This window comes from Hyaena hyaena, unplaced genomic scaffold (assembly GCF_003009895.1).
Source record: "Hyaena hyaena isolate Hyena2069 unplaced genomic scaffold, ASM300989v1 scaffold_255, whole genome shotgun sequence".
Lineage (NCBI taxonomy): Eukaryota > Metazoa > Chordata > Mammalia > Carnivora > Hyaenidae > Hyaena > Hyaena hyaena.
Genome location: NW_024080888.1, coordinates 18,503 through 90,591, shown reverse-complemented (window position 1 = coordinate 90,591; position 72,089 = coordinate 18,503). Strand labels below are relative to the sequence as shown.

At 33.9% G+C, this 72,089-nt stretch overlaps 1 protein-coding gene and 1 pseudogene across 1 annotated transcript; both read left to right on the top strand.

Annotated features, from left to right (window-relative positions):
* Positions 1–24,764: 24,764 nt before the first annotated feature.
* On the top strand, positions 24,765–32,457 carry LOC120240607 (annotated as a pseudogene).
* A 15,203-nt stretch (positions 32,458–47,660) lies between these two features.
* LOC120240616 (60S ribosomal protein L12-like) lies at positions 47,661–48,255 on the top strand. Its single transcript, XM_039245382.1, has one exon. It carries the CDS (start codon positions 47,661–47,663, stop codon positions 48,216–48,218), a length of 558 nt encoding a protein of 185 aa, XP_039101313.1. The 3' UTR covers positions 48,219–48,255.
* The last annotated feature ends 23,834 nt before the right edge of the window (positions 48,256–72,089 follow it).

The window sequence follows — 72,089 nt, the reverse complement described above, 5'->3', positions numbered from 1 at the left end:
GTCTTTCATTTGGAAAATATTCCTCTATTTCCTAATTTTGCCTGACTCTGTGTGTTTGTTTCTGCATATTAAGTGCAACAACCACCTCTCTTGATCTTCAAGTAGCAGTCTAATGTAGGTATGGAAACTTATTATTCAACCTTGCCCTAGCTCTAGGTTGTTTCTCAAACTTTTGTACTGCATAAACAGCCTGATTTATTCTTGATAGGTCCCTATTGTTGAGGGTGTGCCAAGACTTGTTAGTGTTCTCAGTAGGGTGTGTGTATGAGTGTTTCCTTTACCTCCTAAATTTAGGATGACTGGAAGCTAGACCCTCAGGCAGCATCTTTTAAGGTATGCAAATATATACAGTCCTATGATTCTACACCTGTAAACCCTACCAGTCTCCACACCAGGTGATCTGGAGGTATCCTGTAAACGGCAGTTGCAAAAATTGGGGCTTCAGACAAGTGTATAAGCTCCTTTCTGGGTGGTATCACTGAGGTGTAGCAAGACCAAGTGAATGCATAAGGATGGTATCTCCTTGCTCACTTTCCATGAGAATGCCTTCAAATCCTCTAGATGTGTGGCAAACCTAAATCCTGTCTCTAACTCTGAAGCTCCAGGACAAGTAAATGTTCCTTTTCTCCGGAAGACTGGGGGTGTGCTTCAGTCTGCTACCTGTGTAGTAGTACACTGACAGTGATAGCCTGCCAAGAACTGTATTTCTGATTGTTACAGCTTTGTGTATCCCACAAACCCAACCCCCATTGGCCATCAGGGCTGGGAAATCAAGGGCTACACCCTGTGTGAATTGCATCCATCCACCGTCTTTAGCAGAACAGTTGGAAAACATAAGGTGAAGGGCATGTCTCAACAAGACAGCAGGAAAATGTCTTGCTTGTGTGCACCTGCCAGCTTCATCAATGCAATGGAAAAGTGCCTTGTTTGTGTGTGCAAATTGTGGGAGAATTCCATGACTGGTGGCACTTGCTGGTGTCAGCCCCAGAGTGGTGGTGTACTGCCACACTTCAGGTTCACTGCCTTTAGCAAGGTAACAGGAGAATTCATGACCACTTGCACTTACTAGCCCCACTCAAATATCTGGGGAATGCCACAGCCACTTGTCTCTGCTAGCCTTAGCAAGGTAGTGGGATAGTGCCATGTTTATACAAGCCTATGTTAACATGGTAAAGGGAGTGTGCAAAGATGGTGTTTTCTAGTACCTCCATCTCTGTAGAGTCTCAACTGTCTCCTCCCCTCCAGCAGATGCTTTAAGATTAGCAAATGAATCTTCTTCACATACAGTCTAAGTACTTTTCAAACTGCAGCTTTTGTGCTGGGTTTGAGAGTGAGTAATACCATGCTGAAGCCCTTTAAAAAGAGAACCTCAGTTTCCTACAGTGCTCTGGGGTCTCTTGGACACGAATCCTTTCAGTTTTCTTTCTTTCTTTTTTTTTTTTTAAATATTTTATTTATTTCTAGGAGAGAGAGACAGCGTGAGCAGGGGAGGGTCAGAGAGAGAGGGAGTCACAGACTGAAACAGGCTCCAGGCTCCGAGCTGGCAGTCAGCACAGAGCCCGACGCGGGGCTCGAACCCACGAACCGCGGGATCATGACCTGAGCGAAAGTCGGACGCTCAACCGACTAAGCCACCCAGGCGCCCCTCTTTCTTTTTTTTTTTTTAATTTTTTCAATGTTTTATTTATTTCTGAGAGAGAGAGAGCGAGCGAGCGAGAGAGCGAGCAGGGGAGGATCAGAGAGAGACACACACACACACAGAAAGTGAAGCAGGCTCCAGGTTCTGAGCTAGCTGTCAGCTCAGAGCCTGACACGGGGCTTGAACCCACGAACCGTGAGATCATGACCTGAGCAGAAGTCGGACACTTAACTGACTGAGCCACCCAGGAGCCCCATCCTTTTCAGTTTTCTAAGCCAGATGTGTTGAGGGCTCATCTCTCTGGTACAGGTCTTAAGGGTTGGAATAGCTGGTATTGGACACAAACTCCCTGTTCATCTGGGAAAAACACTGAATTATGAGATTCCTCCATTTCTGTGTATTGCCATGCTGGGGTTGGGGGGACAGATTTTGGCAAGAGTACATCTCTGCCTCTTCTATCTGTCTCAATGTAGTCCTTTTTAAATTTTTTTTAAATTTATTTTTTTAAATTTATATCCAAGTTAGCATATAGCACAACAATGATTTCAGAAGTAGATTTCTTAATACCCCTTACCCATTTAGCCCATCCCCCCACAACCCCTCCAGTAACCCTCTGTTCTCCATATTTAAGAATCTCTTATGTTTTGTCCGCCTCCCTGTTTTTATATAATTATTGCTTCCCTTCCCTTATGTTCATCTGTTCTGTGTCTCAATGTCCACATATGAGTGAAGTTATATGATATTTGTCTTTCTCTGGCTGACTAATTTTGCTTAGCATCATACCCTCTAGTTCCATCCATGTAGTTGCAAATGGCAAGATTTCATTCTTTTTGATTGTCGAGGAGCAGTTAACTTAGCTTTCAGTGCTTTTTCAGAAGGAATTATTCTATATGTAGGTTTGATGTGTCCATGAGAGGAGGGAAGTTGAAGATAGTCCTATGCTGCTGTCTTGAACTGCCATCCACAGCTTTTTAGTCCTTAATTACCTATATGTATTTTTTGCTCTAGACTAGTGAGTTCTTTTAGTATCCTCTTTCCCATATTCTGTGACTTCATTTATATGCACAATTACATACTGAATATATCTTACATGTGCATTTATTTTAGTACTAAAAATGTTTTATTTGTGATTTTTTCTCTCTCATAATGTGAGTCTTTTGAAAGATTGAAAATGATCATTTTCATCTATTTTTGTATTCTCTCATGACTAAAATCAGAGAAACTGTTGCCATAAAAATGTTTTTGTATAGATGTGGTAGCCAGGAATTTTACCTACATAATCTTTGCCCTTGGATGTTATACCTGTAAATATTCTGTTATATAGCAAAAGGGATGTTGCAGATAGAGTTTCATTGCTAATCAGCTGACCTTAAAATAAGGAGATTATCATGAATTATCCAGGTGTACTGATGCAATCTCTTGGGCCCTTAACAGCATATGAGAAAAACCAAAGAGAGAGCAGAAAGTCAGATGGGAAGGCAGGGGAGCTGAGGTATGGAAAGGACTTGACACCTTGCTTACTTTGAAGATAAAGGGGGCAGGATCCAAGGAATTCTGACAGACTGGAAGCTGAAAACTACTCCTGGTAGAGTTCAGACCTTAGTTCCATAATTGCATGGAACTGAATTTTGACAACCCATGTATGCATGGAAGTGTGTTCTCACCCAGGGCCTCCAATAAACAAAGTAACCCTCCCCCCACATTGATTTTTAGCATGGAGAGATCCATTTTTGACATTCAGAATTGTGAGAGAATATATTTGTATTGTTTTAAACTGAGTGTGTGATAATCTGTAATAATAGCAATAGAAAATTAATACAGTGATTAATGCTTATATGTTTGAATATATTTTGCTCCTACCTTTGCCTTTACATTGGACATTATTTCTTTTCCTTCACATGTCTGTATTTCTCCTTCTAGTCTCATCTTAGTCATACCATAGCCTAGGAATCTTTGACGTTTCTACCTTGAATTGATCATTTTTCCCCTCTGACTTCTCTAATGTTATACCACACTGCTATCATATTTTTTGTTGCCTAACTGCCTAATTATAAGTTATATTTATTCATACTGTTTTATACTGTTGAATAATAACTTTGTGTGCATATATTTTGTATCCCACATGAGTTTCAATCATAGAGTTAGGAGGATAGTGGTCGTGCTTATGAAATCCTCATTGACTGATTCTTTTTTAAAATTTTCAAAATATTTATATTTAATCAAATGATTATTAAATGCTTAAAAAAAACTTCCAGAGATGCCTGAGTGTCTCAGTCAGTTAAGCATCTGACTCTGGCTGAGGTCATGATCTCGTGGTTCTTAAGTTCTGGCCCTGCATTGGACTCTGTGCTGACAGCTCAGAGCCAGGAGCCTGCTTGAGATTCTGTGTCTCCCTCTCTCTCTGCCCCATCCCTGCTTGTACTGTCTCTCTCAAAAATAAATATTAAAGAAATTTTAAAAACAAACTTCCAGCATTTTGAAACAGATTCTGGCCTTGTAGGTAAAAAAAAAGATGCATTAAGGAAATAGATCCTTCACATTACCTTTAGGACATCCAGTAAACCAATAAAAAGAAGCCAAGCATAAAATATCAAAATATATAACCTTCTTAGGGCAGTAGGTCTAGTTCAAGTGGTGTGAAAATAGAGCAGGTAGTGTAAGCAATGGGTAAATATATAGGACTGAGAGGGGTTGGAAAGACTGAAGATTTTTGGAAATAGTATCAATGTCAACTCTTTAAGATACAAGATTTTCAAATAAATAAACATGTGTTTGTGGTTGTGGCTACTAAAAATTCACTGAAAGTTAAGATAACTCCCACCTTATATTTTTATATTAGAAAACCAATGTTTTAACAAAAAGCAATAACAAATGTGCTCTTTTTAATTCTACCGAGGGAAAAAAAAAACATATCGAAACATCTTATTGATACCTAAAATATACCAAAGTAGTTCTAGCTGATGATAGAGAAAGATGTAGGCATCATTAGGAACTAAAGTTAATTTAGCAAAAAATGGGTAAAGTTATCCACAATATTTCTTCTTATGTAAAGATAAGCTTTGAAGCTAATTCCTACCATATAGTTTATGCAGCCAAGGAACTATGTTATAGACAGTGCCACAAATAATGCCAACAGCCTCTAGAATTGAAAGCAGTTCCTTGCATTTTCTTCTGACTAGCTTCTTCTTATTTACTTATCTTACCAGCATTTTAAAAATATAAAATCTAGCTTACAAAAAAATCCTCTCCATCTGTTTCTAAAGATGTTCTAAGAAAACAAAATATATCCACGTCAACCAAGCAGTGTTCACACAGTCCCTATTTTGAGCATGGTTCGTTAGAGGAGAGAACAGGCAGAGGACCCATATACAAAAGTACTGATGTGGTCCTGTCTCCAGAAAGCCTGTAGTGCAGCTAGAGATGCAGAAACTATGTAAGAAAATAAAGATAAAGGGTACATGACATTACATTAATAGGTGCTATATATGTTAATGCAAACTAGACTCCATGCTCTTCAAGAATGAGGACTGTCGTTCATCTTTAAATTCCCCATCTGACGTATTCAGTAAATGTTTGTTCAAAGAAAAACTAAATGAAAACAGAATGTATGCAAAGGGGGACTTCTCATGAACTGAGCAGATCTTAAAGCCTGAGGGGTAATAAGACACTGGGTTAGTTTCTGGAATGTCCTCCCACAGTTTGCCCCTCCCATCCTACTTCAGTATCTAGGTCAACAGTCACCTCAGCTCCCTGCATCCGTTTTGTTACTTCCCCTACAAAATTATCCATACCATCTTCAGTGTTTTGCAACCATTCTGACCACTTCATGTTTATCAACATTTCTAGCTGAATGCACTTGGGAAGTTTTTTAAGCACTCAATGCCTCAGTGTTCTCATTAGTAGCATAATAGTCATTTCTGTCTCAAAGGATTATTGTATTGCATAAATTTCTATATCTAATGTGTTTAGAAGAGTGTCTGGCACATAGTAATTCTGGAAAAATGTTAGCCTCTATTATAATGACGTTTTATTTTTGAGGGGCTGAAAAGAAATCCAAATTCACTAAGTAAAATATGCCTTATATCCACAGAAGGAACAATCTGTTGCATAATAAAAGTGATTCAAAACTATACCTGAATTTGTTTGATTATGTAGAGAAAGAAAATATTTCGTATACAAATAAATTTACCTCAGGAACTGATAAATCATTTTGAGAGAGTTACTTTTACACTTGTATGATTGTGGTTAAATTTTCATAGCATAGTTCTTGTTTATCAACATTAACTTTTAGTATTATGTATATCAATTGAATGACTTAAATTAATTTTACTTAGAAAGACATGTATGTCTTAAAATATACCTATTAAAAGGAAGCTACTCTATGCATATATCAAACCACTTTATAGATTATAAATTTGAGATATTAATATTATTACTTATGAATATATCTTAAGTTGTAAACCCGGGAAAGATTGTGTGCATTTCAAATGTCTTAGGAGAAAGAAGACAGTTTACGTGTTTGGGAGAACTTACTTTACTTTATAAATTTTTTAAACTTTAGACATAATAGGATCTTAAGCATTTTAATCTTCAAAATAATTGAAGGAAGTATGTTTTGAAAAGTTTGTGTTAAGGAAGATTTTATTTTTATTTTGATGAAACCACCATACCTAGTACAGGAATAAAATTTTGACATCCCAAGCATATAGTAATTATATGTTCTTGTAAATTGCCTGGGAATTACATTTACTGTTGAATCATTGTAGTTATTATGTAATGTGTATTTTAATTTAACCTGTAGAAGCAACAATGTAACTAACAGAAATTGAGGAATTATCTTTTTTAGGACAAAATGACCACTAACAAGAAAGGACCAATCCAGCTTTTATCCTAAGCTAAAATTTTCATCACGGTCAAGATAAACAGCATACTGAGTCATGAAAGGGCAAGAAACTTCACAAGGAAGTTTTACACAGAAATATTCAAAACAGTTTTTAAAAATTACAGTGTAGTTTATTTAACGCTAATTGTCATTTGAAACCTAAAATACATATATTTTTTAAAAAGTGTTTTTAGTTGAATTCCAAATGTCAGCTTGTTTTCTGATTTCCAATTTGTGTGTGTGCATATGTGTATGATTATTTTGGATACTGTATAGTCTTTTGAAGAAAATTTGAAAGGTAAAAGAGATTTTAAATATACATTTAAAAAATATAGAATGCTTACTATGTGTTAGGTACTAAACATTTTACATTTATCAAGCGCTATCAAGCTCATGCCAGGCACTCTTATTATAGGTGATTTTTAGATAACTCCTTTAAACCCCACTGCAACCTCATGAATAAATACTTTTGATACCACTATTTTCTGGGCAAGGAACTGGGGTACAACACGGTTAAGTAACATCAGGTAATAATAATGGGTTAATAGTATCAGAATTCTAGTTACTAGTTCCAGAGTCCAGACTCTTACCCACTGTACTATCCATCTTCACTGAAATAGAAAATCCATAAGACAGACTGAAATTTAAAATTGCTTTTCTGTGAAGCAAGTGATGATGACAACAGCGAAAACGACGACACACATTATTTAATAAGTTTACACTTTAAAATAGCACTTTTCAGACGGAAAACTTTTATTGCTACAAGTAGTAAGTAAAAAGGGAAGAAAGTTTCCTCGTGACCCTCATCCTACTGTTGTGTACTGAAATTAGACACTTTTCTCAAAGTGTGATTCTCCTAGTATCTAACATCATGTGATATATATATTTTTTCAAAAGCATACATCTGAACATTCTTACCTTTCAATAAGGACAGTATAAACCCAAATCTAATTGGGGTTCTGTTCCATGAAGTGCAAATCTGTATGATTTTGAATCAGTTCCTCAGACATTTTCAGACTCAATTTTCCTGTCTGCAATATTACCCCATTATACTGAATAAGTTCTAACCTGATTTTGGAAGATTATAGTTCAGGCTATAAAATGCAGGCAGCGCAGAATAGTAGGAAAAAAATGCAGACATTGCAGGCAGAGAGCCATTCTGACTTCTGTTTCGATGTATAACATTGAAGTCACAAATTTTTTGAATATCACTTCTTACCCCTACACAATAGAGATGAAAATAACCTACTTAACAAAATTGTTGTGAGGATTAATTAGCTAGTGAGTATTCATCAAAGTTAGCTATTTTGCTTGTAAAAAATTGTATGATTATTTACTGTAAGTCATATCTTTGCCCCAATTACAAATGACTATATACCATATTTATTATGAAGAGAACTTAATTTAAATAACTAACATGGAATTTTGGAGACTTGGTAAGATTTAAATGATTTTGTTGTTTTCAGTCTGCTGATTAAATGTATTTGTGCATAAATACAAATACCATGCTTAATCAGGAATATTATTTTCCTTGAGCTCCAAATGCCCTTAACATCCCAACTGCCCTGTAGGTGATGCACATTTTGGAAGGGTGAAAAGATGGCTCTACACTCATTTCCAATCCAACTTGAATTTCTCTGTTTCATTATTTTCTAACAAAATTGGATTTAGTGATACTTGACACCTGATAAGATTTTGTTTATTCTGCTGTAAAGGAAGGCTAATAAAGTAGATTTCCGCAGGGTTTATAGTCTTGGTTACAGCGTTTTAGAGCTATATAAAATTGCACATCCATCCGCTTATAATATTCTCTCTTTATGGCTTTTCATAAACAATACTGCTTTGTGTTTGGTATTGGAATTTGAGGATCTAAAGTATTATTTTATATATTGTCCATTTCTATATTGAAGCAAAGTAAAACACAGTGGTCTAGACTCTTCTGTGAGTCTTTATGGATAACATTTTTTTGTCTATAATTACAAAAGTGCTGTGCACTAGTAAACAAATTTGAGTCTTTATAATGCGGCTAATGTGGATATCTTGCTATTGGAAAATTATATGTCTTAAAATTGGTGTCTTTTACTACCTTTGTCCATTCAGGTTGCTATAATAAAATACCATAGACTTGGTGGCTGATTAACAGCAGATACTTATTTCTCATGGCTCTGAAGCCTGGGAAATCCAATAGATATGTACATATATACAATTTCAATTAACATATACAAATCTTTCTCTATAAGGTTATAACAATTCGCTCTTTACTAGCAATGTGTGAAAGTGACTACTTCCCATGTCCTTCCTCATGAACAGAGCATGTCATCAAAATTTTGAATTTTTACAATTATCTAAGTAAAAAAGTTATCTCTATGTAGATTTATTTGCACTTCCCTAGTTAAAAGTTGAGCTCATTTCATAATATTAAAAGGATCTTATACTTTTCTTTTTTGTGAACTATTTCTTTCCTTTTTTCCTTCTGGATTTGGATATTTTATTATTGATTTTAGAAGATTTACATATTGGGGACATTAGCCTTTTTTTGTAATATAGATTAGTTATTCCTTAATTTTAAAATGTTGATTATGGTCTTATTTTGATTTTTATGTTGTATAAAAATAACTCTTCATTTTAGAAAGGCTTGTCCCACCCCAAAAATAAAGAGATAGGAATTAAGGTTCTCCTCTCTACTGAGTATTATGCTTACTATTATCACTATAATTAGTCCCTGCCCACAGATTATTCAAGAAAAGGTAATCAGTGTGCAAATAACAAGAAACACTAGCTGAGTAGAATGGTGGTATGATAAATGTATAAGCCACATTAGTTTGTTTACTTTATTGATATTAATTACTAATTATCATAATTTTCTTAGTTATATGAATGTTTGGTTAATACATTTTCACTACCATACCTCCACTAAGCTTCATGAGATGTAGAAAGTATATCTGTCTAATTTACCATGTTATCCCCAGAGTTTAGTTCAGAGTCTGGAAAATTGTAGACACTTAAACATGTATTTATTGAACAATGAATAAATGTTCATCACAGTACCTAACATTGTAAACTCAGCCTAACTGGATATATATATGTGTAAACAAATAATCAAATCATTGTGTTCTGAGCTGTAACCTGAATGGGAACAAGTCATTGAGACTTGTTGGGAAAGAAGTTCTTGGCCTTGTTTGGTTAGAGGATGATTTCTGGAAGTTGTTATGAACTGAGTACAAAATACTTTAATTGCATAAAATATTAAGAAGAACTAAAAGTCATAGCAGAAATAGGTAAGCAAAGAACAGTCATGGTGTATTTGGACAATTACAGAGTTTTTGTTTTGTTTTGTTTTTTGCTTTTATGTCTTAAACAGTTGGTATTTTAGGTAGCAGGAGAAGTTGAGACAGGTGTAGTTAATTCCGGTGAGGAATTTTGAGAAATATATTATGAAATGTGTTAGGTTTCTGATCAAGATATTGAAAAATGCATAGTACTCTGATAGACAGAAAATCAATGAAAGGATCTAGGGCTAAAAGAAAAATATATTCAAAGTTATAGAGAAACCATAAAATTACTTGATGATTTTTAGGAAACTGATGACAATTAGAGTAGCATAATTAAAGCAATAGGGGTAAAAGAAAAATCAGGTAACGAGTGACTTAGCCTTACAAATAAAGTGATCTAAGGGACACCTGGGTTGTTCAGTTGGCCTGAGCATCAGACTCTTGGTCATGATTTTACAGTTTGTAAGTTCGAGCCCTGCATCAGGCTCTGTGCTGGCAATGGGAGCCTGCTTGGGATTCTTTCTCTCTTTGTCTCTATCCTTCCCCTGCTGGCACATGCTCTCTCTTTCAAAATAAATAAATAAACTTAAAAATAAATAAATAAAGTGATCTAAACTTACCAATCCAATCTCTTATTAAGGGAGAAAGGTTTTTTTAAGCTTCTTTTCTACTCTTGAATATAATCATGAGCAAGAAGATCTATAACTTTCCATAACAGGCATAGAGATTGATGGCAGATTTCTGTTTTATCCATTTTATTCATGTTTTAAATATGAGCTCTCAATAGCAGTTATTTTAAGGATTTAATGGGGACTTAGTGTTTTGACTGAATCTGAATTTGTCACAGCATTTTTCTGTGATGCAAATGAGAAAGGGCTTTCTTTAGAACCTGTCCTCTTCCATCAAGAACCACTTCAAGTTTCTCCATGGTTCACGGTCCTGGTGAGAGGCATAGTCCAACCATGATGCCGTCAGGTATTTCTATGAGAGTTTATGTTCTTTATATTTTTAGTTTGATATTTATTTAGAGCATTTTTCAAAACAGAATTTCTTCCTTTTTTAAAAAAGATTTTTAACATTTTATAATTTATTTTTGAGAAAGAGTGTGAACAGGGGAGGGGCAGAAAGAGGAAGATACAGAATCCAAAGCAGGCTCTAGGCTCTGAGCTGTCAACTCAGAGCCTGACACAGGGCTTAACTCAGGAGTCGTGAGATCATGACCTGAGCCAAAGTCAGACAACACTTAACCAACTGAGCCAGCCAGGTGCCCTGAGTTTCTTTCTAACGTGACAATGAAGGGTTTTGTCTCTGTTCTGTGTTGTTCGATGAGTTTACCTGTTGGGTTACAAGAACAATAGCTGGTATTTGGTGGCAGAGGCTGAGCATTTTGTCATTAGTGTGACAGCTCTCATCTAACATCCTCATGCTGTTTCAGTTGTGTGACAAAATATCTTAAACATTTAGGAAATCCAAAGTTAAATGCCCTTTAAATATTAAAAAATACACTGCTTCTTTCATTTTTCATCTTCTAAGAGTTAGAAAAAAATTGTTAGGAAAGATTTCCATACCATCTGATGCTTCTTAAAGCATTAAATAATATTAAATATATGCACATATGCTTCGTATATATTCTTAAAAACTGATCAACAGTCAAGAAATATTTATACTAATAATTTTAGTTAAATGCAATGAAGAAAAATAAAATGTTGACACTCTTTACATAAGATTTGAAATATCTCACCTAGTTATTCATGTAACCAGACTTAACTTTCAGCTGGAGTTGATAGTTTAAACTTCAGCCTATAATTTGATTTTATCTTACTTTTACTTGACTCAAAACATTACATTGTATAAATAAATAAATAAAACAAAAACAAACAAAAAACCCTGGGTTTGTGTTACTATAATTGAAATATAACTTCATAAGTGATTACCTATGGATTACCTGTATTTGAGCAATAGTCCATTTGCTGGTCTCTCCAGTCTTGGCCTCTCCAATCAACTTTCATCACTGAAGGTACAATAATTGTGATACCACTTCACTTAAATGATCGTTAGGCTTCTTATTCTCTAATGATGAAAATCATTAACATTACAGAAAAGACCCAGTGTGTTCTGAACCCCAGATTAGATCATTGTTCTTATCTCATGTCATCCTCCTTTGTACTTCCTGTATTCTAGGCATATTGAGTTTATTTCATTTTCTCCAAACACCATTCTCATTTAGTAGGACTTAAATTAATTAAAACAATGTAGGTAAATCACTTAAAACAATGAATGGTATATAGCAAGATTTCAATAAGTGGACTATCATTTACATATTGTTCAATAACATATGAAGGAAGGAACAAGAATGACTTAAAGACTAATGTCATGTCCCATCTTCCCCAGAAATCTTCTCTTATCACTTTGAGCATCTATAGAAGTTAATTATTTTGGAGGTAGTCGAAAGGAGGTAGTAGAAAGCATTTAAGAGCTGATGACTTCAAATTTGGATATTTTGAGGGTATGTTTCTTGAAGATATATAAATAGAGATGTTATATAGGCAGCTGCATACATTTACCAAATACATAAAGATGTCACTGTTAATTCTGTAGAGTGGTAAATAAAAAATACTTTTAACAGTTTAAATTATTCACTTAAGATCAAATTCCTAGTGACAAAGAAGACTGTAGTCTTGTCTTGGCATGCTGCTCAGGGCTATTTCTGCTACACCAGGTGTCTTCCAATAGTTAAAACATGAGAGGAGGTCAGCTTGGCCAATAGGCAGGAAGGTGGCCACATGTGAACCTAAAGTGGGGAAAAATGTCAAAGCCACGGAGATGGCCTAGTCTGAGAAAGAGAAGGACAGCTGGGAAAACTGCAATGTTTCAGATATCCAGAAAATCAAAAATTGGGTACTTGAAATTTTCAAAAAGCCACCATGATAAATCCAGGTAGAAAATATCTAGTGCCTAGGGACTTCCTGCTGAGGACGAGTGAGGCCTTTTTCCAGGCAAGTGATCTTCCCAACATTTGCACATGGGATGTGAATGAAGTCTTGCTGGCTGTTATCATATTTGCCTGCTGAATCAGGTTGGCTATACATGTATTATCAAAGCCCTGGGCATTATCTTCATCCACCCTTACAGTATGTGTTAGGATCTAAAGACACTAAAGAGGCCGTGCTTGCTGATCTCACCTTTGTGTTGAAATTATGATTCAGGCTTCGGTAGAGACAGGAAGAAATAAGGAATAAATGTCTGATTATGTTATCTGGTTCAACAGTAAAATTTGTATTCTTGGTCAATTTCTAAAGATAACAGAAAAATGGATCATGAAGTAGGGTCTCACCCTAGCAGAAAAATACCTGCTCTGAATATGGTTTATGATTTAAACTGTTGTGGATTGAAAGCATGTAAAAATAAATACTATGGAGGAGAAATGACGTTATAAAACAAAAATAAATAAATAAAATATTGAGAGAATTACCCTATAATTTTTAGCTACTCAATTATAGGCCAAAACATCTCTTATGATAAACAGATTTCTAGGACATGACAATTTCAGAATTAATGCTTAAAATAATATTAGTAACAAATTTAAGAAGCACAGAAGTTTGCAATTCCTTTTAGATAAGAATTATGGAGATTTTAGCCATACTTGATTAGATAACTATCCCATTATATAGAAATTTAACAATTCAGAATAGTTTCTCCAAATATCCAAAGATGTATAGATAGAAACTCTCCCTACTTTTTAGTTATAAATACAAGAATAGCCTCGATGAGCCTGAGATCTCCTTACTGAAATTTTGTGCCCTGGTTTTCTGGTTTCTCAGAAATGAAAAAGAAAACATGAGAATTGCATGTGATATATTTTTCCTCATTCAATCTTTCATCTTTTTTTGTTTTTGCAATTAATGTGTACACTTAAAATGCAGACACATTATGGAAAGGTTAGCTTTATTGATGGAGTGTGATCACTTATAGTTAAATATTTCCCTCAGTCTTAGAGTGGCATCTGTTGTGTTACTAGTTAAAAATGAAAACTGAAGAACATGTGAGAATATGAATTTGCAGCAATGGGTAAAGAGGCTTGGTAGCCACCTAAAATGAGTAGCATAAGCTAAATAATTTAATTGTTCCATAGAGCAAATTCTTCAGTATGAACCTAGAATGGCATATTTTATATAAGTGTTCTGGAATATGTAACATTGAATGATAAGTCACAGTAAAGCAAAGTGATACAACATTTATGAGCAATCTGAGCACAAATCTTTTAAGTGCTGATTCTCTCTCTTTTTTTTTTTTTTTTTTTTTAAGCCAATGGACCACTGGGAATAAAATGTCAAATGGTGGTAAAATATTGGTTGATTTTTAGTCCTTGCTTGTCCTCATCAGTAATAGTTCTCAATTAATCCAACTGTGAGGCTAGTAACTAAAAATCAGTGTGCTTCTTCACACAGAGGTGAAGCTGTTATTTCACTGTGTGCATTGTGTTCCTAGACATGATTTGGCATCAACCTAAGTATTATAGGAAAGAATATGTGTTGTTAAAGGCAAAGAGAAATTACAAATTTGTTTCACTTTATGCTATGAAAATGAGCACAAGTTTTGTTTAAAACAATTTTTTTCCTGATACACTTTATATTTTAGAGGGCTTCTCTGCTCCTGAAATCACTTATAGAAGAAAACAATCTGTTTCAACACAGAATAATTCCACTAGGTCTTTCCTGCCTTTTACTGTGCAATGCCCTACCTTTTAAGATTTTTTAAATAGAGTTGAGATTTTAAGACCTTTTATCTATGTTTTATAATTTTGTCATATAACAGTATTCCTATGAGTTTTCACTTGTATTTTGCAACAGTTTGTTCTGGGAGAAAAAAGGAAAGTGAGATTATTGTCCAACATGATGAGTATAGTAATTCCTTTCTTCCTCCCCACCCCCACCATCCCCAAGTGTCATTATCCCTTTCCTTTCCTCTCCCATCCAATAGCAAAGGCATTTTCTCCAAAACAAACTGGACTTCTGTGGGAGCCATGAAGAATGAGAGAAATGTTAAGGGTAGAGATAATACATTTTGAGTTTTATAAAAGTGTGAAGGTGAAATATTGGTGTACTCATTCCCTCCCTCATTTCCTATGTCACCTATTTGTATCTATCATCTTTCTATTTACCCCTCATTGACTACATATTATCCTCAAGTTTGCAAGGATACCTTCTATTAACAGAAAATTGGCCTAAGTTGGAGAAAAATAAAGCACAGTGGTATAGTAACACTTCACTGTCTTTAATTGTGTCTTCCTTCAAAAATAGGGTGTTTGCTTATCTTTACATAATATGTGTAACTTCCACATCTGCCATCCTACATTCTGATAAAAGGTTTAGAATAGAACTGATTCTTAATACTGATAGTTATTTAAAAACTACTATTATTATTCTTTTTGAAGTAGGCAGAATGTATGTCCTGTATAGGAAAAAATAAATGCATAATTAATATACAGTTTGAATAAGTACAAGTAATTTATTTGACCTTGTTACTCTTTTGCACTGCTTTTGTATTATTTTAATCCTTAGTGGTTAAGCATAAAGGTCTGCTTTCCTTGTTTATTTCTTTGCTTTTGTTTTTGTTTTTGTTTTTTTTTATAGAGAAGGATAATTCATTGGCTTCTGTTTCCTCAGATTTTTTTTGTCAGTTGATAAGGATAGGACTTTAGTAGATGGAGTCACACTAAGGCATAGCCAAAAACAAGACCATTGCTGAAGACATGTTGACTGTAATTAACCAAATGCTTATCTCTAGACATCTTGAATTACCAAGTTTTCTAAATAGTGCAAATTATCCATTTACATCTAAGATTTACATCTTGTCAGAGTGTGTTTTATAAATACTATATCATTTTCATATTATAGGTATTATTCATATTCATTATAGAAACCTTAGAAAATACAGGAACTTTTAAGAAGACATTTTCAAAAACTCATAATGCCCAGTCAATGATACATAGCAACTAATAAGATTCTGGTGTTTTCCTTTCAATTCTTTGTGTAGTATGTGTGTGTGTGTGTGTGTGTGTGTGTGTGTGTATTTATATGTTCTCATGTGTAACATAAACATGATGTGTAATATGAATATATAATGCATGAAATAGTGCTGTATCTTTCCACTTGATATTATATATATATATATTTTTTAATGTTTTATTTATTTCTAGGAGAGAGAGAGAGAGAGAGAGAGCGTGAGCAGGGGAGGGTCAGAGATCGAGGGAGTCACAGACTGAAACAGGCTCCAGGCTCCGAGCTGGCAGTCAGCACAGAGCCCGACGCGGGGCTCGAACCCACGAACCGCGAGATCATGACCTAAGTGAAAGTCGGACGCTTAACCGACTAAGCCACCCAGGCGCCCCGATATTATATTTTAAATATTTTCTGTATTTGGGGAAGTATTTGACAACATAATTTCAGTTATCAGCTAAAATTGAATAAAATATTTTTTGCTGCTATATTTAGGGTTATTTAAAATTTGAAGTTATTCTATCAGAAGCGGGAATTTATTCTGAAATACTTCTGGAAATCTATAGAATTCGCTCTTGAATTCAGGTTCTCTTATTTCTTGATTCAGTTAAACTAAAACTGTGTGTGGAGATGGCCAGGTACATGGAGTCAAAGCCTCCCTCCCCTAAGTCGAGGAGAGCTGGACTGAAGTGGTTGGTGTGGTTTCAACCAGTGCCCAATGTGTGGCATCAGGTGCTTTCTCATCTCTTCCTATCTGCCATTCATTTTCTTGAATTCAGTTATTTTAAGCCTGCTAGGAATATCTCTCGAGGTTACAAAAGAGAATTACAGAGTCTTAAGAAGTCCAATAATTTTTAAGGGCAATAATACTGTATTGCCAGAGGTTGTTTGCTCCATATCATAGAACATAGTGTTTTACTTTTTACTCTTTCTAACTGACTCTCCGCTTTCCTTCTGTCAGTGACGAGTGCTCCTTGTCTTTTGCTCCTTGACCTGCTATTCTTCATAATGTTGGCTCTGTTGCTTATTATCTTACCCCAAACTGGCTATTTCTCTTCTATTCCTTATCTTGATTGGTGGTTCAAATGTCTCCCTCCTATGAAGCTGCTCCCAGCACACAGTAAATCACTTCCTCTTTCACATGCCTGTATTACTTCTGGTATAGCCATGTTGTTGAAAACAACGATGTGTAGGTCTGTAAAAAAAATTTAAATTTACTGACGAATAGCACAGAGAAAAGAAGTTTTCATGAAGCTCAATCTATTAAAAGGTAAAATATTTTACTTAAAGTTTAGGGTCTCCTAATATTATTGATCTCATCATACCATTTACTTTATACAGTGATGATGTTAGAAGGCAAGTTGGCAACAGTAAATTTTTATTAAATTTTGTTTTAATTAAAATTGTATTGACTCATAACATTTAGTCTAGAAATTGCAGTGACATAGCATTTATAGTGAATTATGGTTATATATATGTGTGTATCTATATATTTTATTCCTATTACCTAATAAAGAGAGCCTCATAAAAAGGTCTCACTTAGTAGTTATTATATTTTAAGAGCTTTATATTTAGATGTACATGTGAATTTATTAAATTACTTTCTGTGTAAGATATGACTAGTGTAAGGTAGCAAACTTGTGGAGAGATGAGAAGCTACTTTATAAGTCAATGATTTACATGAAGATAAAAGCAAAAATTGAAATAGGAGTGTTTTCTACCTTTTGATGCAAATGAATGTATTGTCTCTTATTAGTGCTGTAACTTTCAGTATTAGCAACTAATATTTTTTGTCTCTGAGAATTCTCAAATATTATACTCCCTCTGAACTTCCCTATTCATTTCTAAATATGTCAAGTTTGATTTTGTAACTGTAGGGAATTTCATTCAATAAAATATCAAATTGCCAAGTTAAACAAACCATCAAATTAACTGAAATTTAATAAAACAGTAGCTTAAAACTCACTTATCAAGAACAACTAATTGGGGATGATTTATTTTACCTACAGATGTTCTAAATTAACTCTGACTCACATGATGCATGATCTTAGAGTTCCTTACTTTGAGTGTCAAAATAGTTTTCTCTATTTTTATATGATTTGCATATATTCCCATACAGACAATTGAGGAGCTTCAAAGTATTTTGTGTTTTAGAGTAATAATGAAAATGATGATGATGACAGAAAGCATTAGTAATTTGAACATTATGTCCCATGCACAATATTTAGTGCTTTATTCATCCACTCATTCATTTAACAAATATTTATGAGGTGCTTATATATGCTAAGAAACTGAGAATATAGTAGTTCGAAAAAAGGATGAAGTTACTGCCCTTGCGAAGCTTGCATTCTAGTGAGGAAAGAGAGACAACAAAGAAAGTAAAACTGAATATATAGAACCACAGGGAGCAATAAAAGCTATGAAAAAAGTAGAAGAGAAATAGAGTAGTGATGTGTGGGTCAGGTAGGGATGGTCTACTATTTTACATTAGGAAAAGGTCACTAATAATGTGACATATAGAAACTTGTAGGATGGGAGGGAGCGAGGTATGTTGATATCTGGGTATAAAGTGTTCCCAAAAAAGAAGAAAAAGTACAAAGCCCTTGAAAAGACAGCATTTTTGATTTATAAATCCTTATTCCTAATGCTGAGAGATAGAGTAATACACTCAGCAGGGATTCTGTTTCATGGTCTTACTAATTTCAAGGCTGAAATACATTATATGTGTCTACATTTTCTATTATTGAATCTACATGTTCAGTATTTTATTTGTGTTTTATTTTATTTTATTTTTTTCTTTTATAATTTATTTATTTATTTTTAATTGATCTCTACATCCAATATAGGGCTCAAACTTACAACCCGAAGATTAAGAGGTGCATTTTCCACTGACTGAGATGCCCCTAATTTCTTAGATACTACACCATCATAAATGACTGAAATTTTTTTTTTTTTTTTTTACTGAGTGTGATGGTTTGTGGTTATTTATGTGCTTTTCCTTTTAACGTTTTTTTTTTTTTTTTACAAATAGTTTATTGTCAAATTAGTTTCCACATATATTTGTATTTTAAATGTTACTCTTCTCTGCAGCTACTTTCAGCAAAGAATGAGTCACTCCTTCCTCTATGCCTCTGGAGCTGCTACAGTAATATTTTTCAACGTGTTTATCTGCTAATGACTATTGATCAATGATGAAGTATATATTGAGAAAAAATGGCAAAAGTAGTAGCAGTTTAGAATCCCAGGATGACATCTAAATCCGGATAGGTCTACATCCTTAGCCATAACAAGCATTTAATCTAAAGTGTGTTACTCTTTTAGTGGCTACTTTTCTCTATCCCCAGTGAAATGAATATTAAATATTTATCTATTGGTAAGCATATTTGAAACTGAAAAGTGATTAACACTTTAACATGGTTGGAATTTTATGAATTATTACAAGGATTAGACTATCTTTTTAGAAAGAGAGTTGGTTACTGTTGAACTGAAAAAACATAACTAATGTTAAGATCTTCCTCATTTTGAAGAGTTGTAATAGAGTTCTAACAATGCAGAGTTACATTTAGAAAGCATGGGTTAACTGTTTTTATTTTTGCACTGAGCATCCAAGTTCTAATGTGAAGATATGAGTTTCCATATAACTGTGTTGGAGCTGGGTACTATAAAGAGCAAGTGATATGGTAAAAACACAGCATATCAGTAGCTGGGGGATGTTTAATATTTTTACAAAGGATGGGTTACTACTATACTGTCCAAGGAAAGAATTGTCTTACTTCCTAGTCCTACTGGGATGAAATTATTCTTACCAAAGAGGTCTTTTATTTTCTCCACATTCATAAAAACATGGATTTCTCAGAAAGCATTGCTTCAAAATACGGAATTAAAAAAAATTTTTTTTACTGTTTTCTTATTTATTTCTGAGAGAGAGACAGAGAGAGACAGTGTGAGCAGTTGAGGGTCAGAGAGAGAGGGAGACACAGAATCTGAAATAAGCTCCAGGCTCTCTGCTGGCTGTCAGCACAGAGCCCAATGTGGGGCTTGAACCCACGAATGGTAAGATCATGACCTGAGCCGAAGTCGGATGCTTAACCAACTGAGCCACCCAGGTGCTCCTCAAATTACAGAACTGAAGCATCACTCATTCATGGCAAAAAAAGAAAAAAAAATCAGATCGCATAGAAAATTATTTAATCAGGTATCTGTTGATAAAGCCTCAGGAAATATTTCTGTTTCTCCATCATGATGGAGTAACAGTGATCAAATTTATTCTGTTACCTTAACTAAGTAAAATTTTAGATTAAATATGTAAAACAATAGCTTTCAATCATTAGACAACAAGCTGTACAGCATAGTGGTCTCTGAGGAGAAACAAATGAGGATACCCTTACAATTGCCCAGCTTTCTGTCTGTAGTTTCAGGCTGAAGTTCAGGAACCCAAATAGTAGGAGTCCACTGCAGCCCTGCATTAAGGATACGGAGTATTTGGCAAGGCTGAAGTGGCTGGGATTGAGAAGGCAGTGCACCTGAGAGAGGAGAACTGTAGGAGAGGTCTCAAAGGTCTGCCGAGGTTCGCCTCCAGTCTCTAGCCCAGTAGTGATCAGAGCATTTCTGTGAGGAAACTACTCAAAATGAGGAAAAGGAATAGGTGGAATGATTCTCGGAGCTCACACAAGGCTAGGAATAATTTACATTTCCAGAAACCAGCTTCTCTGCCTGGGGTAATAGGCAAAAGGATACGGCCAGAGTAGGAGAGCTAGATTAGATTAAAGGCTACAGTGGACCTGGCTGACAAACTTAAAAGCAAATCAAAAGGAATGTCACATTATTTCCAGATATCTTAATTGAAAACCACAATAAATTTCAAAATATTTAAGGGATTGTTCCCTTAAAAAATTTGACATTTCACAACATTTCAATAAAAAATTATGAGACATACAAGGAAGCAGGAAACCAGGACCCATAATAAGGAGAAAAATCAATGTAAACATATTCAGAAATGACATAGGTCATTATTCCATAATAATAGAAAAGAACATTAAAAGAATCATGTATTTTCCAAATAATCAAGGAGGTTGAGGAAAACATGAGTATGCTGAGAAATATGAAACATACAAAATAGACCCAATTTGAACTTCTAAAGAATAAAAATACAGTGCTTGAGATTAAAAACAAAAAAAACATTGGATAGGCTTACCAGCAGATAAGACACTATAGATGAAAAAGTTATAGAACTTGAAGATGAAACTTCAGTAGTAAGGACTTCACCTGAAGTGCAAAAATAGAGTTCTAGATTTGTATTAAGTATTAACAATAAATACTAACAAGAGGTGGACATGTATGATTAGCCTGTGTGGGGTCACCCAATGTAGATGAAAAGAGACTGGACTGCACTCTGGACTGCAGCAGTAGTAGTTTCTTAGTTGAGTTCCTTAAGACTTCGTCATTACATTATTAATAAGAATTTGCATCAGAACACTGTATATGCTATGATGTATACATAACTAGTATCTAGACCTCACCATGGAATATATGCTTAGATATTCTCAACAAATCCTGGAAAGTAACTTGTATGGCAAAAGTCCCAAAATGGTGATCTATAGAGGGTAACACATAGATCGTCTCTCGTATGTTTGCTCAGTTAAAGTTAAACTTGAATGTCTTCAGGTAGTGCATGTCTTCATGTTGGCATAGATTCCAAAATACCTACCCTCTAAGATAATTTGAATTGTGACTCCCTTTTGTGAGGGTGTTTTACAATGTTTCCTGAACTGCCTAAAGTCCACATGACTACAAAAGACAAAGACAACCATTGTCTTTTATGTAAATTTGTTTTAATTAAGACTGATTTGTATTTGGCATGCTGCATGTTACCTATACGGTACCAGAAATGATAAAAAAAAAAAAAAATTATGCAGCTGTTCATAGGCAAAGCACATCTGTCAAACATATCTAAATATATATCTTTGTTTCTTCATTTCCAGAAACGGTTATGGCCCTAGTAACAACAACAACAAAAAAAAGATTAATTACTGCACATTGTCGTCCACACTGTGCTGAGGCACTAAGGAAGCAAAACCTAGAGATAAAATTCAAACTTCTTAAAACTACTGTATAAACTCCTTCATTTGTAGTCACAGCAGGTTTAGTGTTTGACCTGTAAAGCTAATAAAGACTGGAGACCTCACTTTCTTATTGACAAGCACTGTTGAGCTCTTCGTTGCAGTTCAAACTGAAGAGCATTCCTAATAAGATTTTTTTTCTAGCTCATTTTCTTACAAATGAAGGCTCTTCTTTACTTTCTCCTTAGTTATGGAAAATAAGATCACTAACCTCTTGCTGATCATGGCTGCTGAATGAAGCAAAGATTTAATTGTTCAAATAATCTTCCAGCCTCCATGTATCAAATGTCCTTTATACTTTGATTTTGAGTACTTTGGATTATTCTCTTTTACATGAAGTTACTTCATTTTGTTACCTGTCACATTCACTGGATTTCATAATTATAAATTAATGTATCTAAGGAAAATTTACGAGTAATGGACTTTAGCCCACTATGGACTATGATTTTTACTTGGTCATTTGGGCATTTAGAATTGTTTTTGATAATATTTCATGGCAATTCTGCAACTTAAAAAAATAAATATTCCTAGCATTTGGAGTTTTATACCAGAATTAATCTTCTGTAAATAAGCAGAGCCAGAAACAAGTCCCTCATCAACCCGATTACACCGTCTACTTGAGAAAGTGATCATATTCATTTATAGGTGATATCTTTTGCTCAGTTGTAATTTGAATTCTCCTTTCCTCCAGGTCATTTATGTGTCAGGCCACAGAAAGTCTCTCACGACTACATCTTTTGAAGTTGGGTTGTCCCTTTTTATTTATCTGTTACAAGTGTTTACTTCTTCCAGAGCACATCTTTTCTCCTAAAGAAAATTTTACATCTATTTAAATGTCTTGCCACCTTTCCCTTGCCAGGCTGACTGACTTTTAAACCTAAACATTTGGAGTGTAAAAATTCAATGATGTGTGCTAAGTTTTCCATCTATTTTAGGCAAATCCATCCACCACTTCACCTTTACCTAGCTGCTCAGTACTATCTTCCAAAGAACCCAAGCATATCTGGCAGGTGTTATCTATCTTGGCTGAAATCTGTGCTGCTTTCCAACATTGTAAGATGAGTCTACACTAGGGTTGGATAAAAAAATTGGAAGAAATTGTATGGAAGAAAGTATGTGTAGCTTTATCATATTACCTAATATTTTAGTTTTATGGTAGGTAATTCGTGAACCTAATAATTCCCTTGTGCACAAATGGATGATTTGAAGAAAAATAATAATTAATGAACACCTACTTTGTGTCTGGTATTTAACTAGATATGTTTACAGTTTCTTACAAATGTAAATACGAAGAGACATCCCTAAAACAACATTCTGTTTTAGTGTTTCTAAATCTAACAAATATAGGCTCCATAACTTCGAGGTCATTATGAATGAGAAACTATTTTTAATAGTGTTTGTAATAGTTTCCTATTGCAGTTATTAACAAAATAACACAAACACGGTAGCTTAAAACAACACTCATTTATTCTCTTACAGTTCTGGAGGTGAGAGAGTCCAAAATTAGTTACACTGGGTTAAAATCAAGGTATTGGCAAGGCTGTGCTTTCTCTAAGGCTCTAAGGGGAGAATCCTGTCCATTGGTTTTCCAGCTTCTGGAGCAGCATTCCTTGTATTCCTTGGCTGGTGGGCCCTCTTCCATCTTTAAAACAAGCAAAATCCCATCTTGTTTCAGTAGTCACATTGTCTTCTGTTTTGTAGTCAAGTTTCCCTCTGACTCTCTCTTGTAACACACTTGTTTACATTCAGGACCCAACCAGACAAACCAGGATAATCTTAAGATCCTGAATTTATTATCTTTTGGGGAAAAAAACTAACACTCACAGGTTCCAGAGATTAGGACCTGGATGTTGCTGGAGTCATTTTCAGCCCATCAGAGAGTCTGAAGCAGCTCCTTACCTCAGGATTTTAATTTATTTTTTTAAATGAAGTCATTAATTGTGAAGAATTAAATTTGGACTATGAGGTCAAGACCATTCAGTTTTTCAAAGAGTTCATCTCAACATATTAATATATATTCAACTATCAACATTAAATTAAGGCTTTTTATGTTGTGTTCACTTCAAAGCCTACTCTCTGAAAAATAATGAAATCTAAGTCAGTGTGAACATAGATGATGCCCAGGCCTAATCCTCTCCTTTCAGCATCTTGATTTTGAATTAACACCATTCTATTTGCTGCCAGTGATAGCTTCGATTGGAGTTATCTTTATTTGTTTAAGTCTTAAGTTTAAGGAGAATATTTGCCAATGATTTTCTATGTTTCCCAACTATTTTCTTCTTAAATATAAGTGTAGGTGCTAGATTGTGTACTTTAGGTTTAAAGGCCCCTGAAATGTTTAGATCACTAAAGAAAAATTTAAGCATGATAAATATTAATGGAGGGAAAGTGGGAAAATATTTCAAACGAAAATAACAGCATAAGTAGAGGTGAGAGAAGTTCATGTGTCATCTACTATGGGATTTGACCTCCTACAAACTGTACTGTGTCTTCTTAATACTTATTGTACTAGGATCACTTACTTTCTTACCCAGACTGAAGGCAAGATTGTGGCTTTTCCATATAGCTTCAACTTCTAGTTCTATGTCTGGAATATGATCAGAAAACAAGGATTTGAAGCAAATTGAATTAGATTGCATAAGATGTGAAATATGAGTTTGATCAGAGCAAAACTGCTTAGATTTGTAAGAATTGGTGGCAGGGTGAGTCATATGGGAAAAGAAATGGGTCACATTTTTGAGGTCCTTTAAAACCATGGGGGAAATTTTGATCTATAAACTACATTAAGATTGGACAGTAAAGGGCAGTTCATAGAGTTTTTAATTCTGACCTAAGATAATGAGAGTCGGATTCATGGTTAAATCCGTGAATGTCGAGGAAAAGAGAACACAGGTGGGTGGAATTTCAAAGGAAAATGGCTAGGATGACATTGCCAACTCGATATTTAATGTATTTGCATGCAAGCTTTTTCTGCATTTTAAAACTCTTTTTATTATTCAGCTTGAAAGCAGTATTCATAATTTTGTCCTCTTTGTTTTTAAAGATTTTTCCAGGTTTTAAAAATTATCATTATGAAAACTAGATATAAGAAATCATATTTCAGGGCTCTTGGGTGCCTCAGTTGGTTAAGCCTCCAACTCTTGATTTCAGCTCAGGTCATGATCTCACAGTTTGTGTGTTCAAGCCCCACACTGATAGTACTGAGCCTGCTTGGAATTCTCTCTCTCCCACTTTCTCTGCCCTTCCCTGCTCACTCTCTTTCTATCAAAAAATAAATTAAAAAATTTAAGAAATCATATTTCACCATTTCATGAAGTATTTATTTATTTATTCCAAGTCTAATGATTGCAAGTTACCAGGTGCAAGTCACCATTCAGCTATATTTTAAGTATTTATAAATTATAGCTCTAATATTATTTCCAAGTGTTGTTTCAGGACTCAGATTCACTCAAATATCTAATACAGACATTTCCACTGTGTCCAATAAATATTACCTCATTTTCCTATGTGAATAAGTAAAAATTTTCATTATTACTGGGGCACTTGCAAGGCTCAATTGGTTAAGCATCTGACTCTTGATTTAGGCTCAGGTAATGATCTTGCAGTTCGTGGGTTTGAGCCCCACATCAGGCTCTATGCTAACAGTGCGGAGCCTGCTTGGGATTCCCTCTTTCTCTTTGCTCCTCCACTGCTCACATTCTCTCTCTCTCTCTCTCTCTCTCTCTCTCTCTCTCTCTCTCAATAAATAAAGATTTAAAACTATGTTTCCGGGGCGCCTGGGTGGCTTAGTCGGTTAAGCTTCCGACTTTCGCTTAGGTCATGATCTCGCGGTTCGTGGGTTCGAGTCCCGCGTCGGGCTCTGTGCTGACTGCCAGCTCAGAGCCTGGAGCCTGTTTCAGAGTCTGTGATTCCCTCTCTCTCTGACCCTCCCCTGCTCACTCTGTCTCTCTCTCTCTCTCTCCTGGAAATAAATAAAAACATTTAAAAAATAAATAAATAAAACTATGTTTCCATTACTACTAACCTTACTTTGTAAAAATACCATTTTATTAATTTAACCTTCCCTTGGCCGAAGTTATTCTTTCTTGACATACATCTGAATTACAATCCTTGTACTAAAACAAAATAGAAGATGAATTATTTCGTTATTTAATTTAAGAAGTATTTGCTGTGTACCTAGTATACTCATAGCACTGAAAGGAGCACATAATCTATATGTTTTAATATTTTTATTTTCATCCAATTAAAAAAATTAATTGTAATCACAGTATAGCGAACATATAGTATTTTTTAGTTTCAGGGGTACAATATAAGATTCAACAATTCAGGGGCACCTGAGTGGCTCAGTCAGTTGAGCGAGCATCCGACTTCGACTCAGGTCAAGATCTCACGGATCGTGGTTCGAGCCCTGCGTGGGGCTCTGTGCTGACAGCTAGCTCAGAACTTGGAGCCTGCTTCGCATTGTGTGTCTCCCTCTCTCTCTGACCCTCCCCTACTCACGCTCTCTCTCTCTCTCAGAAATAAATAACACATTAAAAATTTTTAAAAAAGGTTCAACAATTCAAAAATTACTCAGTGCTCCTCACAATATGTGTACTCTTTAATATCATCCCCTATTTCACCCATCCCCCCACCCACCTCCCCTCTGGTTACCAGCAGTTTATCTCTTTACACTTAAGTGTCCATTTCTGAGTTTCTCTTTCTCTTTTTGTTGAGGACTTTCATTCAATTTTTAAACTTTTCCAAATCTACATCTTCTCAGACACTGTGTGTCTTCCATCTCTATCCTGACACATCCATTTCTACTATTTCTTTAGCCTACTGTAAATAAATTACATAAATATATAGTACAAATATACTTAATCAATTCTTAATTTTGACTGAAAATGTATATCACTGTGTGGTTTAGTTCTACCTTTATATCCCAGTTCAAGAATATCTTCAAATTTTATTTGTATTTTTTCCAGTTCAGGAGACATTCACTTTAAAGTATTGCTTGATTTGAGGATTTTGTAATAATATGTCAATTTTAAAGTAATCCCTGATAATTTTTTTCCACACTCTTTCAACTAAATATGTAATTTCTTCTATAAGAAAACTTAATCATCCAAAAGATAATGATATAAAGAATAATAACACATTAATTTGTAAATTAGGTGGTGTATATTAGCTAAAGCAAAATAGAATATGAAATAATCTATGTTAGACATAAACAGATGGTATATGATGTCAGACTATGGATTGATTTGTTATTTTCAATAAAGGCATAAGTACATTATGCAGTAATGACTTTATATATTGATCAGTTTTTCAGGATGCTTTCCTTTTGAGACTCTTTTTGAAGTGATAGTGACATTCTTGAAATAAAGGATACTTTCTCTCTAACTCCAATTAATCTTATTAAGCTATAAATATTTTGTTGAATAAACATAAGAAAAAATATTAGAATAACAAAACGTTTTTTTGCAAGAGTGCTTTATGGGACACAAAATACAATGTTTCTTATAGGTTAAACACAATAGATTTTCTTAATTTAAAAATGGTAAATTGATTTATATTAATTTGCTTGCAAAGTCCTAGTCATTTACAGATATTATTATTATTTTAATAGAAATGGTTTAGTTAAATAAAAGTGTCAGGGAGAACCAACTGTTAGAGTTGAACTAATGATTATTATTTAGTTATAGAGTTGATGAATGTTGTATGAAATGGAGGCTCAAGGGGATGCAGAATGACTAGGCATTTGGTATCAGAGTTGCTTAGTTGCTGGTACCCAGCAACAATCTACAATAAAAAATTATTGGGAGAAGAATCTCTTTTTGTTACCTTAGAAGTGATTCTTTCTTGAAGACCTATGTAAAATTCTAATATCTGTATACCAGAGAATCAGTCTTGCTCAAATATCTATGGCCTTGACATCACATTCTATTTCAAGTCCTGCCTTCTATGTCCTTTACTCTAACATTAATATTCTTTTCTGGTTTTTTTCTTCACTTTAGTTTTTTCAGCTTATACCATTCTGTTGTTCAATTGCTTACTGGATTATTTTATACTTGAACATGATAACATCCTGTGCTGCTAAAAGAGCTCATTACCTGCTGTTACTTTAACATTACTATTGACCAGAAGGATAGAATTGACTCAGTGACTCACCCCAGTCAGTGACATGCAGAGTATTTAAACAGAAGATGTGTAGCCCTTTTGTGCATAATTTCAAGGGTAAGCATCAAGTGATACAAGAGGAACATTCAGCTGACCAGTAGAAATCAGGGTCACCTTGAGGAGGTATGGGCATAATCAATAAATCAATATTTTAGACTTGAAAATAAAAGAAATATTTTTCTTATCTATGTCATACTATATTTATATCTATATAATATATCCTATTATTTTAAATTAGTCTAAAGAAGCATATATAAAGAATATATATAAAGAACATCTGTATTTTTTCTTATCTATATCATATATATAATGCATTTTATTATTTTAAATTAGTCTAAAGAAATAAAATATGGCCACTGTGAATTTAAAGAAGAATAAGAATATTTAAGCAGATAATTCAATATAAAGTAAATTTTATTCTTAGATTTAATGTATACTTTATGAAGTCAAAGCTGTTACTATTGATGTGTATTTTGTCTGCTAGATGGTATGATCTCTAAGTCACAGGAAGCATTTATAATTGCATGAGAGAAAGAGGTGGTTTCTTTCTCAGATTATTTTGTTATTTTAAACATGATCAAAAGTTTCTTTTTCTTGCCTTTTTTGGTGGCTTTTAAATGCTTCTTCATTATAAACAATGATAAAAAAGTGATGCCTTAGAACATATTTCCCTTAAAGGATTGTTGTCAGGATTAAATAAGATAATCACACATATAAAGAGTGTGTGATCTTTAGATCTGGTCCATAGAACATATTTCATTGATGCCCTTTTACTTCTCTCTTGAAGAAAAGTGTACTGGAAAATGTAATAGCATAAAAAATTCAGCATGGTTTTGAACTAATGTTTAATTGGGCTGAACATTAGAGAAAGGATTAGAAAATGTAAAGATTGTAGTGAATCGTCAACATAAGAGATGAGAAAGAGAGGAGATAGAAATTGCACAATTGTATTTTGTAAACCGCATGGTTTTTCTCTTTTTATTTCATTCTCTCTCTTCTTCACACCTGCATTACGTATAGAAACTTCTACTTCCTGTCTGTCCTTTGCTCTTGGCCTAGAGTCATGGCTGATTATTTGGATTTCTTTGGAAAGGAGAGGGTCCAAACAGCTCCAATGGTCCTTTTCTTAGCATCTATGACTATGAGTCTTTCTTAATTAAGAAGATTCAATTTCTCTATAAGCAAAGGCTACATTCTGTAACCTCCCTCTTCCACAGGCAAATCCTAGAAGCTTCTCACAAGTGATTTATTTCACACTTACATCTAAGAATAATAACAATTGTAGGGTTCAGTTTAGAAGTCTCCTTTATATAGTTTTGCTGGATCCCAGGCTTTATTCCTTCTAGTGACTTTATTAACATCTAAGATTTCACAGTATCCCAGTTGAATTTTCCGTAGCCATCCAGCAGAAAAAGAGAAAATATGCAGGGGATATTTGAGTAGGTTTTATGGGCCTGGAGGCTTCATTCACTTCTGCCCTCATTCTGTTGGCCAAATCTTAGTCAACCAATTGTACTGATGTGAAACAAAACCCAGGAAGAAAAGATACAGATTATTGCATATCTAGCACCTAGGTTGTAGCTAGCCTCTGCCATGATTATGATGATTGTTGGTTTGGAATAATCATTATTATATACTGTATCCTGGATCTGCACCTAAGATGTTCTAGATTAGATACAAATAAGTCATTAATAGCTGTTGTTATAAATACCTTCTACCCAGGTATTTACTACCGTGTATACAATGAAAGACAACTAGTAAAATCTCCTATGTGAGTGACCTCACACTCCATAGTAGGTGAGGGAATGAAAGAAAATGGATTTTAGATGCTTGTGTACTGTAGGAAAGCTACCTTTGGTACATATCCCCAAAATAAATGGGGAAACAAAATAAAACAAAACCAAAAACTTCTGTTCCTTGGAGATGGGAAGAAAAGGGTAAGGAGTATTCACTCCAAGCTTTTGGAATATAAGTCTCTCCAATGGACAGGTAAATCCCCTTTATATGACCAAGATTCTGGATGTCAGTCCTTGAAGTATAAACACACACCTCCTGAGTTAGGTAAATATCTCTTGAGTTACCTCACTATTGATACATTGTAAATTGACTTCCCAGGCCTTGCACTTGGCCCAAACCTCAGGGTTCAACACAATATACTGAGAGTCAGCACACTACAGGGATGTTAAAATATTTTAACAGCCTGAAATGATAATGATGTTGATAAGCTAATACTTATTGAGGACTTGTTATGCTTTAAAAACTATTTCAGTGTGTTACTTAGAATTTGTAGTATCGTAGTAATCTCTACAATGCAGGAAGGTGGCTAGCACTTCAATCCTATTTCACAGATGAGAAAACAAAGACAAAAATAAGTTATTAAAGTGCCTAAGATCACACAGGTGGGCAGTGGTACAGATGGGATTTGAATACAGTTTGATCCTAGAGTATGAACAAAATAAATGCTTCATTAATAAAAGAAAAGAAAAGAAAAGAAAAAAGAAAATAGTGGAACAAAGAATCTTTGCACTGTTAAGCTCCTTCCTATAAGGTCCTTTCATCACATCTGTCTGGAATTCCTGACTACCATCACCCACTTGCCTTAGGTGCACTTACATGGATTTTCATGGAGCTTTTTTTTTGACCCAATAGTGTAAACACATTTATTGGACTGATTCACAATTAGAATGCAATTAACTTTGAGCCAGATATTTTATCTTATTTATTGTTGCCTCCTTAACGCCTAGCACAGAATCATTAAAAAAATATCTCATGATAACTATTTTTGGACAAATGATTAAAAACAGATTCTGCATACACATGTAGCTAATCCCTGATAAATAGTAATAGTCTATCCCTTTCTGCTCCTGAGGACCACAGTCTATTTGTGGAGTAAACCAAGGGAGAAGCAGATAACTGGTGAAAATACATTAATTATGGGCAAATTAAGAATCTTTCATCATCTATTTAGTCTGCTTATTCATAAATTATAATTTCAGTTTCTACTTATGCTTATTAAAACAAAAGCACACTCATAATAAGGGATTAAAAGATACAAGGAGGTGCCCCAAGCCTGAATCCTGGCATCTTTTTCTTCCTGGAACAGTGCGAGCTTTGCCACTCATTCCACCTTCTCCTCCAGCTATCAGTCCCCAAGCCCCATGCTGCACACAGCCACTAGGTCCAGCCTCTCAGCAGTGCAGTCATAATCTATACAGGTGCTGGGGGTCGTGCCAATGGGTCTTGGTGTCCTATTCCACCAGCTTACAGGGCCACTGGAAGTCCTGAAAAATGGCTGCAGGTCTGGTGAGGATAGGGTGCATCCAGGGTGAGAAGGACACCATGTAAGACCTGAATGACTGACTGCTCTTTTATGTAGAGATGGTAAGGATCCAGAAGGTTAACAACCACAGACTGGAGATCAAAATCTGGGAACACTTGGAGAAGAAAGGGACCCAGGTCAGATATTAGGGCATTACTTCAAGACCATCAAGGAGCTGAGGGCCCAGATCTTTACAAATTCTCTAGACAATGTCTGCATCGTTCTACAGATTGACAATGCCCATCATCCTCCTGATTAATTATAGTCAAGTATGAGACAAACCTGGCTGTGTGCCAGTCTGTGAAGAGTAACATCCATGGACTCCACAAGGTTTGATGACACTGTTGTCACTTGCCTGCAGTTGGGCATGGAGATTGAGGATCACAAGGAAGACCTGCCCTTCATAAAGAACCATGAGGAGAAGGTAAAGGGTCTAAAAAGCCAGATGGCCAACTCTAGGTTCACTATGAAGTTGGATGCCCCTAATCTCAGGACCTCAGAAGGATCATGGCAGACATGCAAGCCCAGTACCATAAGCTGGATTAGAAGAACCGAGAAGAGCTGGAAAAGTACTGGTCCTAGAAGACTGAGGAGAGCACCACAGTAGTCACTGTGTAAGCCACTGACAGGAGCAGCTGACGTGATGCTCAGGGAATGGAGATATATGGCCCAGTCCTTGGAGATCCACCTGGATTTGGTGAGATATCTGAAGGCCAAAAATCTGAAGGCCAGCTTAGAGAACAACCTGAGGGAGGAAGAGGCCCACTCAGCCATGCAGGTGGAGTAGCTTGACAGGATCCTACTGCAGCTGGTGTTGGAGTTGTCCCAGCTCTGGGCAGAAGGGCAGCACCAGACCCTGTGTAGGAGACCCTGATGAACATCAGGGTCAAGCTGGAGGCTGAGATCACCACCTACCACTGCCTGCTAGTACACAGAGAGGCCTTCAATCTTGGTGGCACCCTGGACAAATGCAACTCCATGCAAATCATATAAAAGACCACCACCTGCAGAATTGTGGAAGGCTAAGTGTCTTAGGTCAACAACACCCAAATTTTGAGACTTTGAAGAAGAAGAAGCAGGGTACCCTTTGAGGAGCAGGAGGCCTATAAATTAAGTAAAAAAATGGTTTAGGGGAAAGTTGACTGTATTAAAGAGTGAAATTTTTCTTCAGCGATAATATAACTGTAAACTTCAATCTAGCCATTGCCCTAATTGTCATGAATTCTGAAGTAATAAAAATCCTGAATAAATGAGATTTTTACCCTGTAATTGAAAGAGAATTATTTTAACTGACCTAGTTTCTTCTTTATCAGACAATTTAAATCCTTTTTTATTCATACATTTTATTGAAATACAATCATTATGTTCTTTATATGTGAAATATTGAAATCATTTTCTGAAACTTTACATCTTATTTTTGCTAAACACATCTATAAAATAAAGGAAAATATGAAGGTAATAAAACAATGGTTATGACCATTGAAATAGATTATTTGATGAAAGGGAAGCAATTACAGTAGTAAGTTTTATTAGTAATCCAAGAAATGAGGATGATTTCTTTTTCATTTTGATTATAGATATGTTCTCATGACATTTAAAAGTTTCTATTTAGAGTTAACATTAATCATTAGAGTTAATTTTAAAAATTATTAAGCCTTATTATTTTAAATGATGGACTTAATTCTATAACTGAAAAAGGAATAAATCAGCTTACTTGAAAGGTACAATAACGTTCTGGATACTAGAAACATCAGATGAATAGAAAGTTGTATTGAAGGACTACTATGTCTTAAAATGTAAACAAGTGACCCCTATTTTAGTGATAATGATTAGGCTGTTATAATACATATTTCCCTTAATATTAAAGGGAATTAAGCAAAATTCAATATTTTATCTAAATAAATTATATGTAGTCTTGTAATTTTTGCTTTACAAATCTTAAAGTTCACTGTTCAAGATATTATTTTATTAGGAAATCAGAGGGAAAAAGTAGTTTACAATTAATTTATATGTGAAATATTCAATGAAGAGTTATCTAATTGGTGTATTACAGATTTCAAATCTTTAAAAAGTTACTGTGTCTTTAACTAAGATAAACTTTATATCATAGGAATCCTAATTATAAATTTGACATTTCGACTGAGAAATCCCACTGGCTCTCTATGGAATAAGGTAACAATAAGACAAGAAGTACTTTTAAAAATCTCTTCAATAAAGCATGGCATTTAAAAATGTTATGACTTGGAAAAGGTGGACTACATATAGTATTTTTCTTTAAGGAAGATCTCTGGCTTAGTTTAAGTAATCTTTGAGAAACTTACTTGTCAATGAGTGTATGTTCGTCTGCTTCTTTTCTTGAAATTGGCAATTTTTTTTCTTTGTCTTTCATATCAACTTAAAAGGTGTGCTTAAAAGTTTAGAGTTGGGGCAGCTGGGTGGTTCAGTCGGTTAAGCTTCCCACTTCGGCTCAGGTCATGATCTCACGGTTCGTGGATTCGAGCCCCACATTGGGCTCTGGGCTGACAGCTAGCTAAGAGCCTGGAACCTGCTTCAGATTCTGTGTCTCCCTCTCTCTCCGACCCTCCGCTGCTCATGCTGTCTCTCTCTCTCTCTCTCTCTCTCAGAAATACATAAAACATTTTAACAATTTAAATGAAAAAATGTTTAGAGTCAAGTAGAGTCATGGCACTGTAGGCCAAGGCCTAGAGAACTCCCCTAAGTTGACCTAAAGCAAATACCCAACACTCTCTGTATAAATGCCTAAATTGCTATGATTTCATTCACATGGATCAAGTTTAACCATAACCAACGTACATTAAATCTATGATATTTATCAAATATAAAAACCCACAAATCACATTGAAAGGGGTAATAAGGTTAATTTTGTATGCTTTGGAAGAGAGTCAATAATGACTCCCAGGTGCCTTTAAATGAGGGTGCAATTCTGGAAGAAGTTTAAAAAGGTAAGAGCATGTTAAATTGAATGCTAAATTTGAAGTAATGGATACTCACATCCAAAGGGTATTGTATAGATTATAACCATTCAGCACCTTATTTCACATTAAAGGTTTCTAAGAAGGTTTTAAAAGCTAAGATGCTAATATTGAAGGCATTAAATCATTTATGGTTGGAATAATTTTATTTCTCCTTTTTCTAAATATTCTAGCTCTCTTCTAATGCAATTAACCTCTTTCATTTTATGAATAACATTTAGATTGTAAAAGACTAAAATGGAAAGGAAAATATCAAAATAAAGGAGATCTTGCTAGTGCCTCTACATATATAGTGTACAAGGGATGGCAAATATATTTTATCTCTCATTGCCTATTATTAATTTGTAATGGTTACCAGAGGGCTGTGTAAGAAGGAAGCTTAGGTTGAATATAATCTCAGAAGAGAGAATTATTATTAAGATATATTTGCTATGGGTTCTTGATATTTGATCTTTGATTTTTGCAAGAAAGATTGATGGAACCTCTGTGAATTTCCTTTTTTAAATCAGAACATATAATTTTACCCCCACAAAACAAGTATACATAGACAAAGAATAAGTAGTACTGAGAAGTGAATATCAACCCATTGGTTTTGCTCTTATACGAGCTAAGAAACTCACTCTTGCACATCTTAAGGTATGTGATTCAAATGTAGGTCTCAGGAAAATTATAAACTAGCTTGTAGACTTTCAGGTTGAAAGTGCAACTGTTCAATATGTAAATGAAGAGTCTACTTTTATAAATACTGCTCCAGTGACTTCTCCAGTGCCGTGGGTGAAAATACGATTTTACTAATTTGTCCAAATCGACGATATTTGATTAAAATCCAAATCATGCTGCTAATTGGGCCAAGATTTTTAAAATGAGCAAAGACCAAGCCCTTTTTCTCCTACCATAAATTGGGAACACTGCCCAGTGCACTATCTTCAAAGCACATGACAAGGTGACAAGCAGGAGAGGTATTTAGGATGAATTTAAGATGCAAAGCATCACAAGAAAACTCGCTATAGTCTCATCACCAAATTTGGAAGATAATAACACTATTAGGAAAAAGGATTACACTGAGGAAAAACCTATCTGACATCTATACCACCTGTGTCATCTACCCAAATGAGTTGAAGGACACTGCACAGCCAGCTGAAACAGCTAGACCTACACCTAGGAGATGAGATCATTCAGGTTCACAGTGACCCAGCCACATCACACAGATCTGGAGGTGCTGGGCTCACAGTTGTCATGAGGTAATATGGATAGGCCATTAAAAGAGCTGTGATTACTCGATACCCCCCTGGCCATGGTCTATTTGTTTTGCTGCATGCAGTAAACAATTCTCTCACTAGAACTGGCAGTACTTGGTGGTGAGATTCTTTCCCTTTGAACTGATTTAGGAGGCTTTGGAAGGCATTAAGAAGACTGTGTGTGTACTCATATTATCATTTTTCATGTGTGTGTGTGTGTGTGTGTGTGTGTGTGTGTGTGGCACAACTATGTGTTTTTGTCATATGGCCTAAAAACATCTGAAGATTTTTTTTTTAAGTCCTTAGTAAGAAGGTACTAGGTTACATTTTAGAATTCTGGTGCATCAGGACACAATGAAAGCAGTGACCTATTTTTCATTGTTTTTAAATGACTTGGAGCTTTTGTTTACCTGGTGAATTTCCAATTCACTTGTACCTTATCAATTTGTGACTTTGCCAACCGAGCTTTAATTTTAAGGCTTCACTGAAGCTTTCTTGAGACAGGCTATTATGATAGCATCTCTGTAAGTGCTGCAATATGACAAGCTTCCAAGGCAGTTGTAAAACAATTATAACTGCCACTAAAACGTCTGGGCTGGGATTGATATTAAAATGAATATCAATGAATAAAACAAAGGGAACTCAAGAATCTAAATGTTCCTACTTGAACCTGTAGTGCTTTCTGGGTAAAGATTTTTTTTCCACCCAGATCAATCCATAGTAACCCCCTGATTTTTTTGATTAAAAGTATACATGCCTCTCTGTGCCAAATGAAACTTCAACATTCTATTTATAAATGTAAAATATAATCTGAAGATATAATATTTTTTAAAACTTTTTTCATAATTAAAAAATGACAGATTTTTTGTTTGAAAATGTTTAAAAAATTTTTTTAAATGTCTTATTTATTCTTGAGAGAGAGAGAGAGAGAGAGAGCATGCAAGCATGAGCGGGAGGGGGCAGAGTAAGAGAGGGACACAAAATCAGAAGCAGGCTCCAGGATCTGCGCTGTCAGCACAGAGCCCTATGTGGGGCTCAAACTCACAAACTGCGAGATCCTGACCTGAGCTGAAGTCGAACACTTTACAGACTGAGCCACCCAGGAGCCCATGATTGAAATTCTATGCTATCATAAGAACTGACATCATGGCATCATTATATTTATTTCCAGTACCAAGACACTCTCATGGGCACAGACTACCCAGCTGGTGCTGTTGTAGCTTTTTGAGGTCCCCTGTAAAACATAAACACAGAGACGGGTCTAGTTGATAGAATGTTAAAGATTTATTGACCACTTGTTTCCTTAGCACTACCACAGAGGCAGGTCGTAACCCATGACATGACTTAAGAGGAGGAAACAAACAAACAAACAAAAAAATCATAGTACTTTAAATGAGCATTATTTCCCCTGGAAACGATTCTGTCCTCTTTATCCATCCTCAAAACAATTTGTATCAACTAATAGTTAACTAGAATTATGAATAAAATAGATGGGTAAATTACTGATGGGTGCCTTTTCTGAAATTCTGTTTCCTTCAATGACAGTCTGTGATCTTTGCTATCCCCAGTTAGGCTGTGCCTACTACCAACTCCAGACTCCTCTGTTTCATGATATTTTATATTCCTGTGTTCTTCCAATGCCTATATTATGTGGTATTAGGGGGAAACATAATTCTTTGCTTCAACCAGCTCCAGACAAAATCTGCAGAACTTCTCCTTGAGATGGGCAAACATATGGAATGCGAGTAAAGTTATTCTTCACAATAAACATTTTTAACTCATGAGAAAGATAACTTAAAAAGGCCATATGCTTTAAGAAAATAATTTTATTATGGAAGCTTCTGAGTAGGGAATACAAAAAGGAAAAAAAATCTGGTGTCTTAAAATTCTCATGAAGCTTAGTGCCTTACACAGTCAACACTATTTCTCATACAGTATTCTCCTTGAAGTTCTTTGCAGTAGAAATCACAAAAGGGCAGAAACCAAGCAGTGGTCTCATTAGCCAGAGACTGTGGGTTCATTCTTCAATTGTGCTAGGATGTTTTAGTTATGTTTTAAAAGTATTAAGGTGAAAACAGCATCGTTTTGGGGAGTCAAAGAGAGCTAGATTAAAACGCCAGTCGTACAAATTAGTAGCTCTTTGATCTTGGACAATTCATTTGAATTTTTAGTTTTATGTTTCCATTTTTATAATATAAAGATAATGATACTTGCTTCTTAGTGTTATCATGAGGATAAATTAAAAGATAAATTTTTAGATCCTTGCCCGATGTTTGCCACACAGCCTGCCCTCAGAAAACCATGGCTGTTTATTTTACTATTAGTATGAGACTCAGTGTGAAGTATATGGATAGTATGGATCTATTATCTCATTTACCTAGATTTATTCCATATATTCATCCTGAGATAGCTGCCTACATACAGAAGACAGAATGATAAAATTTTCACGTTATCAATGTCAATAAAACACCCCAAATCAACAGTGTCTTGGATAGTATTTACGTATCAAATTTTCAGGTTGATAAATATATAGATATTTTTGTGCTAGAGGGCTAACATGTTCAGATCTTTTATTTTACAAATTGAAGAGAAATCAGTAGTTCAGATAATGAAATGATAGATTCAGGGTGAAAAATTATAACTACATTCCAATTTTCTTGACCATTGGAACAATGATTTTAATTAATTAGGTGGCACACACCCAAATGACATTTATGGGTTTGTAAGTTTGTAGATGTTATTTATAATCATGGAAAAGGAATCTAGAAGTCATTGTGTTTTCTGAAAACTGTCTCACAAAACCTGACATACCTCAAGCTTCTAGAACTAATACCTTAATCAATTTCCATTTAACCAACCTGCTCAATTTACACACTTTAGTTTCTTCTGGAAAATAAAATACACTGACAGATTACTCTTAAATATTGTAAATTCAGAGCTATTCAGCTCTATTTAGCTGTTGGGAAATTCCACTATCTGTGCCAGTGAAATCTTTTGCTTATCTAGAATCAGTTTTCCTCCTTGACGTCAATCTTGGCAATGATTTTTTGGATATGACATTGAAAGCAAAAATAAGTAGGGCACCATCAAACTAAAAAGCCTCTGCACAGCAAAGGGAACCATCAACAAAATGAAAAGGCCAATTATGAGTGGGAGAAACTATTTTCCAGTTATATATCTAATAAGGGGAATAAGAGGTTAATATCCAAAATATATTTTTAAAAAACTCACACAACTCAATAGGAAAAAGTCCCCAAATAACCCAATAAGAAAATGGACAGAGCAACTGAAATGACATTTTTCCAAAGAAGACATACAAACGGCTAACAGACACATGGAAAGGTGCTCAACATCACTAATCATCAAGGAAATTCAAATCAAAATCATAATAAGATACAACTCACTCCTGTTAGGCTGGTTATCATAAAAAAGAAAAGAGATAATACATGTTGGCAAGTATGTGGAAAAAAGGGAGCTCTTGTGCACTGTTGGTAGAAATATGAATTGGTGTAACAACTATAGAAAACAGTATAGAACTGCTTGAAAAATTAAACAGTTGACCTACCATATAATTCAGTAATCCCACTTTTGGGTATATATGCAAAATAATTAAAATCAGGACCTCAAAGAAATATCTGTACCTCTATATTCTTTGCAGCATTTTTCACAATACCCAAGATACGGAAACAACCTAAGTGTCTGTCAACAGACAAATGGATAAAGAAGATATGGCATATATGTAAAGTGAAATATCATTTAGACATGAGAAAAAAGGAAATCCTGCCATTTGTGACAACATGGATGGACCCTGAAGGCATTGTGTTAAGTGAAATTAATTATACAGAAAAACATACTATGTAATATCACCTCTATGTGGAATCTCAAAAAGCCGAACTTAGAACCAAAGACTGGAATAGTTGTTGCCAAGGCCTGGGGAGTGAGAGAAGTAGGGAGCCCATGGTGAAAGAGTATAAAATTTCAGTTGTAAGATGAATAATTTCTGGGAATCTAATGTACAGCATGGTGATTACAGTTGATGATACTGTATTATATACAACTGAAAGTTGCTAAGAGAATAGATCTAAAGTGTTCTCACTACCAGAAAGCAATGGTAATTATGTGACATAATGGAAGTATTAACTAATGCTATGGTGGTAATCATTTTTCAATATGTAAATGCATCAAATCAACAACTACAGCCAAACTTACACAATATGTCAATTATTTCAAGAAGACTAAGGAAACAAGTTTTTATTAATCCTAAATATATAAGTAATCCAGTTGCATTTGTCATAGAAAAATGTGTCATTTAATTAAATGCTGTATAAAATAGTTTCCAAAATATAAATAGACCATTTTTTAATTCTTTTTTTAAGTTTTTATTTTAATTCCAGTTAACATACAGTGCTATATTACTCTCATGTATATTATGTAGTGATTCAACAATTCCATACAACATCTAGTGCTCATCATGACAAGTGCGCTCCTTTACCCCATCACATATTTAACCATCCCCATTTCACCCATCATTTCCAACCCCCCCCCCCCAACCATCTCTCCTCTGGTAACCATCAGCTTGTTCTCTAAGAATCTATTTCTTGGTTTGCCTTTCTCTCTCTCTTTTCCCCCCATGTCCATGCTGTGTCTCTTAAATTCCACATATGAATGAAATCATACTGGTTTTCTCTTTCTCTGGCTGACTTAAATTTCACATAGCATTACACTCTCTTGCTCCATTCATATCATTGCAAATGGCAATATTTCATTTTTAAGGCTGTATTATATATATTTATATATGTACATTCCAGGTTCAAATTCTAGAGAAAGAATGCCCCCAGTTCTAATTGGGTAGACTGATTTTCTGGGTTTGACAATATAACATGAACTCCCAAACAGTCCTGCCGAAGCAACCAGACGATCTCTTAGGAATCTTCACCAGTGTGCTTATGACTAACTTCAACATACACTTGCTAAATAAATTCTGTTCAGTCTTAGTCTTACTATTCTGTGAAGATCAGATTATTAAATCTGTATTTAATAATTTACATCATTAAATTCAGAAATTCTCCTAGCTACTCTTAATTTTTTTTTTTGAAACCTCTAGACCAATCTTAATCTTTAGTCAAAAAAGCATTTTATATGGCATTTCTTAACAAACTGGAACACACTGTGTTAAGCTTAATCAAACTTGTTCTTACTATAGGACGTTGAACTGCTGCTCACTCTATTCTTAGATCTTTTCATAACTTACATCTTTACATATTCCATGTCATGTCAACTCCTTAAAGGCTTTCCCTGATTAACTTTGTTCAAGTGACTGTTCATTCCCCAGCCTCAGTCACCACTGCATAGAAAAATGGCTGACAATACTTCGGGTCAGTGAATATATCTTTCCTAAACAAAATCAGTGAGTCATTGACTCACTCTTGAATCCTTTGATATGTGAAGAATGAAAGTAACAAAACGAATTTTAAATTCCATACTTATCCTTACATTTTCATGTCTTAAATAATTTATGTTGGCTGAAAATTGTAGATAATATCTGACTAAATATTTTCCTATAAAATACAAAATTTATGATTTAATGAAGCCTTTTATGTGGAAACAAGTGCTTCTTTAGCTTCTGAGGGATTCACCTGTCAATGATTTACTTTGGTGTATCTCCAAATATGGTCTCCTAAACCACAGCATTAGGATTACTAGAAGATTATTAGAAATGCAAATTTTGGACTCCATCCCAGAATGACTGAATGAGGAATTCTGGAGGTGGGCTCCAGTTTTCTGTATTTTAACAGAAGCTTAGATGACTCTTTTGTGAACCACTGGTTTACTTAATCAAAAGTCTAAATCTATATTTGAATTAAAATAGTATCTTTGCCATTTGAATATAATATGACTTCTTCAGTGGTTTTAGAACCTACTGATATAATTGTAGAAAATCAATCTTATATCACTCTAATTTATAATTTCATTCACATGCTTGACATCTCAAAATGATCCAAGAGCCCTATACCTAATTTCTTAGCTAAAAGTCAATGTAGACTGGGTTCATTTCCTGATACATGGATAAAAAGCTATTTCCCATTACATTTCTTTGGTATTGGACAGGAAAAAATGAATAAGAAATGACAATAACCCAGTACCAATTTATCAACCTTGCTGTCATTTCTTAAATATCATTTTCACAAATACATTATTACAGCGCTCCACTAGAGGACAAAGGGATGATTTGGCAAGCTCCAAAAAGACTCTTAAATATCGGGGAAAATACTTTGTTCCAGAATCATGACAGATTTATGCTATGAATAAATGTTTGAAATTCAGATAATGTATGTCACCATTCTTTTGTGGCACAAAGATAATAGAATTATAAGAGAGAAACTTCATTGTTTTTATACTATGACAAAAATGTGGGTCTGTTTTGAAAAAGGAAATAAGTAGCATGTATTATTGAAGAAGCAGGAGCCAATGATTGAGTATGCTTCTGGCTTTTATCTCCACCTGTAGTGAACTCCCTTGTATTCTTCTTGCCCTACAAACAGAAATGAAAATATTACCTAATGTTTTCAAGCTGCCTATGTTGTCAAAATATTTCTTCTGAGTAACATACTATGCTTAAAAAGATCATTACTAATACATTGAAGCAACATCTTTCTAGTTTAACAGAAATTCTGTTTTCTTAAATACAGCAGTTCATTTTTGCCTTTTCATATTTTGACTATATCTTTATCTTCTTTTTTTTACATTTTTTAAATGTTCATTTATTTTTGAGAGGCAGAGAGCACTGGCTCTGTAAATCACTGGCTAACGTAAATAACTCGTAGTGCAACATCCATTTTCTGGATGCTACCTGCTCTATTTTAAGAATAAGTTATAATTACATTAGCCAGTGATTTGCATAATTTGATTTAGAATAACATTTCTAATAGTTTCTATTATACTGACTATACAAGCAAACGAACAGAGTACAGTTGATATATGTGATTCTAAAAATTTTGATTATTTTAATTCAAATCATTCATATTCATTTATTTTAATATAATTAAATCTTGTTAGTTACTTTGACATTCATGTCTACTGACTATATATAATGAAAACATAACTGTTTTTATATTCCATTACAAATTATAAATTTTTTAAATATCCAGCGATTTGGCATGTATGACTATCAGATATTTGCTGTATTATTTAAAATTTTATGCTGTTATGTTGTAAAATTAAAATTAGATGAAGTGATAAAATATAAAATTAGTAAAAATTTAAGTGAGAGTTGTATTAAATGTGTATTTGTGATATTTTAAAATCTTATTATAGGCTTCATTTGAAAGTAATATATTTTCATGTTTACTACCTTAATAGCTACTTGTCTCATGATTTTGAGAATATAGTTCAAGAGTTAAAAAAAATCAACACATTTGATCAATATTTTTAGTTTATTTGTTCTCATAAGCAATTATCCAAAAATTAGGAGTTAGGTGGACACCTACCTATATTATTATTTTATATTCTTATTCTTTATATTCTTTATATTTCTATTCTTTTCATCATGTATAGGTTATTTTTCATTTGATTTTTAAAAATCAATGATAATTATTTATTGATCCTAAAATATGAATATTCAACAGCCAATCCAGGTGCCAAGTGATTATAATGAAATTAACCCATTAATTCAACACACATTCTAAGCAACTGCCAATAGCCAGACACTGTTTGTCACCTTGAGTATACAACAATGAAATAAAGTCTCTGTCGTCATGAGACTTCTTGTGAGGGAAGAGAGATAACAAAACTAAACAAGCATAAAATTTTTAGGAAGTGGTAAATTTTAAACATACAAAAGGAAAAATGGAAAGAGTAACATGAGGTAGAAAAGGTGCTCTTTTGTGATCAGGGAAGATCTCTTGCAGATTGTAACATTTGCAAATAGTCCCGGAAAAAATGATTGAGCCAGCTGTATGGACACATGGTGCAATAATGCTTAAGTCAGAAGAAACAGTAAGTACAAATATCCTGAGTCAGAAACATGAAAATCCTTTTGAAAGAAAATGAATTAAGTGTCCAAAGCAGAGTTGGTCGAAGGGATAGAAGGGTCAAAGGTAAACTCCAAGAAACAGATTGGAGAGGCAACTCTTGCCAAGCCTTGTAGGCACTCATAAGCGTTTTCAATTTTATTCTGGATGATATGGAAAGTAATTAGAGTTCTTTCTGTTTCTCATAATGTTTCTTCTCTCAAGCCACCTACTCTTATTAGTCTCTTACTGTCTTGCCTATGTAGTATTTATATAACCTCTGGAATAGTTAGAAATTGACTCCAGTGTTTTCTCAGCCTCCACTTCCCCTATTCAAAAGGACTTTTTGAAAGAAGATGCTTCTTCATCAAAACTTAATGAAAACGATGAAAATAACAATAGCTATCATTTATAGTTTTCTATCCATTATCCAATTAAAAATTTTTTTTCATATTAACCCTATGAAGCAAGCTATTAGAACTGCTTTACAGATGAAGAAATGGTGGCTTAGAGAAGTTCACTTAAATGAATATAGCCCAATAGCAGTAGAGGCATGTTTTTAAGTATATTATAGCCCTTTGTCACTGTCCCCGCCCTGAACGCCAGTGTCACCTCATAATTAGCTCACCCAGCTAGAGTCAGGGCCCACCTCCAGGGTCCTGAAGGGTGGAGTAGCTGTCAATGGAATCTGCTCTCCAGACTAACTAGAGTAGCTAGAAAGCTACTTTGAATTTATCCACTTCATCTTTGTTTCTTCTCCTTAAATTTTGGTCTGAGCCAATCTGAAGGTCCTTTTTCTCTCCATTTAACTGTTTTGCACAGGAATTTTTCTTAGGACATTCCAAAACTTCTCCATTACTTCAGAAACTTAATTTGAAGTGATGTAAATGAAAATGAGGTTCAAAATATTATTTTTTTAAATTCCCTTTATCTTGTACATTGTTACATGGATTTGAGAAAAGGCTGATTTTTACTTTGTTTTCTAATGATCAAATCATTGTGTTTTCTTGGATAAGAAAAGCTGAATGTTACTCACAGTGAAGTGGAGACACCACCACACCAAACCCACTGTCTGTAGGAATATAAATCCAATGTTACTAGCAACAGTGTTATTGGCTAGAAGTATAATCTCAAATTTGCTCCTGCCCCAAATCTATGAGAAGCTTCGTGGAAAGCCAGCCCATCCATTCTTGTGGATCAATGGTTTTTTGTACTATTAACTGCTGAATCCTTGCTTTAAACAAAATCTTATGAATAACTAAGTTTACAAAATCAAAAATGTATGACTTTTCTGGGAGCCATGGATAAAGTGGCAATCCTCAATCTTCTCAGGGTGCCTCCAAGACAACCTCAGATGTTTGAGGAGCAACTTTTGCTTAATATAGTCTACAGTATATCCCCAGAGAAGTCTAACTATCAGAAAACACTGCATTTTGACTGTAACTTATTGGCTGCATGTAGATGTATGCTTTAAGATGATGGCATGCCCTGTACTAAAGCATCCTATATGAGAAGTAGCCCACTTTTAAACCAGTAAAGATGCTATTAAAAATGTTTATTGATTTACACTATGAGGATGCTCAGGAAAAAATTCCATCTGGTCTTAGGCTTTTCCTGAACAATTTTCTGATTGAGAGTATAGAGGACAATCTTAGAGGTAGTGATCTGTGAACTCGGCCATTTTATGATGGATTATTTTATAGGATGATTCCAGAAGAGGGAAATTTATAGATTTGAGAAAGTACATGGTAAATTTAGAGAATAGTTGATTTGGTATATTTATAAAATTGAATGTGTATAATAGCATTTTAAGAATAATGCCAGATACATAAGTTCTCATTTTACATAGTGTAGACATTATTTTTACATTTATATTAAAAACTTTTGAGGAACAAACTCATACTGACAGAAAGTCCCTGAATGCAGTGTGAAAAATTCAAAAATATTGCCTGTAAGGAGCCTACATTTTTAAAGCAAGATAAGTTTCCTATAGAAATAAACATAGTTAAACATAGAAAGTCTGATGGATGTGAGCTTTTTATGAGTAACTTTCTTCAGACTAATAGAGCACCATATTTATATATCACTTATGTCAGACATATATTCGAATATATTGCATTCCTGTGCCACCTTCAGAGAAGTAATTGATCTACTTTATCACCTAGTAAAAATGCAATGATAGATAATGAAATGTAAAATTAAATTAAGTGAATATTTATTTATACTACTGAAGTATGGATAGTGGGATGTAACTTACTTTTCAAGATACTTGAAACCTTAAATGTTCAAGTGTTAATATGTGTTTGTTATAAAATAAAATTTAAAAGTATCTGGGGCACCTGGGTGGCTCAGTCAGTTAAGTTTCTGATTCCTGATATCAGCTCAGGCCACGATCTCTTGCTTTGTGGGATCTAGCTTCACATCAGACTCTGAGCCAACAGTGCAGGGCCTGCTTGGGATTCTCCTTCTCCCCTCTTTCTCTCTCCCCCCACCCCCATGCATGCACACATTTGCATGCTGTTACTCACAATAAATAAACTTAAAAAAGTAAAAGTATCCTTTTAAATGAAGCACTTACTACAATGTAATCACTGCTAATTTCCAATTAAAATTTAAAAAATTACAGGATACTTAGTTCATCTTTCTTAGTGATTTTGAATCACCATTTTTGAGAACACATTATTATAAGCAAAATTATGTAGTCATCCTGAATTTGTTGTCAGTCTGTTAGCTGTCATTCTATTTTGGAGATATTCTTTTCTGACATATCTCTAATCCTAGTTATTATTTCCATTCATCTATAAATCAAGTCCGCAAGTTAGCAGATTGAGAGAAGCTCCAAGAAATTGTCCTAAGAAGGACACAACTTCCTGTTAAGGAGACTGTCAATATGCTTTAAAATTTTATAATTTGATTTTATTCCCAGAATTTGCTTCCTTACCCATGACCATATGTTTTTAATTTCTTTTCTCAATATCATAAATATCTATATGGTTTTTAAAGGGACTGAGCTAAAGACGTAATTATCAGAAATGTTAAAAATTAGCAAGGCAAGGTACCTCACTAGTTTTTTGTGACTATCTAGACTGGAGATCAAAAGTGTTTCATATGCAAAGATGAAATACTAGCAGTAAGAAACTCAGAAAAGTAGCAAAACACTATTTTGCACTAGATCAAGAGATAATATCTTTTAATATCTGTTTCTGTTGCTAATTTTGAATATGATTCCTAATGAATGTCATGTAATATACATTTAAAGTTTCCATAACTCTTTAATTTAGACATTTGGGAGTTTTTGTCCAGAATTAAAAAAAAATTCTGTTCTATATTATGTTATAATAATTAGTAATTACCAATATCTGTTGTCATGAAAAGGGTAACTAAAATTATAATCTTCAGAAGTATTCACACAGTCTCATGGGATAAATATTTAATAAAATATCACTAATAGCTTATAAAAATGAGGAAATATGTCCTCACACTTAAAAAATTATCAAAGCTAAAATGTTTTCATAACTAATATCAAGGAGATTGATTTGTTTTCCCCAAATGATCAATGTTCTCTTAATGTTTTTGAAACTTAAAACATTTTGAATTTTAAGAAAGCATCTCTCAATCTACTCTTTATGGAGACAAATGAGAGCAAGTGATGAGGTTTTTATTTTTTCACAAATCCTTTTCAGAGGAAAAGATCACCATTTAAAAATATCTTCTTGATTTTCTTTAAGGAAATAATGTCACTTAATATTATGCTCCTAGGCAGCATTCCACATGGATGTCTTCCTTTTGCAGAGTGTTTAAGGCTCAGGTACTCAGGTATCCAAATACCTTAACCACATTCTGGCTGGGATTTTTGACTGATTTAACTCTTTTTGCTTTTAGTGTTCTCATATTTCCAGTCAAATGTGGGCAATTAAATGAGTGTGTACTTGCAGCCTAGTTATAATAATTGTTCAGTAAAGAAAACAGATAACTTTTTACCTCTTTTACCTGCTTTAAAATTCATAATTATGATTAGAAAAGTAATCATGAGCAACAGTCTTCAGTCGTCCCAAATCCGGGTTCATCTGACACCAACCGCCTCCACCATACCGCCTAAATTCTACCCCAACGAGATCAAAGTCGTATACCTGAGGTGCACCGGCGGCGAAGTCGGTGCCACGTCTGCCCTGGCCCCGAAGATCGGCCCGCTGGGTCTGTCTCCAAAAAAGGTTGGTTATGACATCGCGAGGGCAGCCGGTGATTGGAAGGGTCTCAGAATTACAGTGAAACTGACCATTCAGAACAGACAAGCGCAGATTGAAGTGGTACCATCTGCCTCCGCCCTGATTATCAAAGCCCTCAAGGAACCGCTGAGAGACAGAAAGAAGCAGAAAAACATTAAGCACAGTGGAAATACCACTTTTGATGAGATTGTCAACATTGCCCGACAGATGCGGCACCGATCATTAGCCAGAGAACTCTCTGGGACCATTAAAGAGATTCTGGGGACCGCCCAGTCTGTAGGCTGCAATGTTGATGGCCGCCACCCTCATGACATCATAGATGACATCAATAGTGGTGCATTGGAATGCCCGGCTAGATAAGAACTACAAACGAAAATATTTTAATAAAGGATCATTGACAACCAAAAAAAAAAAAAAAAAAAAGAAAAGTAATCATGATATGCTTTGCCAAAGCCTGCTATCTACATATAACAATACTTGAATGAACTCATGCTTTGTATTGAATGAGGAAAGGAAATTGGTTTTTTTAAGTTTATTTATTTATTTTCAGAGAGACAGAGACCGCGCAAGTTGGGAAGGGACAGAGTGAAAGGGAGACAGAGAATCCCAAGGAAGCTCTGCATTGTCAGCACATAGCCTGATATAGGGCTCAAATTCATGAAACTGTGAGATCATGATCTCAGACAAAACCAAGAGTTGGATGCTTAACTGACTGAGCCACCCAGGCACCCCAAAAAGGAAATTTATTGAGTAAAAAAAAAAAAAAAAATACACAGATAGGAAATATAAACAATATGCTTTTTCTGTATATTGATGATACATATACATACCTAACTGTAGGAATTGGTGAAAACCATTATTCTAAGAGAACTAGCTCTGTGTTGGTTCAGATATTTCTTCTCTGATGTTTCCGGTTCTAATAACCTTGTTTTGTTTGTTTTCCTTTCTTTGAGTTTTGACATCATTTTATCGGGATGACATTATGTATGAAGAATTATTTTCTACTACTTGTTCAAAAAGTAAGAGGAGAAAAAATTTACTTAGGGGAAAAAAAAACTAAGAAAGGAGATAAGGCTCATTATCAACCATACCACAAATATTACTTTCACTGTAATCTACAAGTTGTTTTACTAAATTCTTACTGTCTGTTACATCTCTTGTTTCTGTGTTTTCATAGACATACAACTTTCCTTTTTCTGAGTTTTCTATGACCTTGTTATGTGCCTGTATTATTTCACACTCTACTAAGTAAACAGTTCATATCTCATTTTGTTGAGAGAGTAATTTCCAGATTCATTGTTGTATATGGTGTCTATGTATGTATGTTTGTGTATGTATATGTGCATGGAAAGACAGATACTGAGTATGACATTTAAGTGTATGTGTTTATATATTATGGAGATTATGTAATCTTTCATAGTATTAAAATAAAGAGTGTAAGAAAGTATTTTGTTTTATAATTTTATAATTTTTTACTTTTTATTTTTTTAGAGAGATTGTGAGTGGGAGAGAGGGATAGAGGAAGAGAGAGAGAAAATCTTAGCAGGCTCCATACTCAGCATGGAGCCCAACACACGGGGCTCAATCCCATCATCCTGGGATCATGATCTGAGCTGAAATCAAGAGTTGGATACTCAACCAACTTATTTTAAAGCTTCTTTTATTTCAAGAGTTATTTAAGCTATATAGTTGTAGATAAAATACTTTTCAGTTATATCTTAAAATTTTATTTGAAGAAAATTCAACTGCCAAATCCTTAGAGAACAAATTCCTGTTGATATAAAAATAAATTTTAAGCATTTATGAAAGTTTTTAATTTAGTAATATTTTTCTTTTAAAACATAATTATATAAATTGCTTGATTCATCTCTAAATTGCTGTAAGAATTATAAAAAAAACATTAGGAGTAAAAGTTTTTTAGGTAAGAAGTTTTAGGTAAGAATTTTTTAGGTAAGAAATTGGCTTTTTAATACCTAAGGTAGCTCTTTACATAAGTCTCATATCATTCATCTATCTATCTATATCATCATCTATCTCAATAATCTGTTCTTCTGCCATGGAGTGAATGTGTCTTCCCAAAATTCATGTAGAAACTGTAATCACAGTGTGATAGTATTTGGAGGTGGGTCCTTGGGATAGAATTATATCGTGAGAGTGGAGTCCTTTGAATGGGATTAGAACCCTCATAGAAAGAGACTAGAGAGCTAGCTAGCTCTCTTTCTGGCATGTGACAATACAAGTCAGCAGTCTGCAACCCAGGCAAGGTTTCTTACTAGAATCCAGCTGTGCTGGCTTCTTGATCTCAGACTTCCAGTCTTCAGAACTGTGAAAAATAAATTTTTATTGTTATAAGCTACTCAGTTCATGATACTTTCCCATAGAAGCCTGTGTTGACACCATCTATCTTCTATCTATTTAATGGAAATTATATAAAGTATAATTTTTGTTAAGATCTATTTAAGTCAGTAGAATAACAATTTGAAAGAATTTTCCATAATATTCTTTGGTATTTGTGCTTTTAAGAAAATTGATACCTACTTCCATTGAAACGCTATTAATATACTGAGAAAGATAATGAATCCATTAAAAAATGTTAGTGTTCACCTTAACCAAATATAATTAACTGTCTGGAAGATGGTGTGGCAGGTAGTGGTCTGTTCTGTAAATGTTCACAGTTACAGAGCAACATTTTGAAACAACTGTATGATATATTCAGGGAAGTATGAATACAATACAATGAAAATGTCTATAGGGGAACAAGAGGTAGATCATGAAATATATGCCATTCTACACTTAGTTGGAGCTCATTCTTTGGTTGATGGAAAATTATTTAAAAAATTAAGCTAAACAGTGATATGAGAGGAATTATAGTTAGAAAAGCTATTTTTGGATGATTTCAAGAATGACTAACTGGGGCCAGGTAAAGAGATGTCAGGGGAAGATGAAAAATGTAGTATGTCATTCATTAAAAAAGAAATAAGTACCTAAGGGAGATGGAAGACATTTGCATTTACTAGAAGTTGGTGAGTGACATCTATAACTTTCCATTTTATTTTTTGTAAGTTGTAATAGAGATTATTGTCATAATGAAAGTGATTAAGATTTCTTTTAGTAAAAGTTGTAAAGTGCACTGAATCAGTTCTTAGTGTAACAGATTCAATCCTATTGCAAATTATATATGATATATATAAAGGAATATGATGAGTCAGTAAAATATATGAAAAAATTATCTCAATATGTCTTTTTCTGATCTATTTTTAAAAGTTTGTTGAGTCTTCCATTTAGTTACTATTCAGTTATCAATCTTGCTCTTGTGTGTTCTGACCAAAAATATTTAGAAATATTTTCTCTCCAAACATATTGTCTATAAAGACTATATTGAGTGAGAATTTAAATGGTAAAGTAAAATACTAAGTTTATCAATACTGGCCTATTCTAAGTCTCTCACTTTTTTTATAAAGCAGTAAAAATTTTTTAAAAAGACTGTAAATTCAAATGAAGCTCGTAGCTTTTCTTCTTTATATCATTCCAGTAAGTATTATATAAAAATCAATTCAAAATACAAAAAGTTTTTTTCATAATAAAATTTTGAATAAAACTATGAGAATTTAAATCCTGGAACAGCTTAGCACAATTAATAGTAAATAAGTACATGTGTGTAAAATTTTATTTTAGACAATATGTTAAGTTGTAGCTTATGCTACTTAGGTCATATGAGAAGTCTTCATAAAGAACTCTCATCTCCCCTATTAAACACAAGAAAGCAGAGTTCCTTAGAAACCCCAATGTAAATGGCAACAGATAATAATTTTGTTGGAGACAACTCTAAATGAGATGCTTGACACTTTGTCTTCATGGCTCTGATGTGGGAATTAATGGAGAAATAAAATGAAATAATGTGAACACAGAATTCCTCTGAGATCTGCTCTGTTTGGTCATTGAGGGCAAGGGCTTAATTTATTGTGGTTGCATCACAGTCTGGCAGATTACAGTGCATAAAGTTAAACATATTTTGTACTTCAAGTATCTTATGGCATTAAATGCTATATTCTGTTACCAAAACTTTCAATATGCCTTTTTTTAATGGTGTGCACTAAAATTATAGTTTAATTACACTTTTCCTTGAAATACTGGTTTCCTGATATACTGTTTACTTGTATGTGTTAGCTTTGTATAGACACTCCCTACAACAAACATATGAAAATGGGGTTATAGTTGACCCATACATGTGTAGATGTATACTTTCAATACAAATATATACTCCAAACTAAAAAGGTTAATATGAGGAATCAACTTTTGGCTATGAAGGTAGCGAATACAAATTTGCAAATACTTCTGTAGGCCACTTTCCATCCCTACTGTCCTTACTGGTATTCTTTTTTCCATACTTAGAATAAAACTTGATCTTTTCACAGAGAGTCTTAGTGACAGCATATTATACTAATTGAAAACACAGACTCCGAAGTTAAACTGTAGAGTTCAGATCCCATTATTATTTGTACCTGGTCAAGTTTCTTAATCTCCTTGAGTGCTTGATTTCCTCCTATGAGTTATGATTAAAATAAGAATACTTACCACATGGAGTGCTTTTAAGAATTAAATAGTTTTTAGAAGAATGCGTCAATAAGATGTTAAATCTTTGTGCTAATAACAATAAACCTTAGTGCACTCCTAACTTTGGTTTAATAATTTAAAAAATCCTGTTAGAGCTAAAGTGTCCAAAATTCTTATAGGGAGGAGAAATAAATATGTAGGATTGGCAAAGATTGAATATAGACAATTAAAGTTGAATAAGGTAAAATTTCCTGTGTTGTAAGCATAGGTTGTTTCCTTTATGTTTAGCCCTTCATATAAAGTAGCTAAGTTTGATTCTTCTGATTATTAAATAATAATCAACTATGGCTTTAAAATAGGATATGAAAGGCTGTAATGAATGATTTTTTAAAAGAAAAGTTCCATGTTCAGTAATTGATACTAACCGTTAGGAGATTTAAAAGCTAGAAATAAAAGAACATGTACAATACAATTGAAATGAGGATAGGATAGCTTTTCTTAAGTTTGCCTTTATGTAGCATTCATTATTACACCAGCCTTTAAAAAATTCTTTTTTAATGTTTAATTTTTTAAAAATTATTTTAACATTTATTTATTTTTGAGAGAGAGAGACAGTGTGAGTGGGAGAGGGGCAGAGAGAGAGGGAGACACAGAATCTAAAGCAGGCTGCAGGCTCTGAGCTATCAGCACAGAGCCCAACATGGGACTCAAACCCATGAACTGTGAGATGACCTGAGCTGAAGTCGGATGCTTAACCTTCTGAGCTACCCAAGTGTCCCCCCCTTTTTTAATGTTTATTTAAAAAAAATTTTTTTTAATGTTTTATTTCTGAGAGAGAGACAGAGACAGAGAAAGAGAGAGAAAGCATGAGCAGGGGAAGGAGAGAGACAGGGAGATACAGAATCTGAGACAGGCTCCAGGCTCTGAGCTAGCTGTCAGCACAGACCCAGACGCGGGGCTCAAACCCACGAACTGTGAGATCATGACCTGAGCCGAAGTCAGACGCTTAACCGAATGAGCCACCCAGGCGCTCCTTTAATGTCTATTTTTAAGAGAGAGAAAGAGCATGAGTAGAGGAGGAAAAAGTTCTTAATGAAAGGACCAGACCAAATAAACTGACATTTAATATTTTATAGTAAATCATTTATGGAAAAACTTTGAGTTTTCCTTTAACCTCTAGAAGTACCTTTTCTCTACAATTTCTACTCCCTTCCCATATGTGAAAGAGGTAATTTAAATATCCAGCAATACAGTTTATAGTGTGGATTACTACGATTAACTGTGCATCTCCAAGCAACATACAGCTATTATGCAAAACAACTGTGAACAGATGATACATTAAGAAGCACAACTCTGCTGTGCATTCAGTCGTTGATACTAAGAAATACAGCAGTTGAGATGGAATATGCAAATGTAAATCGACCCAAGGTCAGAGTGAGAAAAGCAAAATGACATTTTTTGTTGGTTTCAAAATGAGAAATCCATTTCTACCGCACAGTAAAGTTAAAATAAAAGTTAAAGAAAATCAGTAAAATATATATGGAAGATATTTCACCTCCTCCTTGCTGCTTTAGCTAGAAAATATTTCAGTGAAATTTGCCACTACAGAGAAAAGGGAGAATTATTTACACTATGTATTATCCCCCCAGGATAACTACACTTTCATTTCCTAACATTTTCCCCTTATATTAACTCTAATGAGATAAAGTGCATGTAGGTGATAGAACATTACTCTAGAAGTTATCCATAATCTTTATTCTATTGATGCTCTCATTACTGGTTGGGTGACCTTGAGAAAGTATGTTTTTCTAAACTTTCTCCATTTTAAATAACTAAAATAATTATTGATAACTATAATTGTATACTTCATTTTTCTGGAAGGATTAAAAGATTATTACTTGATTAGATTAATTTAAGTGAGTAAATTTTATAGTCATATTTTTCTCCTTATCTTTCTCTTTTGTAGGCATCTCAGGCATAGAGAAATCATCTAATGATGTTTTTCAGTTTATGGCACACTGTCCTCACCCACTCTTTCCTTAACTATATTTTCCTACTCCCAACTTCCCCTTTTATGCACTTTTCTTCTTTAAACGTTTATTTTATTTTGATAGAGAGCGCAGGGGTGGGGCAGAGAGAGGGAAAGAGAATCCCAAACAGGCTCCACTCTGTCAGCTCAGAGCCCAAGGTAGGGCTTGATCCCATAAACCATGAGATTATGATCTGAGTCAAAATCAAGAGTGGGACACCACTGACCTACCCACGCACTGCTCCTTCTATGCACTTTTCTGATGAGTATGATATATGCACTCTGATGACCATATTTTCATATTTAAAATACAGTATTACATGTGCTTAATTTATAAAGCTGTAACTCAGTTTCTTCTTTCACTCAATCTTATGTTTAAAGTATCTATGGAGATTAATTCAATGGTTCTGAACACAGCCTAGAATTCCATTATATTTTATCCACTACAATTTATTTACCATGCTAATGATGCCTGTACCTTAGGTTACTTCCATTTTCTTGTTACTGCAATTGATGCTAAGATACAGCATTCTACCTTTCTGTACTTGTGCAAGGATTTCTCTAAGGCTTAAAACCATGGCTAGAATGGCTGTGTCAAAGTAAATGCTTATTCTAATTTATTTCAATTTAATTTATATAATCACATAACTTATATAATCTAAATTCTCATCAAAGGAGGAGATGTTTATATCTACAAATTTTGGTAATTACCATGTTTTTAGCTTTTGTTTAGTTGTGAACATTGTGTAGATACTCTCTCTGTATTTTTAAGGATCCAGATATATGGAACTTTCTTCTTTTAATAAATATTTTTTAGCGTAGTTTTTGGTTCACAGCAAAATTGAAAGTACAGAGACTTCCTGTATACCTCCAGTTCCCAGATATATGTACAGACTCCACTGTTACCAACATCTCATACCAGAGTGGTACATTATTACAAATCTATGATACACTGGTAACATTATTATCACCCCAACTCCGTAGTTAACATTAGGGGTCACTCTTGCTGTAAATGTTATGGGTATGGAAAAATGTATGATGCTATATATCCATCACCTTGGTACCATAGAGAATAGGTTCACTGACCTAAAATTTACTGAGTTCTGCCTATTCATCCCTCCCTTCTTCCTTATCCTCTAGCAATCACAGATCTTTCATTGTCTCCGTAGTTTTGCTTTTTCCAAGTGACATATAGTTGGAATCACATGGTATGTAGACCTTTCAAACTGGCTTCTACTTAGTAATACACATTAAAGCTTCCACCGTGCCTTTTCATGTCTTGGTGGCATATTTCTTTTTAGTGCTGAATAACATTCCATTGTCTAGATGTACGACAGTTTATCCATTCACCTACAAAGGGACATTTTGGTTGTGTTTAAGTTTTGGCAATTATGAATACATCTTCTGTAAACATTCATGTACAGGTTTGTGTGAGGACCTAAGTTTTCAGTTCATTTGGGCAAATACCATGGAGTATGATTTTTGGACCATATGGTAGGAATAGGTTTAATTTTGTAAGAAACTTCTAAAATGTGTCCTATAGTGGCTATACAATTTTGCATTCTCATCAGAAATGAATGAGAATTCCTGCTCCACATCCTTGCCAGCATTTAGTACCGTCAGTGATCTAGATTTTGACCATTCTAATAGCTCATTTAAATGATCATTTCACTAATGACATATATTGTTCAACATATTTTCATATGCTTATTTTCCAATTATACATATTCTTTGTTGGGATGTCAGTTCAAGTCATTGCTCATTTTGTAATTGGGTTATTCATTTATTTCTTGTTGAGTTTTAAGACTTCTTTGTGTATTTTGGATAATAGTCCTCATGAGATAGGTCTTTTGCAAATATTTCTCCCAGTCTATGGAGTGTTTTATTCTCTCGATGTGGAGAATTTTTATTTTTTTCCTAATTTCATTTATTATAACCAAAGACCACAGTAAGTGATATGGTTCTTTAAAAATTGCCACTTTATTTTTAGCACTGTCTAAGGCCAAATTTTATAAAAGTTTCATAAATGCTGAAAAAAACGTTTATTGCTTTGAATAAAGCAATGTTTATTGCTGTATAATGTGCTACTTAATAGCACAACTGTGACATTCAGAATAACTGACTTTGCAATCTTGTTTTGCCAATTCTTTCTGAGCAACCTTGGACAAATTGCCTAAGCACTCTGTGCTTGGTTTTCCTAGATGAAGAATTGAGATATCAATAAAATAAATTCCATGGACTAAGGATTAAATGAATGAATTTATGCTAGGTACTTACATAATACCTGATATGTGTTCTATACTCATGATTATTATTTATTAGCTTAGAATAATTGTGAAATTCAATGCATTTCTGTATCTTTTTTCTCCTTGAACTATCAGTTTCTGGTAAGAATATTTTAAGCGCTTTTAAAATTTCCTGGTGTAGTTGCTATATTTCTATGAATATAGGCTGAAACTTTATTATTAGGTATGTCTATGGTAAAAACATTAGATTGATCAATTTCGCTTTTACCAGTAGATAATATACCACTTTGTTATAACATTTTGTTAGTTTTTTGCTTGTTTTGTTTTTCATTAAATACCAAATTGTTTGATATTAAGAATGGTTTCTTGGATTTCTTTTGGTTCACAGTCTTATTACTCTTGTTTTAGATTTTAGCCTCCTTCTGACTTAACTTTTTTTTTCTTTTGTATTTTTTTGTTTTGAGAGAGACAGAGAGAGACAGAGAGAATGTGCAAGCAGGGGAGAGGATCAGAGGAATACAGAAAGAGGAAAACAGAGAGAGAGAGAGAGAGAGACAGAATTTTAAGTAGGCTCCACTCTTCTACACCCAGCTCAGAGCCCAACCTGGGGCTCTATCTCACAACCTTGAGCTCATGACCTGATTAGGAGGGAGTTACTTAACTGAGCCACCCAGGCGCCCCTATTTCTTGTATTCATATTGCTCATCCTTCCTTTTCTTAATATGAGCATATTTGATTATATTTGGTTTAGCTGCTTACATTTATTGTAGTCATTGATATATTAGGATTTCTTTCATTCATTTTATATTTTTATTTCTTACCTTCCTTTGGATTTTTTATATTTACTTCAGCTAATTTGTAGAATTGTTTAATCCATTTATATTATTTTGAAAATTACCTCTATTAGGGCTGGTTGATACTTACTTTTATCTTTTTATTTAATCTTTATGCTTATTAATATATGTAACTTTCCCTAAATAAAAACTGTGTTCTTGTGTATTCTTCCTTCCCTTTTCTGTTTTAGTACCCATATTTCTGCGACTGTGTTAATTTTTTCTAGAATTTTATATTTTTAAAATTTTTCCTATTTTAGACAACAGTTTGCTAACTCAATTATATATTAATATCTACTTTATGTGCATATCTATTTAAAATCTCATAAATGATAATTTTGCTAGATATAAAATCCTCGGTTTAAATTACAATTTTTTCAGACTTTGAAATATATCATTAATATTTCATACAGCCAGTATTGCTGTTAAGGGATCTCATTATCAATTTATAACTTATTATTTTAGAAGTAATTTGCTTTTTCTTTCTAGGTTTTACAATTACCATTTATCTTCTATTATAGCATGTATAAAATTGTGTGCTGTGTGTCTCCTTGAATGCCTTGTTCATATTTTATAGGCTTCTAAAATTATATTTTTTTTCTTAAATTTTGGAAAATACATACCAATTTTCCTCTCATTTATTTCTTTAAAAAATCCCCCCAGTCTCCTTTTGTAGAAATATTGAATTTTAACATTTATTTCCATATTTCCTAACTTTCATTTTTTATCCTCCTTTTAATTCCATTTTCATTTCTCCTGAGGAAAATTAAGGCTTTTACTTAAAAAAAAGCATTTGCCTTTCCACTACTTCCTGTAGAACATGCTGATTTCATACTAAAGTAAATGAAGTTTAGAAAAATTAAATCAAACATTCTCTAGGTATGTAATGATAATAACATCAACAATAATATGTTTATTTGGTGTTTTCTGTATGCCGGTTCTTTTAGCCCCCTTGATCTTATTACAATCCATGAAGCAGCTACTATTAATTGCTACTCTTAAAGGTAATGAAGCTGAACTACAAAAATACCTCTTCTACCTAAAGCAGGTCTCATACTTGACAAATTTTTCCTCATGAAGAGACACTAGGTTATTATTTCCTACATAAATCTAATGTGAATCTATTCCATTACTGTTAAAGAATTTTTCTGCTTCACTTTTTTCTCTTTGTTTTGCTGACTTTTGTCACTGTGATGTAGTAAAATGAATACAGAAAATAACCTGATTTTGTTCTTTAGTGAATATCAAGTGCTATAGTGTCTGACTTATAGTAGTTCAATAAAATATTGGGTAAGTCAGATTGGCTGAATATAGTCTTAACTTATATTTGAATTACAGAAAGTCATCAACTGCATGCTTTTAAAATAATAATGACCTTTAATTATGGTATGAATTTTTCAATTTGATATCCATGCATAACTTGAAATATTTTAAATCAATATGTACTTGAATTTCAAAACAAATTTTGCCTTGAAACCACTGTTTATGAGAAGTCCATATAAGACTTGTTTATTCTCAATGCTGTATATGCTGTTGAGAGGGGATTTGAAAAAATATCAGAAACAAAATAATCATATATATGGTGGGTGGAAAGTATTAGTGAGGAAATATTTTAATGTATTTGAAGCACTGACCTTAAATATATTTCTATCTATCTCTTGAGAAATAACTTATTCTGAGTTAACAAAGGTTAAAAACAGAACTGTGTAAACTTTCAGGAGGCTAGAATACAAAGGCCCCAGAATACAAAACATTTTATTAAAATATTAGAATCTACTAAAGAGAAAAACAATGGGAATGTTTTCTTTAAATAACTTATAAGACTCATATCAAGAAAGGTTATAGTTTAATTCAGGTTATGAAAGCAACATTAGAACTTTTACAGGTAGACAAAGCTCTATTAGTAAATACACATTTCACAAAACAGATATATGAATGACAAACATATACAAAGATGCTAAACATCATTAGTTATTAGGGAAGCACAAATTAAAACCACAAAAAGATACCAAAGGAATGACTGTAATCAAATAATAGTGTCAAATATTGCTGAGAATGTGGAGAAACTGGAATGTATTGCTGGTGGAAGGGTAATATAACTCAACAATTTTGAAAAACATTTTGACGGTCTATTAAAAAGTTAAATATAACCTTCATACATCTCATCAGCTTCACTCCTATTTACATACTCTACATAAATAAAAAACATCTGCACAAATACACTTGAATGTTCATGGCAACATTCTTCATAATAGCAAAAAATCCATAAACAATCTATATGTCATTTAATTTATGAATAGATCAATAAAATATGGTGTTATCTATATAATGGAATACTATTTAGTTACATACAGGACAAATTACTGATACATGCTACATGAATATACTTCAAAGACTTTATGTTACATGAAAGGAACCAGATACAGAAGATTATTTTTTATATGGTTGTATTTATATAAATGTCCTTAAAAGATAAATTTATAAAGACAGAAAACAAATCAGCTGTTGCTGGGACTAGGGGTAGTTCTGGGGATTGACTGGAAGTAGGTGTAAAGATGCTTTTTTGGAGGAATGGAAAATTCTAAGATTGGTCACTGTGATGTTGTAAAAATACCTAATTTATTAAAATCACTGAATATTTTTTTAATGTTTTTTTTTAAATTTATTTCTGAGAGAGAGAGAGAGAGAGAGAGAGAAAGAGCATGAGCAGGGGAGGGTCAGAGAGAGAGGGAGACACAGAATCCAAAGCAAGCTCCAGGCTCTGAGCTGCCTGTCAGTACAGAGCCCGACGGGTGGGCTCGAACCCACGAAACGTGAGATCATGACCTCAGCTGAAGTCAGACGCTTAACCGACTAAGCCACCCAGGTGCCCCAAAATCACTGAATATGTATTCAAAGGGTGGATTTTTTTGTAATATAATTTATTGTCAAATTGGCTAACATACAGAGTGCACAGTGTGCTCTTAGTTTTGGGAGTAGATTCCCGTGATTAATCGCTTACATACAACACCCAGTGCTCATCCCAACAAGTACCCTCCTCAATGCCCATCACCCATTTTTCCCTTACCTGACACCCATCAGCCCTCAGTTTGTTCTCAGTATTTAAGAGTCTCTTATGACTTACCTTCCTCCCTCTCTGTTTGTATCTATTTCCCCCCTTCTCTTCTCCCATGTTGTTTCTCAAGTTCCACATATGAGTGAAAACATATGATACCCATGTTTCTCTGACTTATTTCACTTCGCATAATACCCTCCAGGTCCATCCACGTTGCTGCAAATGGTCAGATTCCATTCTTTCTCATTGCCATGTAGTATTCATTGTATATGTAAACCACATCTTTATCCATTTATCAGTCGATGGACATTTAGGCTCTTTCCATAAATTTGGCTATTACTGAAAGCACTGCTGTAAACATTGGGGTACATGGGGCCCTATGAATCACTGCTCCTGTATCCTTTGGATAAATTCCTAGTAGTGCTATTGTTGGACTATAGGGTAGTTCTATTTTTAATTTTTTGAGGAAGCTCCATACTGTTTTCCAGGCAGCTGCAGCAGTTTGCATTTCCACCAACAATGCAAGAGGGTTCCCATTTCTCCACATCCTCACCAGCAACTGTATTTTCCTGAGTTGTTAATTTTAGCCACTCTAACGTAGTGTGAGGTGCTGTCTCAGCATGGTTTTAATTTGTATTTCTCCAAGGGTGAATTTTATGACATGTTATTTGTACCTTAATAAACTTGTAAAAAATAGTGACTGTTATAAAAGCAAAGTAGAATTGCTGGGTTTGGGGATTTTGTCAAAATCTTACTAAAAAAATTAAGTAAAATTATATTAAATTTTTAAGACTTTACTAATGATATCAGTAATACCATTTATTGAGTGTTTTCCATATGTCAGGTTGTTAAATCTTTTAATCTCTACACAATCTTAAGAAGTATCTACCATTAATATCCTTTTAGTGATGATGAAACCAAAACCATAGAGGCTAATTAACTCAGTAATCACACAGCCATTAGTTAAACCAGGATACTGGTCCAAATAGTGCAGCTTAAGAGAGCCTACCCTTAACTGAATATCCCTACCACCCCGTCCATCCTGTATGTACAGCTATCATGGACAACATGAGAGAAACGTGAGGTGAATCAGTACAATTTTTTACACAGAAATTTGTTTTAAAGTTTTAACAGTAATAACATTTTAGAATAAGTATTGCATACAAAATTAGAGTATATGACTAATATTTAAGATGATGACTAATGATATAAAAAAATCCAGGTAAAAATTGTAATGGGATGCTGAAACAAAACAAAACAAAATGCTAAAAACCTTAAGTGAAAACTTTCCCCTTAAGAAAACTGTATCCCTAGGAATTGTTTTGTTCTCAGAACACTGAAATCTATTACCATGTTGAAATAGATATATATATTTAGTGGAGATCTAGATTTTGACAGAAATAAAACTAAGTGATTCTCTAATCAGAAGGTAGTTTGGACTTGACAAAAATTTTGGTGGTATTTTTTCCATTACTAAAAAGATATTTAGTCAAGTCTTTGAAATGACTACACAGTAATTGGTTAGACTTCATTTAAGCAAATGGTAGAAAGGAAAATGAATATTATTCTTGATATTTAATCTTAAATTAGCATTACCTAAATGCCTTTTGAAATGACTGAAATGAAAGAATGCAGCAAATGCTCTATAATCCCTTTCATTTTTCAATGAATTGTGACAATGAAAAAAATGCCCTTAGGAGTTACTCTGGAGGTTTCATCAGGATTAACATAATAAAAACATACAGGGAAAGGATTAGAAGAATCATTTTAGGAAGGGCATTAAATGCAATGTTTATAGGATTGAAATTGAAAAACAATAGATACTGTCATAGGAGCCTACAGTGTGCCTGGTTTAAAAGACAATATTATTGTCTAGAGTAGGTTAAAATAATAGAATATATTGTTAGAAATAAACACATCATTTCCTTTTGTTATGTTTACTCTTAAGATAAAATTAAGGACTCTATGCCTTAAAGTATGTGAAAAGAACTTTTGGAAAAATAAAAAAAATTAGACTAGAACTTGAGAAAGGCAGTCATCCAAATGACTCAACAGTCACATTAAAAATTGTTAGAAAGAAAATATCTTCATGAGTTTTTCTCTAACCTCTTAGCACTAAATATATGATTATAATGGTGATTTTCAAAAGATTCCTGAATTCTTGTCAGTGGCAGGATATAATGAGAGTTTAATGAGATGTACCATTAAATTGAATGTGTACGTTGGATTTCTCTCAGAAAGAATTCTTACATTACTGTCCCCTCTGCATATGAAAGTCCTTTTTATATACTTATTGAACTGAATTAATTTAAATCACTTTGATTTAATATAAATATGCAGGATTACGCTGAAAGGCTAAATGTCACAAACTGTTCACATGTTTTTAGTATTCAAGTATGGCAGATGCCACTTTGTAGGGGAGATTACTATTAAATACTGAGGCTAGAATGATGCACAGTTTATTTTTAGAGGAATAGGGGTATATTTTTTAGTGTTAGAAGAATTGTATCTAACTGAATCTTCATTAACTGTGTTTCAAAATGTGTATGTACCAGGTATTAACTGTTTTTCTGACTCCTCTCTTTCTATTGGTTGTTTTCTCACCCAAATCTAAAATTTCCTAAAATGACCAAATGAAATGAAAACCTAATAAGAGCTATAGATCTTATCCCAGGCAAGAATAGTCTTATGTTACCCACTAATAATGCTTCAGTGTGTCTTAATTTTAATGCGGCATTTGATTCATAAAAAATAAGCATTTTCATGCAAACAGTTTTATAGAGGTTTCATTATACTGTCAATTAATATAGTTTTATTAAGTAGTACTAAACAATAATTTTACCTTATTCTCATCATTGAAATAATGTTTAAGGAAAATTGCAAAGCATTATCATTTCTTTATTTTAGTCACCAATTTTATTTCACCATCAGTGTGTCTTGTTTCCTACCACCTATTGTAATCATTATTTAGCCAATGGACCATTATACATGTATATTAAAGAAAAACATGATTAAATATGAATGTATTTTAAACTGTTTAACAGTCAAAATTATATTGACAGGATTCAGGTAACCAGAGTAGTAATTTTAAAAAAATAAGTTATTTACTATGCCCATCTGATTTTCATTTACTTTTCTTATTTACTTGATGCATTTTTCCCCTTTTTTTTCCTTTTAAAGTTTATTGTCAAGTTGGTTTCAATATAACACCCAGTGCTCATCCCCACAAGTGCCCTCCTCCATGTCCATCTCCCCCCTTCCCCCTTTCCCCCACCCTCCTCAGCCCTCAGTTTGTTCTCAGCATTCAAGAGCCTCTCATGGTTTGCCTCCCTCCCTCTCCCCAACTATTTTTTTCTCCTTCTCCTCCCCCATGGTCCTCTGTTAAGTTTCTCCTCTTCTACTTATAAGTGAAAATGCATGGTATCTGTCCTTCTCTGCCTGACTTATGTCACTCAGCATAACATCCTGGAATTCCATCCATGTTGCTACACAAGGCCAGATTTCATTCTTTCTCATTGCCATGTACTATTCCATTGTACAGATAAACCACATCTTCTTGATCCATTTGTCAGTTGACGGAAACTTAGGCTTTTTCCATGATTTGACTATCATTGAAAGTGCTGCTATGAACACTGGGGTACATGAGCCCCTATGCATCAGCACTCCTGTATCCCTTGGGTACATTCCTAGCAGTGCTACTGCTGGGACATAAGGGAGTTCTACTGTTAATTTTTTGAGGAACCTCCACACTGTTTTCCAGAGGGGCTGCACCAATTTACATTCCCACCAACAGTGTAGGAGGGTGCCCGTTTCTCCACATCCTTGTCAACATCTAGAGTCCTCTGATTTGTTCATTTTAGCCACTATGACAGGCGTGAGGTGGTATCTCAGTGTGGTTTTGATCTGCATTTCCCTGATGATGAGGGACGCTGAGCATCATTTCATGTATCTGTTGGCCATCTGGATGTCCTCTTTGGAGAAGTGTCTGTTTATGTCTTCTGACCATTTCTTCACAGGATTATTTGTTTCTCCGGTGTGGAGTTTGGTGAGTTCCTTATAGATTTTGGATACTAGCCCTTTATCCGTTAGGTCATTTGCAACTGTCTTTTCCCATTCCGTCAGTTGCCTATCAGTTTTATGGATTGTTTCCTTTGCTGTGTAGAAGCTTTTTATCTTGATGATAAAAAGTTCATTTTTGCTCTTGATTCCTTTGCCTTTGGGGATGTGTCATGTAAGAAATTGCTGCGGTCAAGGAGGTTGTTTCCTGCTTTCTCCTCTAGGGTTTTGATAGTTTTCTGTCTCACATTCAGGTCCTTAATCCATTTTGAGTTTATTTTTGTGTCTGGTGTGAGAAAATGATCTAGTTTTATTCTTCTACACGTTGGTGTCCAGTTCTCCCAGCACCGTCTGTTAAAGAGGCTGTCTTTTTTCCATTGGATGCTCTTCCCCGCTTTGTCAAAGACTAGTTGGCCATACATTTGTGGGTCCAATTCTGACTTCTCTATTCTATTCCATTGTCTATATGTCTGTTTTTGTGCCACTTGATGTATTCTTAAATCCTCCAATTATTTTATTCCTAAATAAATTTAAATGTATACTGTAGATTCATGGCAGTACTGTGCAAATAATTGATTTTATTTTGTGGATTATATGTAAGAACTTGTCTTCAGTGTGTTTCATTCTTAATATTATACTGCATTATACTTTTTCTTTTTCTGCTAAAACCTCTTTCTTCATTCAGACAAGTGTCAGTTTTCAAAGGCTTGGATTCTTATTTGTATCCAAGCTTTATACTGTGTTGCAAAAGCCTTTTTTCACTGTTTTTTGTTCTTGGTATATTGTCTTCTATCTGTTGATAGATGTTTCAAAGATCTGTGGGAAATGTAGGTTCAAAACTATCCACCATTGTACTGTATTAGGAGGGATAAGATTTATGTAATATAATATTGGAGTACTGCATTAATGTAGAAATGAAACCAAGCTATCAAACCAAACTGTCAACCAGTTTGTTTTTTTATCTATTATGGCAAAATTGTCTTAACAGCCAATTAGTTATATGGCAAAAATGTGTGGCAAAGATGCTTATAGCAAAAATACCAGACATATTTTGACGTACAATTATTCATAGTATTTCTCATAATTAGCCAATGTATATTTAATGTACTTAATGATAAGATAGGATTTATATCTGCCATCTTGCTATGTTTTTCTATAAGTTCTATGACTTTTGTTCTCTATTAATCAATTACTGCCTTTTTTGTTATATTTTTTAGTGTATAGTTTTATTTTCCTTATTTCTTTTCCTATATATTTTTGAGATATATTATTACTGGTTGTCCCAGTGATTATCATTAATGTCCTCACTTAAAACAATCTCATTTAGATTAATATCAACTTAATTTCAGTAGTATACAGATCTGTTCCCCCATCCTTAGTGCTCTGTTGTCATATATATTACATCTTTATGTATTGTCTATCAATGATGTTTTATAATAATTGTTTTTTGCAAGTAGCTTTTAATTTGATGTGAGAAGAAAAGATTTAAAAAATACAGTTTTATTATGTTTTGCATTTATCTTTACTGGTTATCAGATTTACTCATTTGCAGTTATTTTACTGGTACTTTTTATTTCTTCATGTGGATGCAAGTTACTGTTTACTATCTATTCATTTCATCATGAAAGACTCCATTCAGTGTTTCCTGTAAAGCAGGTCTACTAGCAAAAAATTCCCTCAACTTTAGTTCTGTTTCTTTAATCTACAGCATCTTAATTAGTACTTCTTTGTTTCAATGCCCTTTTATCTATAAGAATTCTACATAACTATGTGATAAAGTTCTGACAGCTATAAAATATCAGTTGGAAGATACTGCTTTAGGTCAGTTTTAAATGTGAAATGGTCCTCAGGTTAGAATGACACAAGTCATCTATTTAAATCCAGTGACCATACTCAATAAAAGAAAATCTAGCATTGGAAAGTTTTTGTGTTTTATAAGATGGCTTTATATTGGTTTATATTTTAAAATTTTTTTGAGAAGAAACAGGAACGTCTATCAATGGCAAATAAGTATTAAAAGTATTGAACGTTATATACTTTCCCTGTCATCCAATTGGTAATTTAGTAACTTGAGTTTCACTTGTCAAATGACTCTTAAATGGTGAAATGTTTCCACTACATTGAAAGACTTTATCAACTTATAAACTTTTGGTATTTTTGAGCTGTTTCTTCATGAAGGTTACAACATTTTTTTGAGGAGTATTTTTAGTCACTATGTTTATCTTTTATAAATGTTTTAAATTAATCATAAATATTAAAATAAATGAGGAAATTTTAGTTCTTCAGAATAAAAGGAAAACAGATTGGCTTAGTTTGGAAGGATAAAAATACAGAGACTAGCCACCCCAACCCTAATCTCTTCAAAATAAATAATATATATAAACAGAGTTAAATATACTAAGAGTAGAAAGATGCCCGGGGGTCTCAGTTGGTCAAGCATCAGACTCTTGATTTTGGCTCAGGTCATGATCTCACAGTTTGAGCCCAACATCAGGCTCTGTACCTGATTGGGATTCTATCTCTTCCTTTCCCTCTGCCCCTCCCCTGCTTATGCTCTCTCTCTCAAAATAAATAAAAAATAAACTTAAAACATATGCTAAGAGCATATAGAAGGAAGAAATGGATTAACCTTAAAAGGAATAGTAGTAACGTGTAAGCTGATCTTCATAGAAAGAATGGAAGTTTGATAGATGTAAAAAAAGAAACATGGCATTTCAGAAAGATGGACTTGTTTGAATAAAGTCTTCTAGGTCTTGAAGTGCATAACATTTTAGTAACAATGAGTCAAGTATTGTAAGGAAGTATAGTGAACATGTGCCAAGGAGAGTATGCTCTGGATCAAGTTGGAAATACAGATTGGTGTCAGAGTCTGAAGTGTCTTACATGCTAAGCTTTAAAAAATATCTTTGTAATTAACAGTAGAAGTCTCTAACAGTGGTTGAACATGATTAATATGATTAGATCTTTATTTGAGCAAAACAGTCCTGGCACCAATGCAGAATATCATATTTGAAGGAAAAGAAACCAGTGAAAGCCATTGTAATAAATAAGAGATGAAAGTATCTTGAGCAATAATATAGAAAAAAGAGAAACATCGAAGGAGAAAGGAAAATATAATGGTAATATTTTGGAAATAATATAAAAAACATATGATTTTGGATTTTGGACAAAAAGGGACATAACAGTGGCATAGTTTTCTATATTTAATAAGTGGATCATACTTTGTCCTGAGATGAAACATTAAAGCACAGGAATATATATGTGGGGCTATAATTAAAAATCATTTTGGTATACTTAGTATGAGGTATATAAAGTATTGGCAAAGATAAGAATATAAAGGCAAATGGCAATTCATGTCTAGAGCTCATATAAAGGACAGATCATCTAGAGTTATTGATTGGACATGTATTGCCCAGGAGCATTCTTGTTTTTATAGGACAGAATCAGTTTATTATACAAATGTACTATATTTGTTATATTTTCCCATAATGCTTTTTCTACACTGTTTGCTTCTTAATAACTAAATTACCAACGAATAATAATTAAGAAATGATAGAGTACAAGGCATCAAGAGCAATTTTGATATTTCTTCTAGAAATAGAGAATTTTTATGGTTATTTTTTTTCTTGGTGAAGGTGAAAAATCAGCTTCACTTTGTTAAGTAAAATTGAAAAGAAGATTCCTATTTTGACTTGTTGCCAGTTGTAATTATATTGGATAAATGTAAGCTACCTTTAGTAAACATTACAGTGGAAACATGTACATCAACACAGCCATTGTTATCTAATAGATCTCCCTTTGGAAAAGAGATTTGCTAATCATTTACCTTTTCAAATGATGTTCTGTTTATTTGTAGGTTAGAAGGTCTTATGCTTATAATTTTATAGATATGTTTATAGTAGTTACTAGTCTTCTGCTTGAATGCTTCTCAAGTTTAGTATTTTGGGAACAACCATTTCATTGTAAATCCTGGATGTTAACATGTGTGAAATAGAGTGTGGAACACTGAATATATATCCCCATAATCATTTTAGAATACAATCACTGCTTCATTCTAAATTGAATTTCTTCTTTCAAGGAAATTGTTTTATTCATTGTATTGGAAAAGAGCCCCAAGTCCAGAATGTTCCCCACTGTCAACACTAGTCAATACCCTTTGACTTATTAAAGCATAATGTCTGGGTACCCCTTGAAAAATTGTGAAGGAGAAATTTTTATCTTTAGAAACCTCTTAGTCTCACTTCTGGTGTGCAATCTTCTTCTAATTCCCAGTGGTTGGCCATTGTCTTTTATAGTGATACACATTTAATAGATCTTAATCTTAACTCCACTGCCCCATAAAATATATATTTGTTGTTTCCCACTTCCTTAGGTAAGTATCTAGGTTAAGGTGGTTGGTTTGATAACAGAGATGGCATATAGATACATATTTTATATCTCTATATCCATCAGAATAATTAACACATATCAGGCACAATGTTTTTTTGTTGTTGAAGAAGTGAAATAATGGTTGTTTGATGTAAAATGTTAGTCCTTTCCTGTGTAAAAACTCCTGTCCCTTGCTTTATAAATATTCCCTTCTGTGTGACGTCTGCACTTTCCTTGGTGTTATCTACAATGCTCAGGATTGAAAGTGCCTGTAAAATAAAATAAATTGTAAATAAGCACATTATTCATAGAAAGTTACCCAAGTGAATAAAATATCTGGGTTAAAATGACTATGCATTTGCCAGACTTCTGGGACGTACGGAGGAAAACTGTGTCAGAACTGAAGTCTTTGATTAATAGACCTAACTATGAGGGCCAAATCAAAAGGTGAATAAAGGCGTTTATTAATCCTAAAGTGAAAATATTGCTATTAATTAAAATATGGCCCATTTAATTTTCTTTTAAAGTTTTACATTTCAGTTAGTTAACCTACAGTATTGTATTTTTTCAGGTATACAACAATTCCATACATCACCCTCTGCTCATCACAATAAGTACGTTCCTTAATCTCTACCACCTACTTTTTCCCATCCCTGAACTCCCTTCTCCTTTGGGTTATCAAAGGTTATCTCTTTCTTGCTTTTTCCCTTTGCTTGTTTGTTGTTTTTCTTAAATTCCACATAGGAACAAAATCATATGGTATTTGTCTTTCTCTGACTGATTTTACTTAACAATATACTCTCTAGCTCCATCTATGTCATTGCAAATGCCAAGATTTCAGTTTTTTATAGCTGAACAATGTTCCATTGTATGTATGTATGTGTATATATATATATATGTATATATATATATATATATGCTACATCTTCTTTATTCATTCATCAATCAATATTCTTGGGCTGTTTCCATAGTTTGGTTATTTTACATATGTGTTATATAAACACAAGTTTACAGTTACCCTTTGAATTAATGTTTTTGTATCCTTTAGGTGTATATCCAGTGGTGTGATTAGGTAAAGAGCCAGTAGAGAAATACCCAATAGTAGGCTAGTTCTATTTTTAACTTCTTGAGGAACCTCCATACTGTTTTCCACAGTGGCTGCACCAGTTTGCATTCCCACCAACAGTGAAAGATGGTTCCATTTTCTTCACATCCTCACCAACACTTGTTTATGGAGTTTTTTGTTTTAGCTATTCTGACAGGTGTGAGGTGACATCTAATTGTAGTTTTGATTTGCACTTCCCTGATGGTAAGTGATAATGAACATTGTTTCAGTATCTATTGGCTATGTGGATATCTTCTTTAGAGAAATGTCTGTCCATGTCTTCTGCTCACTTTTTTAATTTGATTGAGTGTTGAGTCTTTATAATGTTTTTTTTTTTTTTGTAGATTTTGGATACAAACCCTTATAAGATATGTCATGTGCAAATATTTTCTCCCATTCTATAGACTGCCTTTTAGTTTTCTTGACTGCTTCCTTTGCTGTTCAGAAACTTTTTATTTTGATGAAGTCCCAATAGTTTGTTTTTGCTTTTGTTTCCTTTGCCTCAGGAGACATATATAGTAAGCATTTGTTATGGCTGATATCAAAGAAGTTACTGCCTGTGTTCTCTTCTGGGATTTTTATGGTGTCAGGTCTCACATTTAGGTCTTTAATCCATTTTGACTTTATTATTTTGTGTGCTATCAGAGTGAATTATTTTGCGTGTAGCTATTCAGTTTTCCCGATACCATTTGTTGAAGAGTATGTCTCCCCCCCGCCATTGGATAATCTTTCCTGTTTTGTCAAAAATTAATTAACCATGTAGTTGTGGGCTTATTTCTGGGTTTTATCTCCTGTCCTACTGATAAGTGTATCTATTTTTGTGCCAGTACCATATTGTTTGATTACTATAGCTGTGTAATATGACTTGAAGTCCAGAATTATGAGATATGCAGCTTAGCTTTTCTTTTTCAAGGTTGTTATAGGTATTTGGGGTCTTTTCTGGTTCCATAAAAATTTTAGCATTGTTTGCTCTAGTTCTGTGAAAAATGCGTTCATTTTGATAGGAATTGTATTAAATCTGTAGATTGCTTTGGGCAGTATAAACAGATTAGTATTTGTTCTTCCATTCCAATGAGCATGGAATATCTTTCCATTTCTTTGTTTCATCTTCAATTACATTCATCAATGTTTTACTGTTTCCAGAGAACATGCCTTTCACTTCTTTGGTTCATTTAGGTTATTCCTAGGTATCTGATTATTTCTAGTGCCATTGTAAATGGGATTGTTTTCTTAATTTCTTTCTGTTGTTTCATTATTGGTGTACAGAAATGCAACAGATTTCTGCACATTGATCTATGACTTTACTAAATTCCTTTATCAGTTCTAGATCAGTGGAATCTTTAGAATTTTCTATATATAGTATCATTTCATCTGCAAATAGTTAAGGCTTTACTTCTTTCTTACCAATTTGGATACCTTTTACTTCTTTTTGTCTGATTACTGTGGCTAGGACTTTGGTGTTATGTTGAATAAAAATGGTGAAAGGAGTGGACATTCCTGTCTTGTTCCTGACCAGAGAGAAAAAGCTCTCAGTATTCCCCAGTCAGGATATTAGCTGTGGGTTTTTTCTAGATGGTCTTTATTACCTTGAGTTATGTTCCCTCTAAACCTACTCCATTGGGGGTTTTTATCACAAACAGACAGTGTACTTTGTCAAGTGATTTTTCTGTGTATATTGAAATGAGCATGTAGTTCTTATTCTTTCTTATTGATGGGATGTATCACGTTTGATTTGTGAATATACAAGTACATTTGCAACCCCAAAATAAATCCCACTTGATCATGGTGAGGATTTTTTTTAATGTATTGTTGGATTCAGTTTGCTAGTATTCTGTTGAAGAATTTTGCATCTATGTTCATCAGGAATATTGGGCTGTATTTCTCTTTTTTTGTGGTGTCTTTCTCCATTTTAGGTATAAGGGTAATGCCTCAGAGAAGGAAATTGGAAGTTTTCCTTCCTTTTCTATCTTTTGTAATAGTTTGAA

Coding starts and splice junctions, on each gene's coding strand:
- LOC120240616 (XM_039245382.1), top strand. CDS start 47,661: ATGAGCAACAGTCTTCAGTCGTCCCAAATCCGGGTTCATCTGACACCA.